Source organism: Sciurus vulgaris (assembly GCF_902686455.1).
Source record: "Sciurus vulgaris genome assembly, chromosome: 10".
NCBI classification, from domain to species: domain Eukaryota; kingdom Metazoa; phylum Chordata; class Mammalia; order Rodentia; family Sciuridae; genus Sciurus; species Sciurus vulgaris.
In genome coordinates, this window is record NC_136470.1 from 126,245,069 (window position 1) to 126,305,430 (window position 60,362).

The 60,362-nt window shown below is 45.5% G+C and overlaps 1 protein-coding gene across 1 annotated transcript; it reads right to left on the reverse strand.

The window, feature by feature from the left end:
• Positions 1-34,843: 34,843 nt before the first annotated feature.
• RBP2 (retinol binding protein 2) lies at positions 34,844-56,412 on the reverse strand (the record flags this gene model as incomplete). Its single annotated transcript, XM_079100492.1, has 4 exons — positions 56,299-56,412; positions 41,713-41,891; positions 36,397-36,498; positions 34,844-34,894 (listed from the first exon to the last, which is right to left on the reverse strand). Exons 1-4 carry the CDS (start codon positions 56,369-56,371, stop codon positions 34,844-34,846), a joined length of 405 nt encoding a protein of 134 aa, XP_078956618.1. The 5' UTR covers positions 56,372-56,412.
• Between the last annotated feature and the right edge of the window lie 3,950 nt (positions 56,413-60,362).

The following is a 60,362-nucleotide window of genomic DNA, read 5'->3' on the forward strand; positions in this document are numbered from 1 at the left end:
GTGGATGGACTCAACAACAAAAGGAAGAGGGCAGGGGAAAAAATAAGTAAATAGTTAGGTAGAATATTAGAACGTAGCCAATCTGAACAGCAGAGAGAAAATAGACCCGAAAACAAAATGAGCAGAGCCTCAGGGATCTCTGGAATTGAAACAGAATATCTAACATTACATCTTTATAGTCCTGCAAGGAGAAGAGGAAGAAGACAACACTAAAAGGCACTTAAATAAATAATGGCTGAAAATCTCCCAAATTTGGCAAACTACATAAACCCCCATACTCAAGAAGCTGAGGAAACTTCATAATAAGCTCAATGAAATCCATCCAAGGCTTCATTCTAGTCAATTTTCTGAAAACTGAAGACAAAGAAAAGGCTAGAAAACAGCAAGAGAAAAATGACACCGCCATTTCTCCTCAGAGGCCATGATGACAGGATGGAAGGAGCACGTTTTCAAGGGCTGGAAGAATGGCATGGAATCATACACCCCCTGAATAATCTTCAGAATCAAAGGGAGAATCAAGATATTCTCAGTCAAAAACAAAACAAAACTAACAAAAGATAGGCTAAAGAAGTTGTTTAAACACAAAGGAAATTACAAAAGAAGGAAACCCGAAACACTAGGAAAGAAGAAAAAGAACACAATAAGCAAAAATATGGGTATATAAAATAGAATTTTCTTCTCTGTTTCAGTTTACTAAATTATGTTTGAAACTTGAAGCAAAAGTCATAACACTGTGGGACATAGTTCTAAATGTAGGTAGAGGAAATATTTAAGATAATTATATCATAAGTGAAAGAGGGTAAAATCAGATAGAGGGTGGTAAGCTTTAATACTTCACTTGAACTGATAAAATGATGTTATCAACAGACTGCAATGTTATTATAAATAACAATTGCATAATAACAAAAACAGCCATCAAAAGGGAGTGCAAAATGGTCAGTACCCACAGAAAGATAAGAAAATGAAAGCAGAGAAGTGAAAAAAGAGAGAGCAAACAAAAACAAAATATAAAATGACTAACTTAAGCCTTGACAATCAATACTTTCACTAAGTGTTATTGGCCTAAATACATTAAAAGACAAAGATTGGCAGAGTTGATTAAAAACCACGGTTCGACTGGGTGCTAGCTACAAAAAACTCGCTTCAAATATAGGTAGGCTGAAAATAAAATGAAGGAATAAGATATAATGTAAATATGTCAAAATTATGGAGAAGTAACTACATATTCCAGATAAACAGAGTCAGAGATAAAACTTCCAGAGACCTTATATAATGATAATAAGATCAATCTACCAAAGACACCAAACCGATCAAAACAATATAGTCATCCTGTATGGGCATGCCCCAAATACTAGAGATATGAAGCATGTGAAATGAAAGCTGATGGAACTTAATGGAGAATAAGACAAAAGTACGATCAAATCTGGAAACCTCATTACCACTCTCTCAACAACTGACAACAGAACTAGCAGAAAATCAGCAAGAACATAGAAGAACACTATGAACTGAACAGCATCCTCGACAAATGGGATCTAATCAAAATATATAGAACAGGCCAGAAAGTATCATCAGAATATGCGTAGCATATATACTAAAACAGACCACATTCTGGGCCATAAAACCAATCTTTACAAATCGGAAATGATTTAAAATATACAGTGTGCGCTCCAACTATGATTGACTCAAAGCTAGATAGAAAACACATGAAAACTAGACAATTTACATCTAATTAATCAATGGGTCACAGAGGAAGTCTCGAGGGAAATTTAAAAAGTGCATTTACTTGAACAATAATAAAAATGTATCAACAATTTTGGGATGTAAATGAAACAGAAAAGAAAGTTCAATTTATATCTACAAATGCCTACATTTGTAACAAAGAGGAAAAGTCTTAAATTGATCATCTGCTTCCACCTCAAGAACATAGAAAAAGAAGAGGAAAATAAACCCAAAAGAAGTAGAATGAAAGAAACATTAGAGAGTAGAAATCAATGAAATTGAAAATAGAAAATAAATCTAAGAGTTTGTTCTTTGGGAAAAGATACCAATCCCTAGAAAGAATCACACACATGCGCGCGCGCGCGCGCGCGCACACACACACACACACACACACACACACACAAAAGACACAAAATTACCAATGTCAGAAATGAACAGGGGCTATTGCTACATACTAGGTAGTCTTCAAAAGGATAATAAACAAATATAACTTCTAAGATAAAATTGTCGAGTTTCTCAAAAAAACAAAATTATCTCAACTCATCTAAAATGGAATAGAAAATTTGAATAGCTTTATGACTATTAAGGGAATTGAGTTTATAATTTTAAAACTCCTCAAAAAAAGAAATCTCCAGGCCCTGATATTTCCCTGGAGAATTAAGTCAAATATTTAAAGAAGAATGAATAACAATTCTGAATCTGTTCCATAAAATAGAGTAAGAAGGAACACTTTCAACTTTATTTTATGAAGCTAGTATTGCCCTAACATCAAAACCAGACAAAGACAATAACCTCTATCTAGCTATCTACACACATATCCAACCAATATCTCTTATGAACTGAGACACAAAAATCACCAACAAAATATTAGCATGTAGAATTTGGCAACATATACAAGGAATTATACACCATAACTAGGTGCAGTTTTCCAGGAATGCAAGGCTATTTTGGTATTTGAAAATCAATCAGTATAATCCACCATATCAATGCACCAAAGAATAAAAATTATATGGTCATATCAATTGATACAGAAAAAAAAATATGTCAAATTTTAACACACCTTTTCATGTTTTTAAGAAACACTCCAAGAAAAGTAGTTGAGGGTAATTTCCTCAACTTGGAAAAAAAAACAAAACAAAACACTTTCCCTTAAGAGTGAGAATAAGGCAAAGATGTTCACTCTCATCACTCTTATACAACATAGTTATAGATGTTCTGTTTAATTTGATTAGGCAAGAAAAGTAAATTAAAAGAATATATATTAGTAAGGAAAAATAAAATTGTACCTATTTGAGAATGACATGATTGTCTCTTAGGAATTATCAAAAAATCTACATAAAACCATAATAAGTTCAGAAAAATCATAGAATACAAGATAAACATACAATAATCAATTTATTGCTATGTACTAGTAAGGAATACATAGACACAAAAATTAAAAGTACCAATTACAAATGCTTAAAAATTAAATACTTAGGTATAAATGTAGTCAAACATATAGAATTTGTTTGCTGAAAACTTCATAATGCTGATGAAAGCTATCAAAGAAGATCTAAATTAATGAAGAGACATACCATGTTAATGGATTGGAAGATTCAATATAATAAAGATGTAAATTCTCCCCAAATTTATATATAGGTTGAGGTAATTTTTTTCAAAATCTCAGCAAAGTATTTTGTAGATATAGACAAGATTATTCTAAAATTTATACGAATTGGCAAAGGTACTATAATGACTTAATTTCAAAAAAGAATAAAGTGAGAGCAATGAGTGTTCCTGATTTTAAGACATTATATACTTAAAGTAATCAAGACTATATGATATTGGAGGAAGGATGCACATATAGATCAATAGAATAAAATAGAGAACCCAGAAATCAATGCACACAAATATGCCCAAATGATTTATAACAAAGGTACAAATTTTATTTTTCATAACTTTCATAATTTTATTTTTCATAATCCCATGAAAAATAAAAAAAAAACCTTTTCAATAAACAGTACTGGAATAGTTGGATATTCATAATTTTATTTTTTATAAACAAGAACCTCCCTTTTACTTGGTACATTCTCATACTTTGTACAAATATGAACTCAAAATGAATCATGGACTTAAATGTAAAACATAAAATTATAGAACTTTTAGGGAAAAATCGAGGAGAAAATCTTCAGATCTAGGGCTAAGTATGAGTTCTTAGAGTTGACACAAAAGGCATAATCCACACAACAAAGAATCAGTGAATTGGGCTTTGCTACCTTTTGCTTTGTAAAAGACTGTCAAGAGGATAAAAAGATAAGCTATGAATTGGGAGAAATAATTGTGACCCACATATCTGAGAAAGGACAGGTAAGTAGAATGTACTAAGAATGCTCAAGGCTGAACGGTGACATACAATTCAATTCTAAAATGGGGTAAAAGGCATGAAGAGACAATTCATCAAAGAGCATATACCAAAGGCAAATAAACACATGAAAAGATGTTCAAGGTCATTAGCCAGGTGGGAAAATCACTACAGTGGATGGCCAAAAGGCTCTAAGAATGTGGAGAAACTGCATTACTCAGACATTGCTGACGAGAATGCAAAACAGTGAGGCCACTGTGGGAAATATTTTGACAGTTTCTTAAAAAACAAAACGTGCGGTTCCTGTAAAACCTAGCAATGGCGCTTCTGGGTCTCCCTGGCAGAGAAATGAAGCTATGTATGGAAACCTGTACATAACATGATGAGAGCATCTTTTTCATCAAGCAAAAATCTGGAAACAGTCCAGATGTCCTCCAACAGGTGAGTGATTAAACAATCCACAGCTCATCTGTATCACAGGACACTACTCAGCAGGAAAAAGGGATGCACGCTTGGTCCCTGTGAGAACCTGGACGAATCAGGAGACAATCACACTAGTGAGAAGCAGCCAATTCCAGAATAACTGGAGATTCTGGAAGAACTGATTTCATACAGAATGCACCAACAAAATGACAGGATTATAGAAATGGCCTACGGACTAGTTGCCAGGGCTCAAGGAGCGGATAGGTGAGAGGGGAGGAGATATGGCTGGAAAGGGCCACGTGAGGGATGGTTGTGTGCTTGTACCCTTCTGTGCCTTCGCTGTTTTGAGGCCAGTTTCCTAGCTGTGATATTGTAATATAGGTTTATAGACGCTACCACTGGGCGGAACTGGGCAAAGGGTCTGTGGGATCTCTGAGTTCGTTCTTACAACTGCTCGTGGATTTACAAATAAGTTTAATTAAAAATATCAGTACTTCGTTCAATGTTACTTTATTATAGGTGAAACAACTTCTAGTTCATTGTAAAACACCTTCCCCAGAAGCATAAGCAAACAGAATTTTTAAAGTTTTAATTTTGAACTACTTTCAAACTTAGAGAAAAATCACAAGATGATAGTTTTCTTCTACCCTCCACCCATAAGCTCCCAATGATTACACCCTGAAGAAACACAGCACAATGATCAGAAGTAGGACAGAGATATTGGCACGATACCATTAACCAGCTCAAGACTTCTTCAGATTCCACCAGTTTTGCCACTACCATCCTTTTTCAAAAATGTTCCAGGGTCCCATACTGTATTTAGTTTTCCTTTCTCCCGGTTCTTCATCAATCTTTGATCATTCCCTAGTCTTTCGTGTCCTTGACACCTCCAGAGACCAGGTATTTTATGGAGAGTCTTTAATGATGACCTGCCTAGGTCTTATGACTGGACCAAACCTGGGAAAGGAGTAGTGGGGGAGGGATGGACAGCTGCCATTGAATTTTGCAGATTTAGGGTCTTCCTCTCCTGAGTTTCCATGAGTATCCCTGGGGGAACCACCCCTGAAGCACCAAACAGATTTGGGGAAACCAACAGCCAAAGGAACCGTCCCTTTCTCTCGTAGGGGATGCTTGGCAGGATTGGAATCACCCAGAAATTGAGGGGGATGGCTGCCACAGGTGATGTGGTAGAGGGGCACCATAGCTGGCATGCAGGGTGTGGCAGAGTGCTTCCCTTTGTCTAAAGAGAGGGCAAAAGAGTTGCCCAAAAACTCATGATGGGCATCTCCACGATGAGCTGAGCAGGTAGGTCTCCCATCTGGAGGAGAGGAAACACTGAGGACATTACCCAAGCTCCCTCCCACTCTGCCCCAGAATCTAGATGCAATCAGGAGCATGAAGAGACCCTTCCATGGCCACCCACCAGCAGAATAGAGGCTCCGTCTAGAATCTATTTTAAATTGTAGAAAATAAGTTTTATTTCTCATGTTCCTGGGCTGTCGCCTGGGATTCATACCCCCTGGTGAGCATGAGGTGAAGGAGTGAATGTTATGAATGCAGGCGCGTGTCCGTGGGAGTGTGGGTATGAGCACGAGTGTGCGGGCTTGTTCTAGCAGAAACATAGGCACCGCTAAGGCCTGGAGGTAGAAGTGTGCATCTGGGAAACAGCAGACCCTCTGGGGACGTGCACCGTCCGGCTGTGTTTGTCGGGTGGGGTTCCCCCGATGCTGTGCTCTGTCTTTCTGCTGTGTGTGTAACACACCAAGTCACAATGCCAGGGAAAACGTCTATCTGAAACACTGCAGCCACCATGTAGGTATGGGTGCGGTACGTCTGGGGGTCTCCAGTGCGTAGCAGGGGTGTGCTGCCATCGGACTTGAAGGGGAGCCCTCAGCGTGCTGGTGAGTGGGTGGGAGGACTTGCCTCTTCCTCCAACGATGAACAGCCTGAAGTGGCAGCTCGGCCGCTCCACCACCAGTAAAACTCCCTGACACTCCATATTCCTTTATGAACTGTGACTCAGCTTCTATTTTCAGATCTATGGAGTGTGGATTTTGGACCACAAAAGTTCACAGAGGGGACAAGGGCCTAAATTTACAGACAGGGAGACCGAGGTGCAGAGAGGTAAGGGTGCCTTATTTAAGTGACAGGGACAAGCCAGCGACTGCGTCCCCAGGCTCCCGCCCAGCATATTATGACTGCTTCACCATGTTCCATGGCCTTCTAGGAGAGCCCCCTCCCAGGAAAGCAATATCTGCCCCCCCAACCATCTAAATCCCACCTAACTTTCAAAGCCCAGCTCAAACACCCCGAGTTGACCTCCCCCATGGCCATTCTTGTGAATTCAACTTGACAATTAAACAATGATTGTCCAAGCCTCATTATCAAATGTTCTGTCAGCTTAACTATTTTTTTTTTTTTTTTTGCTGTGGTTACGTGTCTCTTTAAAATCAAAGACTTAAAAATTATGTCTTTATGTATGATATTATAAAAACCCATTAAGTTCTTGAGAACAGTCATCATGATCTGTGTGTGTCCCTCCTGCCACCCGCCCCCCAATAGCACCAATCGCTGTGCGGTGCACCTGGTAGGTAGAGAGTGAATAGTGGTTGATTTGATACTGTTAGAACAAGTTCCCTGAAGCTGACAATGTGACAGGACGGTGGTATAATAGGAAGGCTCGCAACATGGCTTAAGCAATTAGCAGGCCTGGTTTCAACAAACTGTGTGACCTTGAACAAGATGCTTAAGTTCTAAGCCTCCGTGTTCTCATCTGCAATATGGAATAATATATCAATTTCTCACAGGACTGACAGGATTAAAGGGAATATATATATATATATATATATATATATATATATATATATATATATATCTTAATCATCTTACGGCATGCTTGTAGCTTGTATGTGTGTGGCCAGAGCCATAAGTCTTCCATTGATGGCAGCTACTGCTACATCAGCTACTGATGTCATGTGTTGGAAATCATTAAAATCTATCAGTGCTATTGAGCCCTATGGCCTCAAATGAAAACTTCAACAAATACAGTCATTTTCCACTTCAAAGTAGGGTCACAGGATCCAGGAAGGATCATGTGGGTCTACCCCCCATGGAAATTCTCACCCACTCTTATGCTTGCCCCAGCCTCGCCCCCAACACCCACGGAGGAGCAGCGCATATCCAGGTGCTGTGTGCCATGGTGATATGTGTTGGATGCTCTAGACTTATGTGAAGAGTGTGTGCGCACGCATGCGCATGCAGGGCACTCCCCTCCAAAATCAGAGAAAAAAAACCCAAAAACAAAAGTACCACAACAGGCACAGTTGCTCGCCATGTCGTCTCCTTGCAGAAACACTTTCAACCGCTAGGCGGTGCCTTAATTCTTCCCTTTAGCAAGATTTTGGCTAGTTAGCACCAGGGAGTCAGCTCCAAAAGTCTTTAAGTGAATCTTTCTTCCTCCACCTACTGCAGAGTGTGCAAATCATTTCCTCAGCTGATTCAGATGTATTATGATGTGCTGGGAAACCTGAGCATTCTCTCGCCCTGTGGAGATTAATTACCTTGAAATATTCATTGGATTAAATGTATTTAAACATGCACTGTTTAAAGCTCAGGGCTGCAAAATGCCATCCTCCAGATATATATTATGGGCATTAAATAATTAACTTTAGTGTGTGAGAGGGTGGGGGAGGTGGAGAGAAGGAGAGGGAGGGTGAGCGAGGGAGAGGGTGAGTGTGGGAGGGGCCTTATGTAGAGCTCGGCCCGGGGTGAGACCGACAGCAGCCAAGCCGATAGCTTTCCACAAATCAGCAAAAGCTGGCTAAGAGAATCTACTACTAGAACTGAGTGACCTTGGAGAGAGTACTTGACCTCTCTAAGCCTCCTCATCTGTGAAATGGGAATTAGAGAATCTCAGAAGAATGGGATTTAGACGAATGCCAGGAAGCACGCAGGCACTCATACAAAACAGCACTCGCCTGGATTTTGCTTCTTTAAACCCAGAAGAGGGACCTTGGTCCCAGCTCTGTGTCATCCTCCATTCTTCCCTGTGCCAAGGGGTTGTCACTGAGCTGTAGAAGAGGCTGCAGAGAGCCTGGGAGTTTGGTGTACTGACTCTGGAGCCCTTCAGTCCAGGTGCATGGCCCAATTCCACCCTAGACAGGTCCTTCCTCTATACAAGGGGGTGACGGTGGGACCTCACCTCGTAGGGTCGCATGAGGGTCTAAGAAGTGCCACACACACAAGTGCTCTCCAGGTGCCGGCTATGGTGATTCCAGGTTCACTTCAGACCTTGTGTATATGCCACCCTGAGCTGGCCCAGGGGCCCCTCCTGTTTGTCTCAGGGCCACACTTAGCTCTTGGAACTTCCAGAAGCTCCTGTGCAGGCCTGCCTTCTTGGACAGTTACCTGCTCCATGCTCTAAGTTTAGCCTCCTCTCTTTCACTCATTCACATTGACCCCTCCTTGATTTAGGACTCCTGTAGGAAATGGAGCAAACCAACTAATCTTAGCTTTACACTAAGACATGAATGGCTCTGAGCTGCAGGGTAGTGTCTGTCTTATCCACTATCTATCCCTAGTGCCAGACAAAGATGCCCGAACATGAAAGTGCACAATAAATAACAGTGACTCTCCGAACCTTTGGAGACACAAAACCTTAGTCGAAAGTGATACTTGGAAGGGTCAGTTGAAAGTAATACATCTTGACAGGTTGCAGAGGAAGACTCTGAAGGTGGAGACTTCTACCTATGTCCCTCAGACAGAGTGGCTAGGGGACCTTCAACTTATTCACAGATCTGTAGTTTAAAAATCTTTTTTATTTCAAAATGAATTTTGACTGACAGAAAAATTACAAAAAAAAAAAAAAAAAAAAAGGTAAGGAGTAGTCCAAACCTATAGCTCAGCTTCCTTGAATTTATTTATTTATTTATTTGCAGTATTAGGGATTGAACCCAGAGGAGCTTTGCTACTCAGCTAAATCCCTAGCCCATTTTATTTTATATTTTGAGACAGGGTCTCATTAAGTTGCCCAGGCTGACCTTGAACTTGAATCCTCCAGCCTCAGCCTCCTGAATAGCTGGGATTGACTATAGGTGTGTGCCACAGCTCCCAACATCTTCCCCGAATATTAATGTAACACCTTGCATAACAATAGAACAGTGATCAGAACTCTGAAATTAACTTTGGTACCATTGATGTTATTATTCATGCAATTAATGATCATTAATTAACAATAGGCCTAATCTGCATTTCACCAGAATGTGGCTCTCACTTTATATTTAGTTGCCATGTCTCTTTAATCTGTTCCACTCTGAGCCAGTTCCTCAATCTTTTCTTGTCTTTTGTAACCTTGCCAGTTTTAAAGAGCTGGTTAGTTACATTGAAGAAAACTGTAAATTGGGATGTATTCAACGTTTGCTCACTATTGGATTGAGGTTATGTGTTTTGGACAGGAGTTCACAGTGATATCATGTCAGTGTGTCTTATTGTTGGTGGTAGTTAACCTTATCATTCAGTTAAGAACGTGTCTGCTGACTTTCTGTGTGCTAACGTGACCATTTTTCTTTTTTAATTAATAAATATCTTGAAGGAGATACATACTTTGAGACTATGCAACACTCCATTTCTCCTCAGACTCATTGGAACATCCATTGGTAGATTTTTTTCTGTGCTAATGAATACTGTAGTGTTTGCCTAAAAGTAATCTTTAAAATCTTTCTAGTTGAAGGGAGTGGGTCTTAGGGCTGTGACCTTGGGGACTATATCTTGTCCCTGGCCCCTTATTCTCTCTCTCTGGCCACCATGAGGTGAGCAGCTCTGTTCTACTACATACTCTCTGCCAGCAACCAGCTGATCATGAACTAAAACCTCTGAAACCATGAGTCAAAATATATCTTTCTTTCCTGCTTTAAGTTGCTTTCCTCGGGTATTTTGTCACAGTGATGAAAAGCTGAGTGATATAGGAATATGGAAATATGCACTTAAGTTTGCTTATTTATTTATACCTCAATTTCTTCCAGTTTGAGTCAACAGTTGGCTGTTGTATCTTCTCATGGCCCTCCCCTTTTTTGAGCCCTTCCACAGGGCCATATTTGCTAACTGTATAAATCACCTAGACATGGTCCCAAGTGTACACTGGGGGAAAGTCCAAGGTGGCAGGCAGCTTGTAGGTGTTGGCTGGGCTTAGAAACCAGGTTTCCCAAGTATCTGGCTGTCTGCCAAGGCCCCGTGTTGCCTCTGCACATGCCACAACCTTGGCTTACCATGGAAATTCATGTAACCTACACATCCCTCCCACCTCAGCTCTCCAGCCCATTGCCAGTCACTAGGGGACTGGGAGACCAGGAAACAATGAGATGCATCCAGAATGTGGAATGTTTACGAGAAAATCGGGCTGTCCTGTTTATACAGTCAACATCATAAAAACCTTAAAACAAGGGGTAGTGCTGTTAATAGATTGACAGAGGGCATAGAGACACCACAACCAATATGTGCCAATCCTTGATGGGATTCTGACTTGTTAAAAAAGGCTATAAAGATCATTTTGAAAGTAATTGAGATTTGAATTTGGACCGTGTTATGATTTAGATGTCGTGTCCCCCAAAAGATAATGCAAGGAGGTTTGAAGGAGAAATGATAGGGTTACAGCCTTAACCTAATCAATGAATTGATCCCTGATGGGATTAACTGAGTGGTAGCTGGAGGTGGGTTGGGTGTGGCCAGAGGAAGTGGATCCTTGGGGGCATGACAATGGGTCATATGTTTTGCTTCTGGAGAGTGGAGTCTCCTCTGCTCTCTGATCACCATGTGAGCTGCTTCCCTCCGCCATGCTCTTCTGCCATGAGGTTCTGACTCACCTTGAACCCTGAGGAATGGAGCCCGCTCTATGCACTCAGACCTCTGAAACTGTGAGTCCCTAGATAAATCTTTCCTTCTCTACAGTTGTTCTGGTTGGGTCTTTTAGTCACAGCGGTGAGAAAACAGACTAAAACAGGCTGGATATTAAACCCCAGGGAATTATTAATTTTCAGATATGTGATCAGTATGACCATTCTGTTAGAGAGCAGGCTTGTGTTTAAGAGATACATGCTAAACTATTTAGGAGTGAAATGTCTTTTGTATGCAGGTTACTCTCAAATAATTCTGAAAACATCCGTAGCCTGGGTCTCACCTCATGCAGTTTCTACCACTTCCAACAGTCCATTCAATTATGAAGTCATCAATGTATTAATCCACTAATGAGGTCAGAGTCCTCATGACCCACTCATTTCCTCAAAGCCCACCTCTGAACATAGATGCATTGGGGACCAAGAGTTCAGCACATGAGCTGTTGGGGAGGCATTACCCATCCAAATCATAGCAATTCCTTACTGATAAAAATTTTAAATGCATGAATAAATAGAGAAGAAAGGAGAGCATTTCTTACAGTGAAATTTCAATTAATATTAATACAGCACAGTAAATGTGGCAAAATGTTAGCCGTTGTTAAATCTAGGTGCAGGACACAACAGGGCTGCTCTTTAAGCATTCTTCACAAGTCGAAGTTTTCCTGCAATCTTGCCTTATGTCCCACACTTATTGAGGAAACAGCCACACGACATTCAGGAAGCCACATTAACAGCATCACGAGCGGCAGATCTAGGTCCCTAGAGAGAAGGTTGGAGTGGGAGAGGAGCTCTGGTCTCTGCAAAGCTGGGCTCCAATCCCAGCTCCTCTGCTGCTTCATCATTCAGCGACCTTGAGCAAGAAACTTTAAACTTTTTGGCCTCAGTGTCCTTGAGCGTAAAAGGAGGGTAGTGCCAAGTGTGTATGGTGAGGATCGAGGCACATAGAGGAGATGCTGGTGACACCTCCACGTAAAGCAATGGGACCTCTCTCCCGGGGAGGTGGGGAGTTGGAGAGTCGGAGAGTTGCTTTGGGAAGCAGATTTGGGGACAGGACAGGGTAGAGGAAAGTGGTGTCTGTCTCCAGGCACCTGGAGATAAATTTAGCAAATGAGATCAAATATGCAGTCACTTCTGGGTTCAAAGAATTAACTTGTTAAATGTAAGCATTTATGACACAATATTTTAAAATTCTGTTTTGGCATAACCATGCTTTAAAAAATGTAGTAGGTGCTCCCCAAAATAGAAGTGTTGGCAATTGGATATTTTTATGCAAAAGCATGAATCTTGACCCTTATGTCACACTGCATATAAAATTTAAATAGAATGCAGACCTAAATATAAGAATCTACTATAAAACTTATAGAAAATAAAGAAACAGGAGAAGCCGGGTGTGGTGGCGCACACCTGGAATTCCAGTTACTTGGGAGGTTGAGGCAGGAAGATTGCAAGTTTGAGGTCAGCTTGAACAACTTAGCAAGACCCTGTCTCCCAAGATATTCAGAAGCCAGAATGTTAGACAGACTTATACCTATAGGTGTCCATTTCTTCAACTTACTTTACCTCTGACAGACCAACCCTAATTGCAAGACTGTACAAAAAGGAAACACAGAGACAAACATGGGTTTAGAGGATCCCTAAGGTTTAGAGGACGGGAACCTTTAAAACAGACCGGCCAAGATCTTTCCCAAGAGACTACCTATAGGATCAACAAAGTACTGACCATTTCTTAAAAGGGGCAGTAACAGATACTAACAGAAACACAGACAACCAAGGGAATTCCTGAACCCAAGGCTGACAAACAGAAGAGAACCTAGAACACACCAGAAGGGAATAAATATCCCTAGATTCTTGAGTCCTACCTATGACTCCTACACCAATGGTCCACAGATGTCCCCACAAAGAGGACCAGATGGTCTCATGAAGAGGAACCAGGCGTGTGGAATCAAGGGTCTCAGGGGAAACTTATCAGATGGCCGAAGTTGTTGCTACTTCACTGAGTTCAGATTCCTTTTTCTCAAAGTGGACGAGGTTGGAGCGACCTCTGCTGTTCAGGGAGAGAAGGTGGGAGTTACCAGAAGCAAAAGGAGTTTCAGCAGCTGCCTGGACAGTCCCTCAGTCCCTCCCTGGACTCACAGGAATAGCTCCTCCAGTTCTACCTGAGGCAGACACATCCGTCTCCTAACTCTCCTGCAGTTGGCTCTCAGCAAGTTCACCAGCCACCTTGCATCCTCAGCATGGAAGTGGATAAGCCAGGCCTACCCAAGACAGCTGGAGCAGAGGCTGCTTTCAGTCCCACCTGGGGTGCCAAATTTGTTACCGAAAACTCAGTCCTTGCCCCCGATGCCAATCCAATAATGAGAACACGATTTTCAGAAGAAGGAAAAAAGGAGCTTATTGCTTTGCTAGCAAAGGAGAAGCACAGGGAACTCCTGTCCTAGAGACTGTGATTCTGAGTCCCTTTCTCAAAACAAAAAATAAAAAAAATAAATAAATAAAAAGAGCTGAGGATGTAGCTCAGTGGTAAAGTGCCCCGGGTCAATTCCCAGTACAAAAGGAAAAAACAAACAAACAAACAAACAGGAAGAAACATCATCTTGGTTTTACATTAGTCAAAGATTTTTTAAGTAGGAAAAAAATGAGTTCCCAAAAGAAAATATTTGGTTAAATTGGACTTCATGGGAAACTATTTAAAAAGAGGAAGGAATCAGAGGAAGATAAAGGAAGATAATGGGGGCATAAATCAAACAATCAAAAATCAAAATATGTTATATGTATGTATGAATATGCTACAAAGAAACTCATTATTCTGAATAGTTAAAATGCATTAATAAAAAAAAATCAGATGTCATTAAAAGTGACTTCAAAAAGCATCATTAATAAAATGAAAAGGCAAGCCCTAGACTGGTAAGAGAAAAAATTTGCAAAACTCATAACCAACCAAGAACTTGTATCTACAATATATAAGAGGATTCTTACAACTCAATAATAAGGTGGCAAACAACATGATTAAAAATGGGTCAAAGATTAGAACAGCTACTTCACTCAAGAACATATACGGACGGCAAATCAATGCGTGAAAAGATGCTCAACACCATTAACTAAAACCACAACATAATGCCACTCACATCCACCAGATGACTAAAATTAAAAGGATAACACCATGTGTTGACAAGAACATGGAGCGACTAGAACATGGCAGGAAGGAGTTGAGCAAGCCACTAACATAATTCCCAGGATGTAGAGGATACAATTTTAAAAGGGGTGGATATGTAAACACATGAAGGACATTCAAAAATTATACAGTAAGTGAAGGAAAGCTAACACAAAAGGCCACATATTACATGGTTACACCTATATGACGTTCTGGTTATGTGAAACAGGAGTCTTCTGGAAAAAATAACCTAGTAATGATGTGGAGGTGGCTGATCCCCAGGGTGGGCACCTGTTGGCAGGCCATTTGCTTGCCCTGTCTTGACCTTGTGGGGAGGTGGGTAGAGAGGAAAGCTTGAATGTCAAGGGAATTATACAGAAACTTAGCTTCTCATCCTGGCTCTGCTAGGTTGAGCTGTGTGCTTTTGGGCAAATCACTTAACCTCTCTGGGACTCAGTTTTCTTATCAATAAAATAAGGACAAAAATCTGCCCCGGAGGAGGGTGAGAGATAAGCTGGAGTTACAGGTAGAGTATCCCACACCCAGGACTGAAGTAGTACCCTGTAAAGATTAACTCCCTCATAGCTGATTTCTTCCCCTGGACCCTCATAGCATGTGTTTTGCACCCCGTCTCTGCCTCACTTTAGAAAAATATTAGTGGAAACCTAGGCAGGATCAAAATGTGTCTCCCAGTCACATTCCCTGCACCAGCCCTGAGTGGGGTCTTTCTTTGACATATCTTAGCTACTGACATCCCTGTGACCCTGGACGAGTCAACCTCCTTGGATATTCTCTATAATGAAGAACTTGGGCCAGATGATTGCTCTGGGTGCCTGTTTCAGCTCCTTCACTGCAGGATTCAGGTCAGGAATGAAGAAGCACTGAACTCTGGGAGTCGCACTCGAAAGTCTGAGGGAGGAGTCAGATCCCAGGGAGAAGTCGGGTCTTCCAAGGTCTCACGCTGGGCCTGTGGTCTGACCCCAGAGGAAAAAGAGCCTTAGGGAAGGGTGACTGGAGGAGGAGGATGAAGTCAGGGTGGTCTTTGTCCCTAGTCCCTGCACAGCCCCTCCCTGCCCCCACCACCCACCACAGAGCATTTTGTGGTGGACGGGGGGGTGCTGTTCCTTTTCAAAAGGAAATACTTTCTCAGGCCTCTGTTCCAGAGTTCTGAGCCATGGGTGCCAACTTCCGCTCCTCCTCCTGCCCCCTGCCCCACATCAGTCTCATCTATCTATAGCTTCATGAATAATGCCACTTGGCTGCATCCCATCTTCCTGAATTCCTGGTTTTCAAAGAACGGTGCCCTGTGATCTCCATTAGGCTCAAATGCCAAGGCAGTGAAAAATATCTAACTTTCTGGTTTCCTTCTTGGGGTGGGGGACACACAGTTTAGAAAGTTTTGCTGAGTGGGGAATCCAGCATGGATGAGACTCCTACTTTATCTCTATTCCTTAGGATGAGGAAGACTTTCCAGATGGGAATGAACTGCTTGGGCTTGTGGCTTTGCAGGTCTAACCAGACACAGGCTGGCTCTGCTTCCTGGACTTTGCCCTGCTCTCTCTGCTGGCCTCAGGAAGTAGTGCCTGGTCTCTGCAGTGGAAAATGAGGCACCAGCCCCCTGGCATGTGGCAGCGAGAGACCAGGCACAGTCAGGGGAGGCTGGCGGGCTGCACAGGCCAGCACACTGTCTCTTGGCCTCCACTGGCCAGCAGCACTCACCATGTGGGGAGGAAGCAGCAGAGCATCACTGTCTGTCCTGTGATTTCAGCCTCAAAGACACAGGGAGATACAGCCCTATTCAAACAGGAGGCTGAGCAGCCTCAGGGGATCAACCAAAAAGAGCCATTCGCCTCCCTGGGTGGGCAGAAGGTGTCAGAGATGCCCTTTATCTTCAAGCCGTGATACACTGCAATCTCCTAATTGTCCTGTTGCATTAGCCCTGAGTTCCAGGTCAGCATGCTGTCTCGGATGGGCACATATTTTGCAAAAAGACCATGTCACACAGGCCCAGGTCCAGATCTTGGTTCTTCCTTTAGACAAGGAAGCTCTTCTGTGCCTGAGTTTCTCCATCTGTAGCCTGGTACTGATAAACTCCACTCAAGGATTCACTGTGAAAAGCAACTAAACCAATGCAAGGTCCCCCACAGCCTGGGAACCCGGTGGGTGCTTCTTAAACGATGATGCTTTCTTTCCATAATTGTGTTTAGGATCCCCTACCTAGGAAAGGATCACATGCACCAGACTGTTTTGGATGCAAGGTTTATTTTACTAGATCAGTCATTTTCAAAGTGCGGCACCTCCTAACTGCTTAGAAATGCAAATGCTCAGGCATTGCCTCAAATCTAGTAAATCAGAAACTTGAGGGGTGAGGCTCAGCAAGCTGTTGCAGTGAGCTCTCGAGGTGATTCTGAGGCACACTCAAGTTCGAGAACAATTGCACTTTTCTTTGCACATTTGAGCTAAGAGAATTTAAAATTGTTTAGGATAATAATGAATGAATCTCCCTTTGTGCACCAATTTGAAATAATGCAACTTCCCCCCAAATGCATGTATCATCATGATTCACATCATTTCGAAGCTGAATAACTCATGAACCGTGCTTACAGTGCGTCTACTTGGAAGTGCCTTTTCAGTTGCTATCAGTTATGATGTTTTCAGCCGCAGCTACCAGCAGATCTGGACTGAATTGGCTTAAGACACAAGGAAATGTATCAGTTCCTATGCCAGGAATTCCATGGGGGTTGGGGAGCAGCTGCTCAGGGTGCTGGGCTGAGCTGATTCTTTCTGTTCTGTGTGCATCTATATGCTGGTTTATCCTCAGGGTTGGGGCATTGCTGTAGCAATTCAAGATGTCACAACCGGCCTGGTGAACACTATGAAGGAGGAACCTATTTTTGTGACTCTTTCTTTCTTTGGGAACCAGGAAGCCTTTCCTGTGAGATTCTGGACAGCTCCATCTCTAGCCTCACTGGCTATTTCTAAATTACCTGTCCACTTCCAAACCAGTGACCAGCAAAATGGGAAGAACATAATTGGCTTATACCAATCTCTCATGGTTTATATAGGTTGGCTTGTCCCCTCAACACACACACATACACAAAATTCATACATTGAAGTTCTAATCTCTAGTAACTCAAAAATGTGACCTTATTTAGAAATAGGGCCATTGCAGGTCATTAGGTAGGATGAGGTCAATACTGGAGCAGGGTGGACCCTCATGTAATAGGAGTTGGGTCCTTAAGAAAAGGAGAAGTTTGGACAATGTCATGTGAACATGGAGCCAAAGAATACAGCAGGTAATGAACTTGATACTAATGTATCTACTACAATAAGTACCCAGGATGTGAGAGAAACAGCATCACAATTCAGAGTAGGCTTCAGAATCCTGGTCTATGCTGTATACCCGACCATCCTGGGGCAAATTGCTTAAGTTCTAGAAATCACTGTAAGGGCCACCACTGAACTTTGAGATGGGATATCAATTATTAGCATGGGTGTTTTCAAAGATACTCCCCTCTCCCAGACCACCATGGAGAACATCTCCAATCTCTCATGTGCTTCCATTCCACCCCGACCTCTGTTCCACACCTCCACACACACACCAGGAGAGTGAGTTTGGTCCTGGAGGACCAATTTCATGGAGTAGAACAGGAGAGAAGAGAGGAAGGAGTCAGTTCGAAGGTAGGAGGTGCATCTACAGAAGAAAGCGAAAGAAGGGAGGAGGTGAGAAAAAACGTTGAGAAGACTTGGGGTAAAGAGAATTTTGGGAGCTTTTTGGCTTGTGAAGGGCGTCAGAGAGAATGGGACTATAAGAGAATTTTCTCTACTTCTACAGAGAAAATAGATTTCCAAGGAGATTTGCTAGGGGATGTGGATAAGGTCCCCTTTTATATTTTCAAAAGGTTCCAGTAAAGAATGGAATTCCTAAGCTCTGGGTAGAGAATGAATTTGGCTCACAAACTTACCCTCCTCTTATACTTAGTGAAAGAATAAATTGATTTTTTAAAAAAAGTTAAAACCAGCACCCTACCCAAAAAAACAAAGATGGAGCAGCAACCCAAAGGGTTCAACTGCTTGTCACAAGTCCAAAAAGTCATGGTGAAAGAATAAAACAGAAGTCAGAATTTCCCTGATGAGCCGTTGTGACGGAAGGTGAGAGAAAAATTATGAGAATTCTCACAACTGTGCCCCAGTCTAGCGAGAAAGGAACTAAGATACAGCTGCCAGTTTAAATACAGGATGCCTAGTGAAATATGAATTTCAAATAAACGCTAACTGTGTAGTGGCTGCACCATGCCATATTTGAAACATATACTAAAAAATTATTTGTTGTTTATCTGAAATTCATATTTCACTAGGAGCTGGTTGTATTATTGTCATTATTATTATTTTGATTAAATCTGGCAACCCAGACTGAATTAATGAGCAGGCATTCTATAGAAAATGAAGGTAGAAAACAGATAAATGGGTAGAATTACCTACTTACTCTTGAAAGGTCTTGTTGGAAATAGGACTCACAGTTCCTTGGGTTATTTTCTGAAGGGTACCTTTCTAAATTCTGATGGGTACTACTTGTGGGCTTTAATAAAACCCAAAGAGAGAAAGCTAAAGCCCTTCAGGCTTCCTGTGACTTATTAATGAGTTCTTCTCCTCCCTACTGCACCCTCAGGCTACAAAATATTGGGCAGACTGGATTACCCCAACCTCTAGAACTTGGAGAAGACAAACAGGCTATAGATATCACAGGATGGAGTCCATAAAGAAAGCGTTTCAGAACCATTGTCTACATTATAAGAGCAAAACAGATAGGAATACTTCTCAAGTAGGAGAGCAAGCGGTTTGTAGAAAGTCAAGGTCAGGTGAAGAACCCCACCTGGAAGAACACTCAAAGAATAAAAGAAAATTCCCTTTGGCTATTTTGAGGCAGCTGTTTTTGTCCCACATTCTATAGCAGTGGAAGAAAAAGAATACAAAGAAAAATAAAAAACCTAGATCTTTAACTCTTCACCTTAGGAATTAATAGTTAAAGAAACAATCACAGAACGGCAAGAAATGCATAAACAAAAACTATATGTTCAAGAATATCTGTTCTTTTGTTTGTAATTGTTAACAAAAATTGTTTGCAAAATCAGAACTAGTTGGGTAAATGGTGGAAATTCATACAGTGGAATACCATGCAGCATTAAAAAAATAAAGATTTAGAGCCACACTCCCTATTTCTGAGTGAGAATAAATTAGGTTCTGGAACAGCTGCAAAGGAGGTCCCGTCTGATGTTGATCTGCTATCTGTGATCAAGTGCCTATGTGTGGAGAAGCATCCAAAAGGGTAGTTCTATATTTTTGCTCTGCTCTGCATCGAGTTATTTTTTTTTCTTTTACAGCAAATAGATATTGTTTTATTTTTAGAAAAAAAAATTAAAACTTCACCTTCTCAAAAACAGAAAAATAAAATCCTTATGCCTCTATCTTCCTTTCTTGAGCCAGGAGACTTCTGAGTAGCTGAAGCACTCTGGGAGGAGAAAGACCGGAAGGAACAAGACAGGACCACGTTTGCTTTGTAATGAGTGGCCACCCTGCCTGGCCTTAGGACAGTTCTTCAGTCTGCACCCTTGGGGATATTTCAGAAACAGCCGGTTGGTTTGATGGACCATGGCAGGCAGGTGACAGAACCTTGAAGTCACGGCAATTAATTTGTTTTGAAAAGCAGAATGGGGCTGAAGAAGAAAAAGAACGCAGCAACTTACTGGTTGTCCAGGCCATCTTTTCCTCCCTAGCCTCTGTTTCCTTGTCCATAAAGCGGAGTTAATGGAACATATATTATAGGGCCATTGTAGGGATCAGATAAAATAATGTATGTGAAAGTTACTCGATAAATGTCACTTCCCTCCTCTATGCCTTTCTGTGGTGCTGTTAAAATTAGACTTGCATTTTATTGATGATGGGGCCTTGAGTAGAGGGCACATTGATTGGACATGTGGTGTCAGGGTGAGGGCCCTCCCTGGCGCCATCCATCCCCACACACCTAGCCTTTAGCGCACAGCAGGATCTCACAGCTGGTGAGAGTCTTAACAGTTCCATTGTTTGTTTCCAGAATTTGATTTCCCTGTGCATTATCTCATTTGATGTGTGAGAAACAGGAAGATTTTACTGTAATTTCAATGAATCGAACATGATTAAACATAGCCAGAATATCAGAACAAAGGCAGTGTTCTGCACTCCGAGGGCTCACACTCAACAAGGAAAGGTCAGAATGGCATCTGTCATCTGAGATGGAAATATGGTTTCCATTTCCTTCTCAGGGTGACGCACGCTCTGTTCCCAGCTTTTCATCTCTGGGTTCCAGCTCAGTTAAACAACCGAGTCAGCCTGGGCTGAAGCACCAATTGAGCACACTTGGTCACTTCCGGTTTATTCAGAGCAGCAATTTAGATTTAAAAAAAAAAAATAATTAGGACGAGTTAACCAGTCCTCTCTGCTCTTTTCAGAGGGACAGTTTGTCCTCGGGTATGATGAAAACATTCTCTCTGAAGTCAATTGAACGCAGAAACATAGCAACATGGGATTACACAACTCATTCGAGTTTGGGAATCAGCATTAAAAAAACAAAAATATATTTTGCAGCAACTAGTATTATCAATACAGGGGACTCAGAGAGCTGGATTCCCCAATGGGCACCATACTTGAGACAATGGGACCCAGGATTGCATCAGAGAAGATAAACATCTGTGCACAGTCCAGGAAGTTCTCCCTGGGATGACAATATTTGTGCCTCTCATGGGCAATGTAGTTGAAAAAAGATGGATGTACGTGGAAACTGAGAGCCCACGAAGGCCACAACCTTCAGATTTTGAAAATAAGAAAAAAACAATATCAAACTTTCTCAGTCCGTCCTTTGATCAGGAAGATGTTCCCTCTGTGGCAGTGCTGTGGGTGGGCACAGGCTCGGCAACATCTGAACCCTTGCAAGTGTCCTGTGACAGAAGGGGAATGAGCAAGAGTCCAGAGACCAGGTCAGGATTGAGCACAATCAGGAAGAAAATGACGCAAATGAATCGACAACTGCTAAATGGCCGGGCATTAAGGACCAGCTCTGCACAATGTGGGTCCCGGTCGCCATGGAGTTAGCGACTGGCCCTTCTTGTGAGTGGCTGTGTGTGTGTGTTCCCGGGCCTGTGCGCTTGCGCATGCACACGTTAAGTGGAATAAGAACAGAAACGAAAAATTCCGAACAATTGCCCAATTAGCTGTCCTCACAATTACGAGAAATGTGACATTCAGTTAAAAATGCAATGATCATTGAAAACTCAATTGCCCATTTTGAAAGTGTCCTCCTGGCTCAGTTGTCATGCCAACTGGTTCTTAGAGTGGCGCCTGCCCCTCTTGCTGGTAAGAGGCAGGCCACAATGGCCTCCCTCATACCCAGCCCGCGTTGACTTTCTTAATTAACAAAGTTGAAAGCAGAGAGGGATAAGGTTGGGAACCAGTTGGGGCGGAGGGTGGGGGTTGGTCTCGGCCTGATTTCCTTTTCAGCGATTTTTCAGGCTTGAGGGAGGCCTGCCTTGGGGGCTACATCTGAGGCAATGTGCCAGGGCTGGGCTGGAGAGGCCACCTGAGCAGAGACGTCGTATACAATGGGCTAAAGAGCTCTTCTCAAGGCAGGGCCGTGAGGTAGAAAGACAAGTGGGTGGGGCAACATGGTGGATTCCAGAGATCCATCCATGTTATTCATCCAGGCCCAATTGAATTCTTACTCACGTTTCCTACTGGCATCCTGAAATTGAAGAGGGGGACAGAACTTAAAAACTCTTCCTCCTGTTTGTTTTCAAGGGCCTGGTTGCATGGACTGACCTGCTTGCCCACCCAGGGCCCATCTCCAGGACACACAAGAACCTCAGTTCTCTTCAGTATTGCTGCCTCCTGGCATTGTGCCCACTCACTGCCCACCCACCAAGAAAACACAAACCTGAGTACAAGGGGGCCCGTTGTTCCCATACGCATTATTTCACACCCTCAAGCCCAGGAGCAAGGGGTGAGGAGAATGAAGATTTCCAAGGGCACAGGGGCCAGCTCTTGGACAGGCTTCTCACGGGGCAGTTCAGATCCCAGAGCTTGAGAAACTGTGTTTCCAGTGAGTGTTTAACAAATGCACACTTGACTGACATGATGTTCCTGAGAACCCCCATCAGTCTGAGCTCCTGCTCTCTCTTCACTGTGAAGTGTGGTGTTCAGAAAGGTCACACTGCAGGACACACACCAGCATCTCCTAAGAGTGAGGAGGGGGGCTGGGGTTGTACCACAGAGGTAGAGCTCTTGCCTGCACACGTGAGGCACTGGGTTCGATCCTCAGCGCCACATAAAACTTAAAAAAAAAAAGAGTGAGGAGGATTTTGAATCTGAATTTCCTACAGATTCTGCTGCTTTGTAGCTGGGGGAACTTGGACCACTTACCTCAATGTTCTGAGGAATGGGAAGTCTCATCTGTAGAATGGGAATAAAAATGGCACCCTCCCCCCTTGAAGGATTGTGAAGACTAAATAAGCAGATGCAGGGGACCTAGCTCTGTGACCGACTCATGGCAGATACTGGAAAGTGGTAACACATCTACCATACTCCAGAAGCATGATCCCTTTCCAAAGGATAACACAGGGTCAAAGCTGGGATTCCCAGAAAGGATCCATCAATCCCTCAGCTTGTACACAGATTCTGGCGCCTAAATCCTGAGACAGATGTGACAGGGCTGACCTTAGAATTCACCCTCCACCTGGCCTCTGTGGGTCTTTCTAAAACGTAGCTCTAAAGCATAGCTCTTCTAACTGAAGTCCTGCCATAGCCCACAGGCCACAGCCAGGGCTTCTTGCATGACCAGGGAGTCCGTCAGGCCCAACAGGTCACCTAGGGCCTGGGCAAAGGTCCTAGCAGAGGCTAGGAGGATGTGCACAGCTGAGGACGCTGCATGGGTCAGGGTCCAGGATTCAATCCAGGTTTAGGGATGACTCTAGAACAGATTGCAAACAGAGATCTGGGGTAAGTGCTTCGGGACCTAAAGCAGGCTGGGAGGAGGGGTCAGCTTTGTGACAGATACTCATTTTCTAATGATTCCAGAAGCCCAGAGATAAGGCAGGCTCCCAGTAAGGGAGTGTCATTGCTCAACTATGTCATCAAGAAAGGAGGCAGCCCTGTGTCCCAGCTCTGGCTTCTGTCCATAAGTGGACGTCCCCTTAGATGCCTTCTCAGGGTCTCAGGATGGCTGCTGGGAATGGCAAGTACCTGCCTCCTCCTGAAGGCGGAGCAGGAGCCTGTGACCTCCCTGCACACGAAAGCTCTGTCTTTCCCTTTTGCCAGTCTGGGCACTTCAGGGCGGTCAGATCTTTAAGGAGGTTCCTCTCTGGAGTGGACGGACCTCAGAACAGGAGCTCCATTGGAAAGGGAGCAGGGGCACGTGGGTCGGGTGGGAAGCAAGGGCCTGACGCTCCCCCAACCGACACAGACCTCACACTGGCATGCGGGGGCACTCCCAGGAGTTCAGAGCTGCGATCTCCTCTAGCTCCTTAAGACCCATGGCAGCCTTATGAGGTGAGCAAGGGTTTGCCCATCCCTTGACAGGCGGCTCAGAGAGGTTAAGAAACTGGCTGCAGGTCACATAGACTGGGGAGCAGCAGCTCATCTTTCTTTGTTCTCCCTGCCCACTCGGAGCTGGTTCGTGATCTAGCACCCTCTGGAGGCCAGGATGGGGACAGGGTGATCGGATTGGTGGTTCTATAGACAGGAGGCAATTGACAATTCACTCAGAGACAAGCTACAGCCTGGATGTCCTAGAACTCTGGGGCTTCATCTCCCCGTCCCTCCCCGCTTCCCTTAACTAACCAGTTTTGCTCTCCAAGACTCTGGACTCTCTCTTTCCCCACTGCCACCCCTGCTTCCTAATCTATAGGTCCTTCTTTGTCCTGTTTTCCCTTCCCACCTCTGCAAGACCTTTGTCCCAAGACTCCCCACTCATGTCAGTTAATGAGAAAGTCCTCCCACTATGGGTGTGTCCAGCAAAGTCCTTCTGATAGGGGAGAAGGGGGAGGAAGGACCACTCTGCTGGGCAGAGGCTGGGCAGCTCCCCCAGGTGACACAGCAGTGAAGCCCAGCTAGCAGAGCTGGAGAGTGGCATCAGCTGCATTGAGCAAACACCTTGGTTTGTCCTTTGGAAGACAGGAATCCTTCCAAGCGCTTTCCTTGTTGACATTGGGTGGGAAATAAGAGATTGGAGATAGGACTTCAGACAAGCTGGCTGTCAAAGCAGCCCCGGGGCAGAGTCCACTTGTTGGTGCACCTTTTGCTCTTGGAGAAGTTAACGAGGGGGTGTGACCCTTATCTCTATCGCCTTTCCATGCTGACGGGAGAGCCAAAGTCAAAGAATGTCTACTCTACCCTCCTGTCCTGGAAGGAGGCTCCCTTGCAGGTGCTGGCAATGGGCCTGGGCTTCTGCTGCTGGGGTACCTGTGAGTCTGAGGTGGCATTAGGGTCTGCCAGAGTTTCTCCCTCATTTCCAGGGGTTCTTCTCTTCCATTTCAGAAGGTTCCATCAGGGATTTTGAACACCCTGGTTTTTTTTTTTTTTTTCCCCCTACTATTTGGAATTCCAAACAAGAAATGTGAGCCTCATAGGATTAGACAAAGGGGAATGAAGGGCAGGGAGGGGAGATGGGAATAGGAAAGGCAGTAGAATGAACAGGACGTGATGTTCCTGTGTCCACATATGACCAGTGAAACTCTACATGGCGTACAACCACAAGAATGGGACATTATTCTCCATGTATGTGTGATAGGTCAAAATACACTCCACTGCCATGTATAACTAAAGAGAACAAATAAAAAATTTTAAAAAAGGAAATGTGAGCCTCAAAGGAGTAGGGTGTGGGGGGCGCTCTGGAACATGAGTTAGGAGAGGGGTGGCCAAGCACCAGTGGACATTAGCTACCTGGAATGGGGAAAATCAGTTTGCTCATGTGCCCATGTGATTTTAATGACACCTGCCTTTCCTTCCTGGTTCTTGTGCAGATTACACACGATTTCAAGAGTAAAAGTGCCATAAAAGACAAAAGATGATTCATAAATGTAAGATGGTCCTATTGGTCACCCCAACCCCATGCAACACTGTGCTCTTCAGTCTCTCCCTACTTGAAAATGAGACCGTGGGAGGGGGCATGAGACTCTCCATGAGGTGCTTGTTTTCCTTAGACCCCACGGCAATTGGAAGGAGTTCTGGGGCAGAAGTCAGGAAAACCTAAATTCGAATTCCAGTTTCCTTGGAACTAAGACTTCATTTAGTGATCTTAATAGGTCCCTTCTCTGTTTTCTAATAGGGAGGGAGAGTATCAGATGACCTTCAAGGTGCCTGGTTCCAGTTCTCCAAGTTTTATTGAACGCCTTACCGCGCTGTAGCCAGACTCTTGATTTAAAAAAAAAAAAAAAAGTTAAAGTTTTATTGAGTTATAATTGTCATACAGAAAACTGGGGACTCCCATTCTTGCATGAGACAAAGTACCAGGGGCTAGAGTGTCAGCTCTTATAGGTCTTCATAACCTCAAGTTTTAGAGAAAACAGAGCCACTTTCCAGCTGGTGTCTGCAACCTACTAAAACCTCACCCTGTTTAGGGAAACCGGCACGATTTTCTTTCTAATTATCCTGACATTTCTGACAAGGTCACTGTTCCTTAATCCTAAAGGGATTTGAAATAATTCTGATCTGGCTGGATTTGCATTGCATGGGGCTGACTTCCAGGGTTCCTGTTAGCTGGAAGGACATTAACATACTCCAAAGTCGATAGTGGCGCGAAGAAAGAGCCTGCAGGCCGGTGACATAGGAGAGAAGGACTTTGAGAGGGCCATCATTTAAAAATAGTAACTAAATCTTTGGAACTCTGGAACTTTCTGCAAAGCAGGCTTTGTCCAACTCCTCCACGCTCCCTGAAGGGCCAGTGGGACCAAGATGGGCAACATAATCCAAAGAGTGGCAGCACCCCAAAGCTGCTCTGTGAAGGGAACCCCAAAGGCAGCCACAACTGTTCTGAGACTCTTTAACTGGACCAGAGAAGCTCCATCCTACACCTGGGTTAAGAGGAAAAGTCTTTCCTGCAATTTACTCCAGGAAGTCATCAGTCATGTGGTCAACCACTCCATCTCCATTAAAAATAATGTTATAAAAAATGTCCCAGGAAAAGTCCCCATCAGATCCATTTCTCATGCTCTGCACTACTGAAAATTATGGTCTAGCAATTCTTTGTGGTGGGGGCTGTCTGTGTTGTAGGGTGTTTAGCAGCACCCTGGCCTCTACCCACTAGATGCCAATATCATCCCACCTCCCAGTTACGACAATCAAACACTGCTCCAGGCATTCCTAAATGTCCTTCTGGGGACAAAATTGTTCCAGGTTGAGAAATATTGCACTGGAATAGCATGGATCCATTTTTTCAAAAGCAATAATAGACAATTATTTTAGCCACTATTTATATGCTGGGCATTGTGTTAAGAACATTACAGACAGGATCTCATTTATCTGTGCCCAGTGAATTATGAGGGCCTTTATTTATTTATTTTTATTATGAGACTCATATAAAGCCACAGGATCTTCCGACTTCTTTAGTTCATATGCAGGTTTACCCTCTGCCTCCTGTTCCACTCGACAAGGAGAAGGGCCACTGTTGGGCAGTGTGTTAGTCAGTTTACATTGATGTAATGGAATATCCAAAGCAGGCTAGCTCTATAAAGAAAAGAGGCTTATTTAGCTCACAGAATTGGGTACTGAAAGTCCAAATAGCATATTGCGGGTTCTGGTGAGGACTGTCAGCTGTGACACCTTGTGGTGAGACTGTTGGTGGGAGGAAGACAGCACATTTGCAAAGAGAAAGCCAGAGACCTTCCAGGGGCAGCTACTAACTGACCTAAGAGTCTCCCACTAGGCTCCGCCTCTTACAGCCTCTTAAAGGTTCCACCTCCCAACATCAGCACACTGAGGGCCAAGCTCCCAGCATGAGAACTTTGGGAAATGCATATCGGAGCCACAGCAGGCAGTGAAAGATGTTGGAATCTGTGCCCTGTTACCACTGAGGTGTCTGCTTACTCTCTTTGAGCCCGGGTCTTCCCATTTATAAAAGGAGGATAATAATGCCTGTGTTGCAAGGCTGTAATGCTGAAAACCAAATCTGTGGTGAGAGGCAACCTGCCTCCTTTCCCCCACTACTCCTCAATTCTTGGCCTCTGGGCTGGTAGATAGATGATAAATCCATGATCCTTGGATGGATTCCTCAAGAAGCATCTGGCACTGAGATGCGGTCAATAAATGTTGACTGGTGGCAGACAGGAAAGGACAGAAGACAGCAGGCACCAGACACAACAGCAAGCAGGACCCAAAAAGGAGCCCTCAGCCCTTGTGGAATCCATGGCTCGGGAGGTTGGGGACAATGGTCAACATTACAAATCCGTGAATAAACGCAAGTGTGAAGAGGACTGCATGTGGAGGCTCCCAGCCACCTGGGTGGGAGCACACCCAGCCTCAGTCAGGTGGGAGGCCTGCCCGCTGCCTGCCTGGCCTGTGGGTTTGTGGTTAGTCCCAGGCCCCGGTCTCTAGAGATGTTTGTTTTAAAATAGTGCTTTTTAAGCTTAAAGCAATGAACTTTAATGAAAGAAAACACTTCCAATGAAATTTTGCACACTTAATAGGAGTTAAGAGTAACTAAGCTAATAAAATACTGTTTTGTTCCAATTCAATAAGCACTTTCTTTTCTTAATTTCATTGTCCTTTTAGGTTTGGATTGAGGTTTATCTGCATTTAGAAAAGGTCACATTTGCCCAAAGACTGATGGTGGTAGACAACAAAAGGCAGCCACTTGAACTGTGGGATGCGGAAAGAGACTGGGCTCTGTGACCCTGATCCAACGCTGGCCCAGACACATCCTTGCTGTCACCCTGGGCATGTCTGCCAAACCCTGCTAAGCCTCGGTTCCCTCATTTGTTAAGTGGGGGTAATACCACTGTACGAGGTTGTACTGGGGATTCAGGCAGTGAAGGTGTATACATAAAACATCTGGGATGCCAGGTGGCATGAGGTGTCAGGTGTTGAGGAGCCCTCCCCCTCTTCCCTTTGCTCCAGAGAGCACCTTTCCAAATCACATTCACTCTTTTCTTTTTCCAGTGCTGGGGTTTGAACCCAGGGCCTCATGCATGTCAGGGAAATGTTCTGCCACTAAGGGACATCTCTAGCCCCATATCACTCTGTATAACTTAGGTCAGGCAATAGTGCCGATGGGAAGACTTCGCACTTCTAGCTGGGCTCAGGCCTTCCACCTCTGGATTCCCTCTGCCCTCCGCGTGCATCCTTGCCATGGTCCGATGGTGGTCCTAGAGGGCTGGGAGCTCTCACCTCTCAGACACCTTCCTTGGTCTGCTCTGCACTGCAGGGAACTATATTTCCCAGGCTTCCTGGCAACTACAGGCTTCTGCGTGTGGGGGTTATACCAATGCGGGCAATGGTGGGAGACTGGAAAGTGGGAAGAAAGAAGCAGCCAGATGTTTCCCTGATTCTTGCTCCTTCTTCTATTTTGGCAGTGGCTGTCTCCCTGATAGTTCCCCGGCGTGGTCAGCCCTGCCTTGCAGCCAAGGCTTCCTAGTTCTGAAAGCACCACTTTCCTCCCCGTGGGCTTCAATCCCCAGGGCTATTGTTAGATTCCTGATGTTGCTAAGCTCCAAACTGCTTCACTGTCTTCTCTTTGGCTTCTCAGCATTTCCATCTCCTGTGTAATTAATCCCCTGAACTAAATTCCCTCCATGTGAAATACCTAGCATGATTTCCCCTTCTTTCTTCCAGGATTCAGACTAACATGTTCTATGTCTCCAGCCTTTGATACAGCACCTGTCACGTGGTAGAACCTCAGAAAGATCTTTTAGGCTAAGTGTATTTTCTGTCATAATATTCCAAAAAAGGGTGGGATTTTGTCCACCTCTCTCAGGATTTCCCCTCTGCCCCCCCACACCTTGTTTCACACAATCTTAGCAATGCAGAATCACAAGGGGCAACCAGTGAAGAAAGTCCATGACTAATTTTTAACATTCTTGAAAATTCAGACCTAGTTAATTTTCATTTAGTTTTCTCAAGTTGCAGCTTCTAATTGCACGTATTTACATAACAAGTGTAATCAGTGAGCCAAAATTAAATATGCCCAACTTCTGCCCTTCTAATCAATCACAAATCATGAATGAAAAAAAGCAGGTTCAAGTGGAAGAATCAGCTCTGGGAGGCCAGCTCGGTCCATCTGTTCTGTTAGGCTCTGCACAGAGGCAAGACCTGAACCCCAGTCAGAGAGAATGCAAATGAATCATGTCCAGTGACATCCTGCCTGCCCTGGAGTTAGTCTTGAAGGAGACTTAAAGTGAATGCTGATTTAAGAAAAATAAAGCCTGATTTCAAATGTTTGGGAAGCAGTGAAATTAGAGAGGTCTCTAAAGGTGCCGGGGGCCTGGAGGTTGCTGTGGAAGGCCTGCCCTGTCCCTGTCCCAGCACCTTCTGTGGAGAGAGAACCCCTGGGTTCAAATTCTGCTTCTGTTACTTCACAGGTGGGGCCTCTTGAATGAGCGTTTGGCCCGGTGCCAGCCTCAGTCCTCTCACCTGCATCATAATCCTGGAGAGACGGAGGAGGGGCTTAATGAAGAGTCGAGCCTGTAACCTGCCGTGGTTCCTTGCCGGGGAAGACCCGCAGGCCTCGAGTGCTGGGGTGCCCTTCTGAGCCGCATTAGCCTGGTTGTATTTAGATGGAACATCTGGGCTTTGGGGCAACCGACAACAGACACTAGGGAAGGCCCTGGAATCTGGCCCAGCGGCCAGGGCTACAGCTGTGGTCTGCGCTCCCCACTGGCCAGGCCTGATGCATACCTGTCCCTCCTTCTGCATTGCTGGAGAGCAGGGGGTCTATTCAAAGCCTCTCCTCCCCTCTCCTCCCCCTGCCCCTCTCCCTTTCTCTTCTCCCCTCCTTCTCTTCCCTCTTCTGCTACCCCTCCTCTCCTCTCCTCTCCCCTCCTCTCCTCTCCCCTCCTCTCCTCTCCCCTCCTCTCCTCTCCCTCCTCTCCTCTCCCCTCCTCTCCTCTCCCTCCTCTCCTCTCCCCTCCTCTCCTCTCCCCTCCTCTCCTCTCCCTCCTCTCCTCTCCCCTCCTCTCCTCTCCCCTCCTCTCCTCTCCCTCCTCTCCTCTCCCCTCCTCTCCTCTCCCTCCTCTCCCCTCCTCTCCTCTCCTCTCCTCTCCCTCCTCTCCTCTCCCCTCCTCTCCTCTCCCCTCCTCTCCTCTCCCTCCTCTCCTCTCCTCTGCTTCCTTCTTTCTCCCTTTCCATCTCCCTCTTGTCCTGGTGTTCTCTCTCCTCTTTTATCTTCCACCCCACTCTCCTCCCTTTCCTCTGTCTGCGTCTTCTTAACCCTGGGGACACCATCATCTCTGGTCCTTAAAACTGGCTATGACATCCTGGCTGCTCTTTGAGTTCCAGCCCCAGCCTGGACCTCTGTCCTCCCAGAGGGCAGAGGCTGATGGTTCTGGAACAGTGCCATTTAGCTGATGGAGGGTGGTGGCGGGTGGTGGGGACAGGGCTTGCTGGTCAGCAGTCACTGCTCTGTGGCTTCACATGCACCAGTCCTAACCCAAACCCGCCATCTTCCCCAGGCAAGGTGCTATTCCTGCTGCTGCCGATCTGTGTGGAGGATCAGCCTCCTTCCCACCCAAACCCACACCCGTCTCTATGTCCTCCCCTCCTCTGTGAGCCTTGTACACCATCCCCTAAGGCAGCGGCTCCTGTCCTTCCCTCCCCAGGGCCACTCCCAGCCCTACCCTGATAGGGTCCCTCACTGCTTTCCCCCTGAAGTACTTGAACCCCAGGACCCCCTTCCACCTGCCACTGCTGGGAGGCTGGAGTGCTCTCCTGGTGCAGGTCTCAGGTCACAGCCCTCTGCTCCAAAGCCTGCCCTGGCTCCCTCCCGCCTGAACTGAGCAAGGTCTCGCAGCCTGTCCACGTCTGATGGACAGCCTGGCAGCCCGGCCCTCTCTTGTCCCAACCCTGGAGATGCCCGTCAATCTTCTTTGCCTCTTTCTGTCGTTCTTGTGTGGGTACCTTCTCCGCCGTCCCGTCTCCATGGCCCACTGCCCACTGCCATTGTCCTCCAGGTCTGAACCCCTCACCACCAACAAAGCTGCTCCACACTTACGGGACCCAGCAGAGTCCTACGTGGTATCCGCAGAAGACGGGGAGGAGTTCATGTGCCCTGACCATCGGCTCTCCTTCACCTGCCCGCAGAGGTGGCTTCTGCTCAAGGAGGTGCCTGTGCAGATGTGGGTGGATCCATGTTGAACAGGATCCCACTCTAAAGGAGCGAGGCAGGGGTGCCCAGCATCTGCCATGCACTTACCTGGGTCCCGGGAACAGTACAGATGCCCAGGTCTGTCCTGCCCACAGAACCAGAGTCCGAGAGTGGGCAGAACAGGAATCTGTTTTGAACAAGTCCTTCTGGTGATCTTCAGGCCTGAAAACACCTTTAGTAAGTGATCCCATTGTGAAGCTTTCAGAAGGCACAGAGTTTCAACGAAGGCGATGACTACCGTGTCATACCAGTGTGTGTGTGTGTGTGTGTGTGTGTGTGTAACTGACTGTTATTTCAGGTGCTGTGGTAGGATCTTACTCAAGCCTTACTATCCCTTCAAGCAGTTTCTATAGTCCTCATTTTATACTTGAGGAAATGGAGGTTCAGATAGGGGAAGTAACTACCATTTAACCACACAGCTAAAGAGTGGCAGGGTTCACATTTGAACTAAAGGGTGAGGCCAAAGCTCATGCTCTGGTCACTTTGTGATGCTGTCTGTTTAAGAGGTGGGATTTTCATGGAACAGGCTTTCTTTAACTTCCAAGAACAGGCCCGCATGCTTTATAGCTAACTGCAAGCTGCTCATGACCCTCCCTGGGGTTCCGAGGTTCTGAGAGTCCTTCCCTCTGACCTCCCTTCCCCAGGATGAGCCCCAGTGAGCATCAAAAGGCAATCCCTCCACTGTATTCCAAAGAAGTTTGTTGGGGCTGGGGTGAAGCAGTCCTGCCGTGGTTTGGCTTCAGAATAAGCTGTGGAACAGAAACAGGAGGCAGATGACTTGAGCTTTGTGGGTGCAGGAACGGAAGAGAAGCCATAACCCAAAATATCTACCCTGGCTTTGAAATGGGATTGCGAATTTTACTCCTTCAAGTTCAGATGCATCCGACTTTGAAAAAGAATTAGTCATAGAATGAATGCCGTTACTATCAGTCTTTCATCACACGTGTGACTAACACACCCAGTTACTTTTCACTTGTAGGAAAAATAGGCTGAGACTATTCCATCTGGAAAATGAGAGTTTTAACTTATATTGTTTGCATTCTGCCATTGAAAAGAGGTCTACCTATTTAAAGAATGAGTATGGCACTTCTAACAGTTCTGCGGAGCAAAACTCTGTTGTTAGGTGAAAGGGGGCCCATGGTTTAAAGGCATAGACTCCATTGCTGCAGGACTTTTCAGTGCCTTTAAAATGCTAATTTTCTTTGTGAATTTCTAGGAAGGGGTTATAGTTTCCCCACATTTGACCATGAACCTTTTCACAGAATCTTGGGCAACTAACATCAACTAGAATACACTTAGCAGAATCCAGGGTCAAAAATCCCTTCCCTGAACAGAACACTTTATAGCTAGATCCCAGTGGGCTTCAGACACTATTTGATTGAATAAGGATAAAGAAGAGGGTCCTTTGAGGTTGAACCTCTCACTGACTTGACTGAAAGGGCTCCCGAGGGAACACCATGTGCCTCACCTGGCTCCCCAGCCAGCAGGAAGCTCCCGGCAGGCCCTTTCCTGGCTTCCCTGTTGCAGGTTCATGGCATGATCACTGGGAAGCACAGCTTGCCAGAGACCCACTGCATGGCCGCCTGGTCAGAGGCTTGAGCCAAGGCTGGCCCTGGACCATGTAGCTGGATTTTAACTTTCCTATCCAACTCAGCCCCAGGATGCCCACGATCACTGAAAAAAAATCTGATCATTCAAATTATTCCAAAGTCCACTAATACCAGGTGCTATCCTTCTTAGGATAATCCTAAGAGCATTTCCAAGGAAAAGCTTGCCTAGGCTTGAATTCTGGGCTCTTTCCAGTGGGATGAAGGAGATGGTCATGATCCTATGGGCCCAGAACCCTGTAAACGATCCACCATAAATTCATCCCCATCTGTCATTCTGTCCTTCCAGGTGCACGGTTCCCTTTGTGTATCGAGCAGGAAAATACGATTCTGCTCAGAGCAATAAGCCTAATGTTCTGAAGGCACCAGGAGGCTTCGGCAGTGATGACCTTTCACTAGGAAGCATCCTCTGGCCTGGACCCAGGGGAGCAGCTCAGCAGAGCTGAGAGCAGCAGAGCCAGCAGGGACTGAGTCCTTACCATGTGCCAGGCCCCACTGCAAGCATTGTGCCTATTAATTTGCTTAATTGTTAGAGTGACCCAGTGAAGGAGATGCTGTTTTTGTGTTCTCCAGTAATAGAAGAGGAAAACGAGGACAGAAAAGCCAAACAATGTGCCCATGTTCCCTCAGCTAATAAATGGAACAGCAGGAGTTGAACTCAGGCCTCTGGGTGCAGAGCCTGCAGTGACCTGCAGGGGGCGTGGTGGAAAAGACTTGACGAGGCTGGATGGATGTGTGCTCTGGATGCAGGGGAAGTGCGGAGGGCCCAGAACAGCTGGCACCACGGACCTGCTGGGCTTTTGGAGCACTTTGTGTGATCTGCTCAGGACAAGGTGCAGACTGGAAGGTGTGTGTGTATCTAAAATAAAATGTTAGAGAACTAATGTGCTGTCCAAAGGGGTGTCTCTCAAATGGGGGACATTTAAGAACAAGTAGGGGATGTTGTGTTGGCCAGAGAATGTTTCTCTGTAAAAAGTCCCCTGTTGCCACCCCCACAAGCCAACTAATAAAAAAAGAAACAAAATAAAATTAAATGAAAGCAATTAATAGTAAAAGTCTTGCAAGAAATCACACAGGCAGTCACTTCCTTTGCCTGTGGGTAAAACTGACCAGTCTAGAAATAAAGGGAGATAGATATAAAGGGTTTCAAAGTCTGGGAGTGAGTTTTGTCTTTCCATTTAATAATGCCAGTTTACAGAGGGGGAAAGAGTATGCTTATCACTATTACAACTCATTCTGTATAAAACCCATCCAGGGGCCCCAGGGGGGCTCCATCAGGAGTGAGTGCTTCCTGAAGCCGTAGAGAACTCTGCATCTCGGCTGGCCTCCCACGCTCCATCACTTCTTTTTGAACACTTGACGGCACACCTGGTCCCCACAGGTCAGCTCCTGCAAACGTCAGAAAGCGGATGAGTGGCTAACAAGCCAGGCCTTCCTGCTGCCCAGTACCCGGCCTTTGTGGCATCCAGGGTAGGGGCAGAGGGTGGGAATAAAGAGGACACTCAGTCATTTTGCGCAAAGTGCAGTTTACAGCCCAATCCACCAGCATGCCCTGCAGATAGCAGTAATTTGATTTTGACACTCGAATTGAGCTCGAACAACTATAAAAATGAAAAATGTAAAGAAATGATCCTCTTGGGTGGGATTTTTCCTACTCCCATGATTAAAGCAACATGGCTTAATTTATAAGTGGTATGGAGTCACAAGAGAGGAAGGATCAGTATATAAAAGTGTTAGGAAGGTAGGGGCTGGGGAAGATGCCCCTCCACCCTGGGGGCTTTCTGGGCCGGTGATCAGAACAGGCTGGGTGGTGGCAGACTGAGTGGCAGAACAGTTCCCCCAGGTCTGGCCCAGCAGCTGACCAGATACTGCTTTTCATCCAAAGAGAGCAAGCCCCAGACCTTATCTGCACCTCACTGATCCTTGAAGGAGGAGGAAAAAGGAGAGTGGGGAAGACCACCATGCTCATTGCAGTTGGCAGTGGATCTGCTGTCTGAGCCACAGGTACCACTGGGATGGTATTACAATTAAAAAAATCCATCATCCGAACCAGAGCAGGTAGGGAGAACTGTTCGTGGAAAACACAGTGAATGCTTTCCATATATCATCAGTTGACATCAGTGCCTCTGAAATAAAGACCTCAGGTGAAGCAGGGCTGGCTCCGAAGGGCACCATGGTGACCTGAATCCTGACATTGGAGCCAGTGCCCTCCTGGCTCCATAGGAGAATGAAGAGGCATTGATTTAACAAACGAGTGGCTGAATGCAAGAAGGAGGGAAACATTTTTCAGCATCTGAATGCTGGGCCCACAAATTGCCTTGAAGATTGAAGAATGAAAAATTAACCTGTCTAGACAGTTTATTTAAGGGCCTCAGCCATTGTTGCTACTATTCTGTTCTAGTACCGAATTAATCTAAAATATTTGGGGGTCAGGCAGACATACCTCATGATGAGGGGTCAGTGCCTGGGGCCGTTCCCAGGCCCGGCTGCTCCCCAGCTCCTCAAGCCACCCCACCTTTCCTCCTCCCAGGCTCCCATAATGGAGAGAAGTCCTGGTCTTGCCCTCCAGGGCATTTTAATTCTGTGGCTCGCATTTCTCCCCGGCTGGTCTTTAACAGGTTCCCTGCATTTCTCCTTGGATCTTGGCTTCCTAACTCAGCATTTTCAACTTTCTTTTTAATTGCGGTCGTTCACAGAAACAGCCATATAGATTTCTTCCTGGAGTCCCCCGAGCCAGATGGCAATGGCTTTCTAACTATATGACCACGTACATTTGGCTGGAGCTCAGGGGAGGAGCACAGAGCCATTTTTCTTGTCAAAGCCCCTGGCCAGGTGGCCACAGGAGTTGATGTAAGCAGAGTGGAAGGAGCTGGGCAGACCCCAGGACTTACCAGGTACAACTTGTCCCCCTCCACCCACTGCCTCCAGCCGCGGTTGGGCTTCTCCCCCTTCTGCACAGCCACGAGGACGTCACCTTCCCAGGTGATCAGCGTCTGCAAGGACAGATTCCCAGGCAAATCACATGCGAGGTCTTGAGAGACTGAGTATGCCAAGAGCCGTAGCAACAGTCCCCGCAGCCACTGCCCGGCTCCTGCTGGCCCACGGGCAGAGCCCTGCCCGCAGCCAGCCAAGATCCTTCCAGTCTCACTTTCCACACCACCCCCGATTCCAGCTAAACGGACTCACCCAGGCTCCCTCTGTTCTCTTTTAAGGAATTCTATGCTACCATTTTATCATATGGTAAAGATAGCATCTCAAAGCAGTGGGGGAAAAGATGACAAATTTGATGGTTAACAACGTAAAATTCCTGGAAGGGGAAAATTCCTCAAAGTCAACAGAAAATAACAAACTGGGAAAAAGAACTGTAGCATAGCAGCCAAGACCTGATTTCCTTATATATAAAGGGCTGCTGTAAATCAATAAGAAAAAGATGACTAACCTAATAGTTCGTGTCCACAAAGGACACCAACGGTTACAAGGGAGGGGGGAGCCCTAACAGACCACTTTTATACATAAGAAAATTATTCAGCCTCACTCACAATGGGAGAAATGCTAATCACACTGCTTTTCAGATACAGTTCATCCTGTGGACAAAGACTTTGCTAACACACCGCGCTGGGAGGAGCATGGAGAAGCAGATCCCCTCATACCTGGCAGGTGGGAATAGAAATTTTTTCCAGAGGGCAATTTTATATAACCCTTCAAAATATAAAATTGCCTCTACTCTTTGACCTCGAGGTTCTACTTCTGGGGATTTTTCCTACAGGAATCACGTTGTCAAAACTGTCCTCTGTAGAATGTAAATGGAGGCAGGGAAGCTCCCTCATTAATCAGGGGCCACCCCCAGGCAATCAGACCCACTGATCAGTAGCTCAGGGACAGCAGCAGAACTCATGATGGACAATCAAACTGAGCTGACCAGCAGGCTGCAGCAACCACAGGCCTGCTGGAACCCAGGAGCACTCCCTCCCCTGCGCTCAGATTCACAACTATACAACCTCCAAATTCTGCCTTCTGTTGTCCCCCTTCCCTTCCAACTCCCGCTTTGGTATCATCTGCATGCCCCTGTCCTCTCAGGGGGTCCTCCAGGGTCCTCTGTGGCTACAGTAGGCTTGCTCATGCACCTGCTGTCCTTTGTCCTTGGGAATGACCCTGATGCTAGTTGGTTTTCTCGCAAGTATGCACGTACCATCTTATACCTCAATGAGCAATATTATGCTACGGGCCAGACATTTATTTACTTTCCTCTCTATCTTGTAAACCCAGTTGGTGATAAACTGACCTGTGGGTTTTTCTTTTCTTTCCCCCCACTATCTTGTACATTCAAGTCTGGTTTTTTTGGTTCAAATCTGTTTTCTACAGATTGTTAAATCTCCCTATTTCTAAGATAATATTTGACCTTGACCATATTATATACTTTATGTACAATTTTATTCCTCCCCATTTTCCTCCCCAATGCGTTGAAGCATTGTTTGTTACAGCAAAGGACTGGAAGCTTCATAAATTCTGTCAGCGTGTGGCTGGTTAAATATGGTGTGGTTCTTCCCTGCTAGGCAGCCAATGAAAGAACACAGCCACCGCGTATTGTTTAAATTAAAAACAACAACAACAAAATCCAGGTGCAGAGCCCTTGCATGAAACCCGGGGTTGGGGTGGGGAGCCAGCACGGATGTTTGTATGCCTTCCCTGCAAGGAGGTAAAAGAAACCGTGAGTGGTGATTTTCCTTAAGGAGGCACTAAGCCAAGGAAATTTAACTTTTTGCCCATATTCATATTCTCAACACCAATTTGAAAAGAAAACTCTACATATTTTCTAAAGAGAAAAAAAAGGCTCCTCCTCCTTCAAGGCCATCATAAGCTTCACAACTTCGAAGGTCTTAGACAAGTTCAAGTCACAGGCTGCTCTCCTCACTTTTTGGGGAAATCTCTGAAATATGCATTTGCTGTAGTGTGTCAGTGGCCTCGGACTTGGAGAGCTCTCCCAAAGAGATGAGGTTGAACTCTCTCGCCTTCCACACTCCCTGCTCCTCCATGCCCTGGCATTGGTCGAGGTGACCTCTGTCTCTCTCACTAGGCAGAACGCTCCTCGATAGAAAAGCCTGCAGCACTGTGCATTCCTGCAATGCCAGGCTCAGCACAGTGACCAGCATTGTTGAATGGCCCTGTGGTTGATTTTGAGGCAACTCCGCCTGCCCCTTGTAGAGGAAGCGCCACCAGAGTACACAATTCCCATCAAGGTGGACAAGATATGGTCATCAGCTTGACCATCTTCCCCCTTGAGTTCAAGATCCCGGAAGGCAGGAAGTGGGCTTTGAGTCATAATTTTATCTCTAACTCCTGACAGAGGCCCGGCATGCAGTAGGGCTTAGCAAATCTTACGGAAAATAGGAAGGAAAAAAAAGGTTAGCACAAGTGGACCTGTCCTGATATTTTAATAATTCATATTGGGCAGCAAGGTGAAAAGCTGTTTTGACCCTAAAGTAAAATGGTTACCAGTGAATCATGGGTAATACTTACCATGTGATAGACTATTTCTTCACAAAGCAGAAAACGAAAAGCATCATGAAGAGAAAGTTCAAGTGAACTAAAATTCTACAACTCAATTTGCCTGTGGTTGGCGCCCTCAACCCTGTGCTAAAGGAGATTTAAGAAACAGACTCAGTTGCTTTAAAAGATCCCGAGGCCGAGGAAGTAGTGGATATAAGTGAGCAAAGCCACTGCTGCTGACAGGGAGGATGAGGAGGGAGGGGACCCCAAGGAGAAGCAAGTTTGCACAGAGTGAAGAGAGAAACTGGGCTGCACTGTGATGTCCCCTCTCACAGCATCCAAGATGAACATGAAAACAGCCCTTTCCATGAATGAGATGCCGGTAGTGGATCAGTGTTCATTGCAGAAGTTGATAACTGTCCTGTGCACAGAGAAGAGGGTATCCTAATTCTTTGGAAGTGCATACAGGATTGATTAGGGGAAATGTTTTCTTTCAGAAAACAAGTGTGTGTGTTAGGGAGAGAACATGTGCTGATGATAAAGCAAACAGCAGGTTCCTGGTGACCAGTGCACGGGGGTCTTCACTATAGGCTTGTGACTTTTCTACAAATCTGAATCACTCCCCAATAAGTCGTTTTAAAAAGAAAAATAACAGCTCTTTGAGAGCCTCGAAGGGGGCGGTTAACATGCTCCGCAGTGTCCCTCCGAACACCTACCGGCCCGTGCTGTTCCCTGGCTGTCCCCAGTGCCACCCTCCTGGGGAGGCAGCTTCACCCCTCCTCAGGGTACTCCCCTCTCCTGGCACCCTGGCACCGCTGGCTGTAACTCTGTGTCCATACCCGCTTCTCCAGCCCTTACCACCTGCTCCAATTCCAATTACTTATTTTTTTTATTAAGATATGATACCCAAACACAAAACTCACCCTTTTCAGGTACACCACTTGTCCACGATGCCTGGACAAGTAACGTTCCAGGGTGCACGCTCTCTTATGCCAGAACTGCTCTGATAGGAGAATTGCCAAAATGCCTTCACACTGCCCCTTTCCTTTCATAAGGAGCACTAAATATAATTCCACCTGATGGCTGAGATTATCAGTGCTGGGGGACAGTCTGAGAAATGTGTTCTACTCTCTTGACTTTAGAGCAGCACCAGAGGCAACAGGTATTCCTCCCACCCCAGGAGAGGGGCTGGAGCTTATGCCCCTTGCTTTGGGAAAGAGGTGAGACTTTGAAAGAGCTCCTGGGAGTGCAGGGTGGGGGCCTGACCTGGGAAGAAGGGGCTCATGGTAAAAGGGTAGAGCAGGGTGGATGGGTCCTGCCTCACCGGGGCACCCAGAGGGGCTCTCCTTTTGCTGGGGGTGAGGATACACACACCCGGGACAGAATACTCAGCTCTGTCCTTCCTCAGCTTGGGAACCAGAGGTTGTGTGGCTGAGGTGGCACAGAGGGAAAGGATGCTAGGAATATTCAGATTTTCTTCCTTCTATAAACCTCATGGACAGACAGTGAACAGTCAATGGCACCCAGGATGCCAGCAAACCTTCTGCATCTCCTGGACTGTGCAATCACCAGGGCTCATTATGATGCTAACAATGAGGTGGTGGAGTTCTTACATCTGACTGATACGGGATTTCCCAATTCCTGTTTGAAGATGACTTCTTACTTCTCAGGGTTGTTTTCTGCTTGCTGTCAGGGTCCTAAGTATCCAAGTACAGTAGTCTCCCCTTATCCAAGGGGGATATGTCCCAAGACTCCCAGTGAGTGCCTGAACCATGGATTGTGCTGATCCCTTATGTATACTGTGTAACCAACACAAGTAAGTCACTAGCAGGAGTAATGCATATAGTATAGATATAATGGACAAAGAAATGACTCACATCCTGGGCAGGATGGAGCTGGCAGTATGAGATTTCATCATCCTACTCAGAATGGCTTGCAATTTAAAACTGACGAATTGTTTATTTCTAGAATTTTCGATTTTGTTCTTTGGGACCACAGTTGACTGTAGGTAACTAAAACCATGGAAAGCAAAAGCTCTGGTAAGGGAGGACTACCATGTTCATGCAACTGGAACTCTGGCCTTTGGATGCACAAAGGATTGCTTAGATGATGTCCTGTGAGTTAAGGCAATGCTAGGACAGAAGCCACCAATTTGTCAGAGACTTCTGAAGCTTACTGTCTCAACCCTGATTTCATGCAGTCTACTGATTTTTGTAGTTGTTTAATTTGCATCATACTTTTCTAAATGAAAAACAAATTTTCAGCCAGTTAGGATCATCTACAATTAAGATCTTTCATGCAAAAACATTTGAAATTTCAAAATCTCTTGAAAAGAAAATATAAACCTGGCACCTTAAGGCCTCATTCCTCCACTGCTTGGATGGGGCTGAGCAGGTCTGCTACACTGCCCAGCTGGCCAAAGTCACCTTTCCTGCCTATGACACTCCACCGCACCCCTTTGCTCTGCCTGCCTGGTCATGCTTAGGTGGGACTGGGGGTTTTGGAGGTGGGACAGCTGATCCTGGAGAAGTTGTCATTTTTTCATCTCTCCTGAACCTGCCTCTTCCTGCTACTCAGGTTTTCGTAATTGCTCATTGCCAGCATCAAGAATTCCACTCTGGTTTCTCTTCCTAGGTTTGTTTTTCTGTCATTTTATCATTGCAAAGCCCAACTCCCTCTGCACAAAAGTGTTCGAGAGAGAACCATCGGCCGGGCAGTACCTTAACGTTCCGGCTGTCCAGGCCCTTCGTGTGTTCGTCAAACTCTACCCCAACGGTGAAGTCCAGGTCGTAGTTGCGGAACGTGCTGTTGGTTTTCGTTTTGAAGTTATCGCCGTTTTGTTCAATGATCTTGGTCTGAGTCAGGCGCACTGCGATCTTGCGGGTGGCAAAATCAATATCTGTTGGCGAAGGGAGTCGTGGGGGTTATGATGCGCTCAGCCAGACTCATTCGTTTCTTTAACAAGGCCACACACGCGGGACCAGAGACATGGATCACGACAGGCCACATTTCTCTGCTTCAGTGGGAAACAAGAGCTGTCTTACACCTGGCCAGGTGGGGCACCTCGGTTAATTGTCAGGAAAATGGAGGAGCCTCTTGGCATCTTTGGATCCCCGAAGCAAAGCTCCCCGGTGAGCTGTAGCGCGGCGCCCATGGCGCAGGCGCGCGCACACCCACCCCTCCACCGCCGCCCTCTGTGCTTTCTGATGTATTGGGCTTCCTCCTAAGAGTCCACTGTAAAGATTTCATGATTTAGAAGAAAAAATACTTTGAAAATCCCTAGTCTTGGTCCTGGGTAAAGATGAAACCTTTCTAAATGTCCACAGCAGGGAGGGATAGTTACAGACTTCCTTTATTTCAATTTTTTTCCATTTGAGGTTTCCCAGGCTAGGCGGTTCTGCCCCAGTTACCGGCCCCCAGTATAGCCTTAAGAGTACCCCAGACAATAAGTACTTGCTGGGAGACTTTCTTTTGTTTAAAAAAAAAAAAAATTAACAATCATTAAACTTTTTAATGAAAAAATTTGAACAAATCAAAACAGAGTAAAAGGAACCCCATGTTCCCATCATCCAGATTCAACAAAGATCCAGGGTTTGCCAGTTTACTCTTGCTGTATTGTTTATTTGCTTTGATGTGGTAAAGCACATATTTATTATTCATGTCTTAGCAATAGTTACTAAGAGGGAGACATTTTTGAATAGGAATATTTAATTTCCTAAGCTTTGTAAGTTAGAGAAGAAGGGTCAGTGTTGAGCCCACCTCCTGGCTGACCTCTGTTGTGCATACAGAGTCAAGCCAAAAAGTCATTATCCCGAGGAACAGATCCATTAACAGGATAATTCTGAAGCTGCTAGGTCTCTGTCGTGCTATGCATATCAGCCTCTTAGTCTTTAGCCAAATGGCATTTGACCCCTCTTTGCCTGTGAATTCTCCACATATCTTTGGATGCCAATCTAAATCTTCATTGCCCCCCCCCCCCCCAAGAAAATCCCTCTAGAAGGTGTCCAAAACTAGAGAGGTTGATTCTTTTATAGCTCCCAGGGGTGAGAGTGATCTCAAGAGGAAGAAGAGTGCAAATTTGTTGAGTGCTGTCCTCTGAGAATTCTCACCCCCTCTCTGGGGTAGGTAGTGACTAAACTCCATATTGTGCACCGTCTGGTAAGAGACCAGTGCTGTACTGTGCCCATGAGAGAAGCCAGCAGGTATCAGCAGTTGAGGGTGCTCCTGTCAGTTTGGAGAATTCACACCTCTGCTGCCTTCCCATGGTGGGTGAGCATCACTTCCCCCCTCTCTCTCTGTCACCCTAGTTCCTTTCTCACCCATCTCCTTTCAGACCCCTCTGGTCTTTCCTAACTCCTTCCAGGGGACCAAGGGAGACCAAGCTGGACCACAGCTTGCTCAGGGTTGTCAGGGTTAATCTTTTGTATGGTTAGTCTTTTGGACCCTAAATGATATAAAATCAGATTTGAACCTAAGAGAATTGTGTTGAGTAACATTAGCTAACTCAGGAGGTAAAAAGATTCATACCTGCATTTTAAGTTGAAAGGAGAAATAGGTTCAAGTTGGCATGAGCAGGTGCATGCATGCCAGGGTCTTGCTCACCTGTTATTCCCTACAATTTATGGAGTACTTGTCATGTCTAAGAATTCAAACATGGGTCCCCACAACAGTTGCCCTGAAGGACCACCTTGGAAGATGTAAAAATTGAAGATTTTTGTGTCCTACCCCAAGCCTGGAATTTCTGGTGGGAGGCCCAGTGATTTTACTTGGATTTACTCATAAGAAGTTGTTTGGAGAAAGATCTCCATGGTTTAAAAAAAAATTGAAAATCACCTTTTAAGCACCTCCTCATCATGTCATAGGTGAGGAAGTGGAGGCCTAGGGAGGTGAGGACTTGTTTAAACATATAGGGCTGAAACAGAAGTCGTGGGGGCTTGGTCATGGGATGGATGTGCAGAGGCACCCAGTGGGGAGGGGAAAATAGTGGTTTTGAGTTTGACCATGTTGAAAGCCAGGGAAGTAAAAGAGGGCACTAATTTTATGGAGATAACAGGGAATGAAATGAACCAAATTATGTAATGTGCATGTATGAATATGTATTAATGAATCCCACTCCTATGTGTACTTATGATACATCAGTAAAAAAGATCTAATTTTATGGTGAAATGTAGCTGAATTTTAGGTAAGGTGAATAGGAAGGCCATGCTGTGTGGACCCTTGGTAATATTTGGGGTGACAATTATGATACTTTTTGGAGTCTACCAGGAATGGTGTACCATAGTAGAACCTCCTTTGGAAAACCTTGCTATCTTCATTCTTAAAACAAACCCACAAGTTAAGTATTATGTTATATATAACAACATATGGATATGAGGTGTCCCCCCAAAGCTCCTGGGTTAATGCAAGAGGTGAAATTATTAGATTATATAAGAGCTAAACTAATCAGTCCATCATAGTTTGAATAAAATGACTGGGGGTGACCACAAGCAGGTGGGGTGTGGCTGGAGAGGGTGGGTCAGGGGGGCATGCCCTGGAAGGGTTCATCTTCCCTGTGACTGCTTCCTGGTTGCCATGAAGTGAGGAGCGGCATTTCTCTGCCACAGTCATCCACCATGTTGTTCTGCCTCACCTTGGACCTTGAGCACTAGAGTCAGCCCACCCTGGGCTGAATTTCTGAACCTGTGAATCAAAATAAGCCTTTCTTTCTTTAAGTAGTTCTTGTCAGGTATTTAGGTAACAGTGACAAAAAAAAAAAAAAAAAAAACCCTGATTTAATACACAAATTGGTACTAAGTAGGGCTGTTGCTATGACTAACTTGTCTGTGTGGTTCAGAAGCTGTTGGAAATGGTCTGTGGAAAGCACTTAGAAAAGTTCAAAATTCAGACTGAAAAAGCTTTAAAATGTTGTAAGCAGAGCTTAATGGACAATTCTGGTGGGAGCTAAGAAGGCCAGAATACCAATAGGAAGGCAGAATGTGCTCATGAGGTTTCAGAGAGAAATGAAGACTCTCTTGGGAGGCCCGTCACATCATATTCTGCGAAGAACTTGTCTAGGTTTTGCCCATGTCCTGAGACTTTGTATGAGGTTAAATTTAAAAGTAATGGGCTAATTAATCTAGTGGAGGAAACTTCAAGGCAGCACAATATTTAGTCAGTGGCATAGATTTTTCTGGCAGCTTTTAGCCAGGTTTACTGTGAGAATTCAGAACAGATGGCAGAGCCCAAGGATTTTTAAAACTTTCAGTTTGGTTAGGAAAGTGAGTGTCATGTAAAACTGAGGCCAAGAAAGTCTGTAGTTGTTGAAGAGATTATAGTCACTAAAGAGATGCTTAGTACTTTACAAAGAGAAAATAGGAAATATGGCTTGAGGGCATCTCAGAATTTGGAAGACCACACCCATTACAGACTTAAGCATATAGAAGGGTAAGTTTCTTTAAGAAGAGATCATGGGATCATCCTGCTCGTACAGTGGGACTAGGAAGTAATTTTACCATGCTTATCTACCCAGGCACTCAGAGACTGTGCAACTGTGATCCCAGGTGGCCCAGCTACTGCTTGAATTGGCAGCAGACCTTGGTATCATTTATAAGGTGCTGGTTCTGTAGGAATGCAGGATGCTGGAGTTAAGGAGTTGTAGAGGTTTTAGAAAATTTTAGAAATCCAGGCAAAGTGTAGAGGTGTCAGAAACTCTGCAGGGTGCCTCTGAGAGGGTGGTGGTTGAATTTGTGAAGATGAAGCCAAACTTGGAATAGAAACCCCAGAAATTAAGAGATACTAGTAACATGTACTGTCTGCCAAGGAAAGCTGCTGGCTGAGGAGACACACAGACTAAGAGAGAGATCGTGAGTGCTGCAACCAGCAAGACCAAATAATAACCAAGACATTTGGAGAGCACATCTTGCCACCATGTGTCTTAGATGCCATATGCAGAATTATGGAACCTGTTTGCGCCACTGGTTTTTTATCTTGCTTTGGTCCCATCCCTTCTTTCTAAGCCCCTCTTCCTCTCTTTTAGAATGGGAAGGTTAACTCTGTGCCATTGTATATTGGATCATTGTAACTTGCTTTTAATTTTTACAGAGACTCATAATCAAGAATTTGCCTTGAGACTCAGATGGGACTTTGGACTTGGACTCTTGGACAATGCTGGAACTATAAAGACTATGGGACTCTTAGATAGTGACAAATGCATTTTGCATTGTGAGATGGACATGAGACTTTGGGGGCCCAGGTGTGGAGTGTTATGGTTTAGATATGAGGTGTCCTCCAAGAGCTCCTATGTTAATAGGGGAGGTGAAATTATTAGATTATGAAAACTATAACCCTAATCAGTCTATCCTAGTTTGAATGGACTAACTGGGGGGTAACTGTAGGCTGGTGGGACGTGGCTAGTGTAAGTTACTGGGGGCATGCCCTGGAAGAGTGCATCTTCTCTGAATCCCCTTCCCTTCTCTCTCTGCTTCCTGGCTACCACGAATGGAGCAGTATTCCTCCACCATGCCCTTCTGCCATGATGTTCTGCCTCACCTTGGACCCAGAGCAGTGGAACCATGGACTGAACTTCAGAAACTGGGAGCCCAAAATAAACCTTTCCTCCTCTTGTTAAGTATTATGGTCACAGTGATGAAAACCTAAGTCATATTATGTCCATTTTACCAGCGAGGAAACTGGCTCAGAGGAGTTGTGCCATTTGTCTTGGGTTTTATAGTGTGGAAGCAATAGAGATGAAATTTGAACCCAGGAAAATCTGTCTTCAGGTTCAAACTCCGGAAGTGCAGGGAGAGCCCAGTTAAACCACAGTGCCATTGGTGCACTTTCCCTGGTTGCCCCAGATACCACTACCTTCTGACTCTTGTTAAAGTTCCCCTGAGACACAGGGACTTCTGGATGCAGCTGGATGAGCTTTCCCGCTCTGAGGCAGTTTATGTTTTGCAGGACACTTGCATACTGCCTGCCACCAAAAAGCAATTGTTTTCTAGGCCGAAGGCTCTATAATAAGTCAGAGCTGGAACGATCACACTCCGCCCACCATGCATTCTCTGACAGTTCATTTAGCTCCAAGTCCGTGGTTTATGGAATTGCACATGAGCACATCAGAGACACACGGCCTGCGGGGCAAGGATGCAGGGTGAGGGAAATGCTTTCTCTGCTGCCTTGTGCTGTGAGCACTTCCAGACTTCTCAGCCAGTGTGCTCAGAGCCCAGAATTCCTCGCTGTGTTTGCCATGGGTCTCATCTCAGTTCCATGAGAAGTTTAGTGGTCAAATTCAGGGACTCATGATTAACTAGGTTTGGGAAATGAAGAATTAAGACCAAGAGGAGCTGTTTTCTACACTTTGAAATAGCAAAAATACTTTGTAACTCCAAGAGGGAATACAGGAGGCAGGTTTCCATGATCTTCTGTGGCCACAGAGCCCCTCTGTGGTGGGACATCCAGTCTTCTAAATATGTCACAAAACACCACGTGGCAAGGGCTGACAGGACCCTTTCTGAGTCACTTATCCCAGCCACATTGGCACTGAAACCGTGGAAATATGTCCTGTTCCATTTTTCTCCCTTCGAGGCTATGGAGGGTCTCTTTAGACAGGACCTAGTGGTCAGGTAGTTCTCATTTAAAATGGATCCTCCCTTGGAATGGCCAAAGTCGCTGAAGAATATCTTGCACATTCTAGTTAGTGTAAACACGTCCTTGTGGGAGAGGGCTGAGCAAGAGGCTAACATGGGACACTCTGACTCAGAGCTCTCTCTACCCCTGAGATGCAGTCTAGTGAGTCAGGTGATGTCTAAATCTAGTCCTGTGGCTGGACAAGTACCTTCAGAGCCTGAAGCAGCGGAGAGCGGCAGCCATAGCGGAGCTATTAGTAACTGTATCAGGGAGGATTGTGGTAATGTTGATGGGGTTGTGGAGAGCTTGGCCCAGTGGCTTGCACTTGTGGCAGTGATTCCACAAATGGAAGATGCCATCTCGGAATCCTCGTCACTAAGCCTGGGGTGCCCCAGGTCTGCTTCCTCAGAGTCTCTTGCATTTCCCCAGATATTCTCTGAACATTTCCTCCCTGAATCCTGTTGCGGTCCTCCCAGCTTTCCATATCTCAGGAGGCCCCGCCCCAGCCTTGCCTCTTGCCATCTGTCCTGCCCTTTCTTGTCCACTTCCTCACCTGCTTCTCCAGGAGATGCTACCTGGGGTTTCCTGGACTTTTTTGGGGGGGGTTTATCATTCTGTCTTCCTTAGTCTCACCTTTACCAAGACAAAGACTCGCTCTTGTGCCCCCCTAGAACCAAGCACAGTAGATGCTCAAGAGATGCCATGGATTGGCTAATGGAGGCAGCGTGGTCCACAGCAGTGACTCAAGGAGTCAGCAGTCACAGAGGTAATTCTGGGACATGTCAAGGAGAAAATTCTGGGACCCATCCCAAAAGCTCTGCGTGCTGAGCTCTGCTTGTTCTTCTAAGTCTTCCAATTGATTCTGTGTGCATCAAGTTCAGTTCACTGCTGTGAAAGAATGAGGAGTGAGGGGTAGATCTGTCCCTGAGACCCCAGCGATGGAAACTTAGAGAAGCCATTTTCTTTTTTTGGGTGCCAGTTTCCTAGTGATAAAATAAGGGGCAATTGTGTTGACGATTTAGTAAACAAGATGGTGAAGTGCTTTCTGCAGTACCAAGGAGCTCGTGGGTCTTCCCTACACTTTGGCCTCCCTTGACCTTGTCTGTCTGAGTCTAGTAGGGATCAGATCAGCACTGGATCCAGAGCGAAGTTTTCATATTTATGCATCATGTCTGTGCATCCCTAGAGTCACCTGCCACTCCATGGAGCAGACCAAATAGTGGCTGATCGACTCTTCCCACTATTGCCACAGCCTGTCACATGGGCCCTCTATCCAGCCTGGGGGGACCTTTCCCGCCTGCATCAGCTTCCTCCCTCTGCCCTGTGATTGACGGGCATTCCTGCTCTAGCCCTCCAGACTCAAGTCCACGCCATGCTAAACCACATTGCTAGAACCACAGTTAAGAAATAGGTGGAAAAAAGAATCGGAAATCATCTATTAACCAGATAATACAAAGGGGAGTTCTCCAGGCCCAAGTCTAAGGATGAACTGGAAATTACAGAGAAATTTAGAACTGAAGTGTCCCCTACTCAGCGAGTCTATTTCCTCTCTATGGATGTGGAAATTGAGCCTCAGAGAATTTAAGTGGTGGGTTCGGAGTCGCCCACTTAGAGCAGGGCTCCTACCAGTTTCCCTACAGACACAGTCTGTTTGTCATTCACAACTCAGGCTCTCCAATAAAAATTATTGCTTGTCCCTGGTTGCCTGCAAAAGTGGATCACAGCTAAAAATGCCTATTGCTGAGAGAACTGGTCTGTCCTGTAAACACCAAGCCTAGTCAATCTTTCTGACCAGTGCCGGGGGGAATCTTAATAGGGGCTCTATGCAAATGGAATCAAGCCTCACTTGTTCTCCTGGTTGAAAAATGACTTGGCCCCTTGGCCACCCTTTAGCGTTTGCTCAGGCCAGTTAATCATGTCACCTCTGCTCCACCCCAGGGAAGGGGGCCAGATATTCTGGCCAAGATTCATTGTTGGATATTTATAATCAAAAGGGTTTAACTGCAGCTGTAGAACACACACACACATGGATTACAAAAACACCTCCTCTTTGAACTTTGCAGAGGAAATTATTTTCCTGGTATGGTATTTTAACACCAGGGTTATCAAGCATGTTTTATCTGCTTTTCTGGATTAAAGGTATCTCTGAGCCTGATTTATAACCAGGTGAAATGAATTTCTATCTCAGAAGGAAAGGTCCAAAGGCAAGCTATTTCTGAATAATATATATGGCTTATAGCTGCTGCAGAAGAAGAAGAAGAAAAAAAAAAAAGACTACCAAAGTGATTTTATTAAAGCATACTTTTCATAACTGCATTTTGAACAATACAAGCCATAAAGTTGAAATATGAGTATGCTACTCAACATTAAAATGCTTTGTAATGTGCTTGTGAAAAAACCCCTAAAGTTGCAGGCTAACAGGGCAGGTGCTCTTTGTAAATTAAAGAGTAGAGATGCACATGTATTCATCCCATGGATCTGAGAACCATTCATAGAGAACCATTTGGCTTCCGTGGGCTTTGAACCTGGACTCTTTAATTCTCAGATCATTGGCACTTTTAGGCAATTGAGAGAAGCAGAGTGGAAGAGCAATCTTCTTTTCTTCCATACCATTTCCTCCTCCAGAGAACACATTTAGGGAGGAACTAGACTGACCCCCTGCCTGTCTCCTTCTCTCACTCCCTCCCGAACAGCAGTGGTGGCCTGGAAATGCGTGCCTACTGCTCCTGCGCCCTGCTTCACCTGCCACCCTTGGCCTAACGCTCACCACTGGGATAGGTGTTAGGGTAGACATGTGGCCAGCACCTACAAGGAGGCCATTGGGAAGTGACCACACTTATTGTTGCCACCTGACTTTTCCCAGCTCTCAGCACTTTCCATTTGAATGTTCCACCAGGTACCATGTGGTCCAAGTGAAGACTTTGACAAGGTGTGTAACTTTGTTGATTTGTCAGCACTAGCAGGAACCTAGTTGTCAAATAGATTCATCAGCCTATCAGACATTCATTTGTTCATTCATTCATTCACTTTCCCCCAGGGACTCTGAGTGACCCTCTCGTGCTGTTTCTGAGCATCCTGTGTGTCTGCTTTGGACACCTGCATCCCAGCAAGCCTCCGTCAGAGCCAAGCTCCGCCTCTCCGACCCACATGCTCCATATCCTGCCTAGAACGGTGCTGTGGAAAGAGTGTGTGTTAGGCGATACAAACAGGGCTCCTGCCTGGGACAATGATTTCCCAGCCACATGTGTCCCCAGGCGAATCCTTCCATTTCTCTGGGCTTCAGATTTCTCACCCTGTAAAATGGAAAGCACCCCTTCTGTCTTCATCCTTGACTGTACCCCGAACTCTCGATCTCATGCCAATATGCCTGTTTTCATATTCTATTTGGATGCGTAGTGAGCCTCTAAAACCAAAGTATGCCAAACAACATTCTTAAGGCACTCCCCCAGCCTGTGACCCCACCCAAGCTCTCTCCTCCCAGTCCTTCACCATGTCAGGCACTGGGATCTCCACTTCCCAGATCTCAGGTCTACACTGGGGAGTCACCTTTGTCTCCTCCATTGACTCTCACTTCATGTTCATCTGCAAGCCCTATTAAATTTTATCTCCAAACTATATGCTGGGCCTGTCCTTTCTTGTCCAGCCCCACAAATGCCACCCTACCCCAGGCCGTCATCATGTCCTGTCTGGACAACATAGCAGCTGCCTAGTGAGCCTTCCTACTTCCTGTCTTGCTCGACTATGGGTCATTCTCTATGTTGTGGCCTCAGCGAGTCTCACGGAATATAAAAAGGATCCGTTCCATCTCCCCATCTTAGGGTCACTTGGCCTGACCTCTGCCTACCTTTCTAACCCTTCCCCTCCCCCCCTTCCTCCTTCCTATGTCCCCAACACCCCAGCCTTCCTGTGGGCCTGGCTCCCTGAGCATCCCTACAGCTCTGCCTTTGCTGACCCTGTGCCTGGAAAACCACTTCTCAGCTTCAAGGCCTGGCTGCATTGTCACCTCCCCAGATGGCCTTCCCTGACCACCCACCCCTTTCCCTGCCATTATTCTTATTTATTTTCTTGAGAGCACTCACCACTACCTAAAACCATCTCCAACTCTTTGCTTGCTCTCTGCCTCCTGCCCTGCCAGGCAAATCCCCCATGCACAGGGAACTCTTCTCCTCATTCACCACTCTGTGGCCCAAGCCCAGAACACCTCCAGATGTGCTGCAGGTGCTCCATACATTTGTCAAAAACTGAACTAATTAAAATGAAACAATGAATATAAAGCTCTAGCACAGTGCTTTTCATGGCATGAAAATAATATGTGCTTGCACTCACTGCTCATGCTAGGCTGAAGGGGACTGGGGTGCAGCTCAGAGGTAGTGCACTTGCCTAGCAAGGGTGAGGCCCTGTGTTCTGTCCCTAGCATCACCACCATCACCACCACCACAACAAAACCACTTGGAACAGAATTTTGCACATTACTGATGTTCAAGAATTTTCCTGGCAGAGGAGGGAGCTGTCTGACTTCTGTCTCTCAGGCTAGCTCTTTCCTAGTGGAGTTTTCCAGAGACCGACCAGAACTGTTTGCAGTAGATACTGCTCTTTTAAGTCTGTGATTTTTCCTTTAAATATAGACATCACAGAAGCTGGTCCTCGCCTTTTGTGAATTAAGAGAAAAATTGGGTTTTCCCAAATAGTTAATTTATGAATAAAGATGATCAAATTTAACACTATCTAGGTAACTTTAGGACACGCACCTTCCAGGATACATCACCATCTTCACTATTCAAGTCCTAAGATGGTGTTTCATTTTCTGGATTGACTCCTCCCTGCTGGTTCCCCCCAGTCACCAGATGTAGTCTCTCTCCTGCTCCGGACATCTCCATGTTCTCCCCTCCTCAGCACCGCTTCTCCTGTCTTCCTAAGGCCAGGCGACAAGCCTCCTGTTCTCTGACAGTCCCTGCTGTCTACTCCCTCCCAGGCTGGCAGAGTGATGACGTCTGTCTTCTTGGACATACTTCTTCCCTGGAGCCCGTCTGAAGGGATGGAGTCCAGATGTGATAGACACCTTGAACATCCTGACATCTCTGACTTCTCTTTCACTCCTTCCTTGTGCTTCAGCTCTGTCAAAACAGCTCCTTCTGGTCTCCCAGGCCCCTGTCCTTGCATTCGACCACAGGGCCATGCCTGCCTCCAACTCTGCATGGGGCATTCCTCTCCTTCCTTCAAAACCCACCCAGAAGTACTCGGGAAGCCTTCACTGACCCACGCTCCCTCCACCATCCTGCACACACTTCTTGTTATATTATTCTTTCTCTGAGGGCCTGGTTGTTGGTTCAGGAGGGACCACTGTCCCCAGGTACCCACTGTCCCATCTCTGATAGATTTTTATATTCTGAAGTGACTGCATCTCGTCCTACACATCATTCTTCTAATGTTACTTTGATGTTCTTCCCTCTGAGGGTTCCCTGTTACTTCTCTCTGAAAGCAGGTGGGACTTGCAACACTTGAACCAATAGAATCTGGGGGCAGTGATGCTTGCTGGTTTTGGAGGCTGGATCACAACAGGCCAAGCAACTTCTACCACCTCTCTCTTTGGCTAGAGGAGAGACCACACGGGGAGACCACGTGTTAATGTCGACACATGGCGGTGCCCCAGCTGAGGTCTCAGCCACCAGGGAGTATCAACTACCAGACATACATATGGGTGAGGATGCCTCTAAGATGACCCCAGCCCTGGCCACAGTCCAGTTGCACTGAGTAAGAGCCCATGAGCAAGACCCATTAGGATGAACCTGTCCAACCCCAGAGCTGTGACAGGTAAGAGAAGATGACTGTGGTTGTTTCCAGACACTACATTTTGGGACTGCTTTTCACAGCAGCAGAAAACAAGAACACCATTTGTATATGACTGTAACATGATGGTCTGCACTAGTTTGCTCCCCCTGTGAACAGAGAGCAGGTCTGAAGTTGCTTCATGTGACACATCTCTCCTTCCGCAAATAACTGCTGGGACTCTGGCACTGGAGTCTCATCCCAGGCAGAGCTAATGGACTCTCCCCCTGTGCTCTTTAACCTTACTGGGACCCATCCTTATGCCTATCCTCCATGGCCTCCCCTTTAAAACAGAGACCTGTCCTGACCTCCCCCATGCCCTGATCTGACCTGAAGGAGGACCTCAGGATGTGACAAATTCCTCAGGATGAGAGAGTTCACCAGCAGCTTTCCTCAATGTCAGGAAAGAGCCCAGAATCCAGATGTCCAAGAAGGCAGGAGATGGCATACCACGATCTGACCCTTGGCACTTGTTCTTTGAACTTCTAATGCCTTTGATAATTCAAGGCAAACCCAAAGGTTGCTGTGATATGCCATTCTCCTGAGGCTGTCAGCTGAGTCACAAAGAGGGAGCCAATCTGTGGGGGTGTCACTGGGCAAGTGACAAAACTGGTGTGCTGCCCAGACCCATATCTCAACTATGGGTTCTCCCTCCCTCCTGAACCAACAAGCAGGCCCTCAGAGAAAGCCAACTTCCTTGGGCAGGGTGCTAAGGTCTAAGAAAGTGACAGTTCTCAGGTAGGGAATGACACCATACCTGGTGGTATTTACACTTCTGGGGATTTGCAAAGATCTCCACACATGCTCTTCCCAAATGCCAAGTGTCTTAGCACTCAAAAGGGCAGGGAAGGCAAGCTCCGTTGACTTCAGTGCTGGGAAAGCCATCCTGCCTTGCAGCCGGGCTGTGCAGGAAACTGCAGAGCTGCGGAGCTGCTATTCGCAGGTTGGACTGAGGGGGGCAGCCACACCTCCTCTGCTCCTGCCTGAGCCTCTGGAGACCTGTTCTCAGTTCCTGCCAGTCCATGCCCTGCTCACAGGATGTGAGGGAAATCAGGTTCCCTGTCTCCAAGGTGGGACGGTGACTCTGGCTGAGGCATTTCTGTACAGAACATCATGGACTTGAGATGGGGCGATTTCCTCAGGCCCTGACACCCTGTGGGCTCTCAGCAGCTGGGTAAATCAGGCTCCAAGCACGTCCATGTTCTGTGACTTGCTACTATCATCACCTGCAGTATTCATCTCAGTCAGCAAGGTGCCTGCTGCCCCTCTACGCTGAAGAGACCCTGGTACGAGGAGGTCAAACCATTTGCTCATTAGCGTGAGATCAGTGTAATCTGATGTGCAATTGGAGGTTTGATTGAAGCTCTAAGAGACAACAAGTATTCAGTACTAAGGAGAAGTAGAAAGACCAGCCCCAAACTGTAAAAGATCCAAATACCACACTCATGACTTGAGAGGCCCTCATCCACACCATGTATGTTGGTATCAAAGAGTCCAAAGGAAGGCTGCTCTCAGAATTTCCATACGCCCTGCAGCATCCCAGCCCCCTAGGGGGCTTCCCACCTGAGCCTTAAGAGATGGATTTTAGGGACTGACCTGCAGAGCTCTAGGACAAGCAGAGACTAGATTTCCAACCTAAAGTCTCCATAGGATTTTTATTATTTATGAAAAAAGCAGCAACAGACACAAAGGCACTTTCTGATGATATTACATGAGTACAGTTTATTCACCATGTTGCTAAGACCTTGAAACTTCCAGATAACCTTGTTTCAGTACTTTCCATTGTTCCAAACACAACCATTCAGTATCATCTAGAGAGACAGACAAGGTTGGAGCTAGGATCCCTATTTGTCAGCTGAGGGAAGTGAGGTTCTGAAAGGTTAAAAATTAGTTCAAGGTCACTAGTCCTCTGACCCATCTATGTTCGCTCCACTTGCTTGGCTTCCTCACCTGTATCTTATTGTTCAGAATTACAGTTCTGAACTACGCTCCAAATCAACTACCCACGCATAGGTTTAGAATTCCATTTCTACTGGCCACTCATGGAACAGGGAGAGGTACCGCCACCCACCCCTGCCTGCCCAAATATGTAGAGGGAAAATTCTGATAGTCCAGAGGAAACAGAAAGTTATTCAGTCTAAAGTATGTGCCGAGAGCTCTAAGCTCTGTCAAGTAGGAAATGCATCCCCGCTGCCCTTACTTGTTGGCATGGTAAACATATTTATTAAGCTAGAACTTAACTGCACAGAAAAATCCATGATTCTCATTCTTGGAGAGACCTCCCACCATCATATCCAAAGTATGGGGCCTCTGACCCCACCTGCTCATACCTGGATAGGGTATGTGTTTTTCTGCCAGCCCCCTAAGAGACCCACCCGGTTGTCAGCTCAGGACACACACTGAGGGGTCGCCCAGACACACAGTGGGTGGTTTGACCCATGTGACAAAGCCTCTCCTAGCCTTCTGTGGGCCTGATTTTCTTTAGGCAGAGAGATTTGCTAGCCATTCTTTACAAGACTGACAAAGGAGCCAGCAGGGGTCATTTGTGTATAACTTCAGATCAAAATGGTTATCAAAAGATGGCGACCACAAGGCAGGAAGCAACTGTTCTCCTCTCAAGTCGGGTCTTATTGTGTGTGTGTGTGTGTGTGTGTGTGTGTTTTCTGTGGGCCAGGCACTGTGCTAAGAACATTCCAAATGGAATCTTATTTATCATTATTCCAAAATTGCAAATAAGGAATTGGAACCTCAGAGAATTTGCATGAATTATCTAATGTTTCCAGCTGTAAGGAGTGAGGGGGGAGGATTTGTGCACGAGTTTATGGATCCGTCCAGAGGGCCAGACTGATGTCCTCCCACATCCCCTTCCCCCTTACCCAGGGCCTTCATGTAGCCTTCAAAGTTCTCGTTACTCTCCATCTCCCAGGTTCCATTCTGGTCCCTTGTCATGGTGACGGCCTCTGGTCTGGTGTGAGTGTGTGGAGAACGTGGAGGAGCAGGCTGCAGGGAGAATGTATTGAGAGGAGGTGTTTTTATAGGTTAGTGGACCAGGTTTATGGTTCTGAAGATAACAGGTTCAAAGGTCATATGTACAACTCAAAGGAACTTTCCTTTCCTTTGCAAAGTTCAGCAGGTCTGTGAGCAAACCAGGCACAAAGTTTCTGGGTGGCCAGGCATATGTGTCCCAGTGACCTCCACCATAAGCAGGGCCTGGAGCACCTCATTTTTGGCTGGCTGGGCTCCTGCAGAGCCCCTGACCCCACAGGGAACGCCCATCCAGTTCCTGAGCAAAACAAACACCCAGGGTCCACCTGTGTGCACTGCACGCCACCATCACCAGGTCTCCAACCAGGACTCCGCCAGCCACGCAGGCAGCACCCCTGACCAGGCTGATGGCACTGGGACAGTGGCACTCCCCGCTGTGCACTCTGCTGTACCCTGTGCTCTGAATCGTGTTTCACAACCTCCTTTCACAGATGAGAAAGGTTCGAGAAGATTAAATCACGTGTCCAAAAATGACTTGTAAGTGACTGAGCCCAGATTCAGACCCAGGCCTCTCTGTTCCACAGCCCTTTCCTCTACAGTGTGCTAGGTCAGCCTGGAAAGGGGATTGGCACCTGACTTGGGAGCCTTACTCTGCTTTGTTTCCCAGAAAGGTATTCATGAACTTGCAAGCAGCAGGGTTCCGTCAGCAAAGCCTGTATGGAAAGGTAAATTGGCTGGAGGCAAGCTGGGCCTGGAGGGAGGCTGAATGGGAGGCAGAGGGGCAGTAGGACTCTATTTAAGATCCCAGAAGCAAGCCAGTCGTTGCCTAAACCCAGGAGGGTACATAATTGGCACTTGAGCCAGGAACCTTGGTTCGGGAATGTTCTCCAAATTGGCTGTCCCAGTAGATCAGATAATGGGTTGGTTTATAGCACTGACACCTGTTCTGGGATGTGAGGAAGGTCCAATGCTCCAAAGACTGAAGTGTGGGCTGAGCTGGATCCACCAGGAGTCCCTAAAGAGAGACCATTTTGCTGAGGATATTTAGCTTTAATACATGTGTTCTTATGCTGTGAAACCTAAGTAAATGGCGCTGCCGCTGTGGTTTGAGGGATGTAAAACAACCCATTTATCTTTCAGCAAATATACTGGAGTCAGGAGGACACCAGGTGAAAAATGGCTCAGCCGTTATCAAAAGGTCAAGGTGGGGTCAAGGGAGGGGGGAATAAGGGCTAACTACCACAGATGGGAAGTGAATTGAGCCAGCAGGAGGGCACAGAAAGGGAGCTTTGGGGAGTCATCCTCTGAGGTCCTCCCAGGAACTACTATAGGCTGAGTGCTCAGCCGTCAGGGTTGGAGAAACAGGTCTTCCCCTCCAAGCTCAATAAGGGCTCCATAACCACCCCTCCCACCACCAATGAGTTCACCAAAGGTCTCCCCTGCAAGAATGTAAGAAAGGCTGGCCTGAGAGGGGAGGGCCTGGGGAGACGGCAGGGGTTGCCAATGGCAATAAGTCGGGAACTTGGTTTTCATGGGCATGAAAAAAGGAGGCTCTGGTCCTGGATAAGGCAGGAGGTTGAATCCTATATTCCTGCATAAAGCCAAAACTCTTGAAGGACCACTCCTTCTGTGAGCATAAACTAGTCAAAACGTGCTCAGAGACAACAACAAAGTTCATCTATTTAGCTTGATACCCACGTGGATTAAAAAATTTCTGGGATGATGACACATAAGGGGGAGGGTGGGAGGAGTTAGTGTTAGGGTTAGGGTTAGGGTTAGGGAGGGGGGCAAGAATGGAGGAAGAAAGGACTGTTTAGAGGGAAAAGAAGTGTGGGAGGGGTGGGGGGGGAAGGGAAAAAATAATAGAATGAATCAAGCAACATTACCATATGTAAATTTATGATTATACAAATGGTATGCCTTTTACCCATGTACAAACAGACAAACAACATGTATCCCATTTGTTTACAAAAAAAAAAAAAAGAAAGAAAAAAAAAAATTTCTGGCCTGCTCTAATCCTGGCTTAGGTTTGAATTTATACTTCCAGGCTAGACAAGGACACTTTTAAGATAAAGAACCCTGAACTTTTGTTATCTATAGGATGTTGGGTCAAAGTAAATATGAAAGTTGTCTGGAAGGAAATACCTTCAAATCAGACCAATCAGAATTCTCTGTGATAAAGTCATGTAGAATATGAACTTATACTCCAACATTATAAAACACATATAAACTAATTCATCAAGAGCAAGCATTAGCAGAAGTATTCTGTTACATACGATTTCCAAGAACTTCAGGTAATAAAATGAACAAATACAGATTATAGACTAAGTGTGTTTAAGAGACTAAAGGGAATTCAGAATCACTTAAACTCTTAAAAAAAAAAGTAAAATAATGGTTTTAAAGTAGATTAATCAAAAAAGGAGTTCTAGATGTTAAAATTATAGTTTCTAAAATCAAAAAACTGGTCTAAACAGCTGATTAAACACTGCTGAAGAGAGAATTTGTGAAATGGAAGAGTAAAGAACATTTCTCAGAAGGTGAAAATTTAGGAAAAATAAAAAATAATAATGAAATTAAAAATCCTCCAAATATAAGAAAAACACAAACTATCTATACAGGAACAATGCAATAATCAGATTGATTTCAGACTTTTCAACAACCGTAGTGGCAAATGATATGTTTCACTACATTAAAATGAAGAGGGAAAATATTTTCATGCAAGGACTATCATTCAAGTGTGAGGGTATGTGTGTGTGTGTGTGTGTGTGTGTGTGTGTAACTACTATTTTCAGATATCATGGCTTCAATCTGGGAAACAACCCAGAACTTCAATCAATAAATTGATGGGTAAACAATTTAAAGCACATTCACACAGGGAATATGCTTGGCAATAAAAAAGAGCACTCACCTGATAAATATAAAGACAAAGATGTACCTCATAGACATTATCCTGGGGACAGAAGTTTGACACAAAGGATTATATATTATATGGTTTCATTTGTATGAAACTCTAGAAAAGAATGAGTCTAATCTACAGTGGTGTGAACTAGATCAGTGTTTGGAGGGTATGGAGTGAGCAGGCAGAGGTAGCCCATGAAAGGGCACAAGTGACATTTCTTGTGTGTGTGTGTGGGGGGGGGTTGGTACATATGTTCTATAGTTTGATTGAATGATGTTTATATGACAATTGTCACAACTCAAATTGTGTCTTTTGAGATCTGTGCCTTTTTATTGTGTGCAAATCATACATACCTCCATAAAAAATGGACAAAATAAGTGCTGAATTTTTATATGTAAAAGATTTAGTAACCACTCAAATGAATCACCCACATGAGAAGTGAGCAGCATGATGACGTAAACACGTGATAAGGAGCCTCTCACTTCTGACTGACTAGATGTTTGTGAGAAATATAATTTAAAGTATTAGTTTAAAACCTAAGAGTCCTCTCTGGAGCAGTGCTTCCCAAACTCTAGCAGGCATCAGAGTCATCTGGAGGGTGAATCAGAACATAGGCTACTGGGCTCCCACCAAGTTCCTGATTTACTGGGTCTGTGGGAGGATCCAAGAACTTACATTTCTAAGTTTCCAGGTGTTGCTGCTGCTGTTCCAAGTCCACAATTTGAGAACTACTACTTTAGAGTAGCAGAAATAGAAGAGGAAACCAGTACAAAGGAAAAGGTGAAATCTTCAAGTTTTGGAGTTAGCCATGTGAAGTTCTGAGTCTAGGTTTCACCACTTCATAGCAGTTGGGACCCCTGAACACTTTTTTTTTTTTTTTTTTTTAAATGAGTCTTACATTCATTCTGTGAGTCTTGGGGTCATTATAAGAATTAAAATAGATGAAAACATTATAAAAACATTGTAAAACTGTTAGCAGAGTGTCTGGCACATGATATGTATTTGTTCCAAGATAGTAGCTAGGACATAGGGATGTGGATTAAGCTCCCAGCAAGC